At 36.2% G+C, this 61,327-nt stretch overlaps 1 protein-coding gene and 1 long non-coding RNA gene across 6 annotated transcripts; one reads left to right on the forward strand and one right to left on the reverse strand.

Annotated features, from left to right (window-relative positions):
* The first annotated feature begins 8,756 nt into the window (after positions 1-8,756).
* LOC149780597 (uncharacterized) lies at positions 8,757-60,630 on the forward strand. Of its 5 annotated transcripts, none has more exons than XM_089937714.1 (12): positions 8,757-8,901; positions 24,000-24,171; positions 27,604-27,759; positions 31,351-31,487; positions 35,206-35,357; positions 38,816-39,004; positions 44,349-44,438; positions 46,588-46,680; positions 54,084-54,209; positions 54,763-54,894; positions 56,234-56,350; positions 59,755-60,630. In XM_089937714.1, exons 1-12 carry the CDS (start codon positions 8,886-8,888, stop codon positions 59,863-59,865), a joined length of 1,491 nt encoding a protein of 496 aa, XP_089793840.1. In that variant the 5' UTR covers positions 8,757-8,885; the 3' UTR covers positions 59,866-60,630. The 5 variants fall into 5 exon arrangements, with proteins under 5 accessions (XP_089793840.1, XP_089793841.1, XP_089793842.1 ...); XM_089937715.1 differs by lacking the exon at positions 8,757-8,901 and adding an exon at positions 18,466-18,623; XM_089937716.1 differs by lacking the exon at positions 8,757-8,901 and adding an exon at positions 19,126-19,274.
* LOC149780598 (uncharacterized) lies at positions 14,544-18,946 on the reverse strand. The gene is made up of 2 exons (XR_016415108.1): positions 18,759-18,946; positions 14,544-15,466 (listed from the first exon to the last, which is right to left on the reverse strand). It is a non-coding gene; the product is annotated as an uncharacterized LOC149780598 (long non-coding RNA).
* Positions 60,631-61,327: the final 697 nt, after the last annotated feature.

The following is a 61,327-nucleotide window of genomic DNA, read 5'->3' on the forward strand; positions in this document are numbered from 1 at the left end:
CTTCCTTGTAAATCTTCTCTTGTAGTTCTTTAGGTAATGATTCAATATCGTTTTTGAAATGCAGTTTAAATACTGGTCTCGGTGATGTCCAACATTTGACTCCTAACCAATCTGGTTTCTTCGTCAACGACATGGTAAGTTCCTTCAATGTCTCGGTCCCACTAAGGGTAAGTAATAACAATTCGGTGACCATCGAGCATGTTGTACGTAGGCCGAATCTTGCGGTTCCCAGTGGTGAAGTGACACACCGCAACTGAAGCACTTGACTTTATCTCCTTCGCCCAAGTAGAAAAATCCGGCTCTGGCTAATTCTTCAGGGGTCGGTCCTCCCAGATACTTTGGCCATTTTCCTTTGAACGATTGAAGACGATTTTCAAAGTCGCAGTATTCCGACAAACGCACAGGAAACGAATATTCGTCTTTCACAGGTTCGTTTCGATGAGGGTTGGGTGACATGAACAGGAGTTTGCTCAGGGCTGGATGACATCCGTAGGGAGGTAAACGTGAAGGTCGACATTCCCCTTTAAACCCGGTAAAATGTCTAAGAGGACGAGCGGCATCGCTTTCGCATCCCTCAGGTTTGACACGCACAGCATCACTTTCCATGATAGGGGCAGTGAGAACAAAGTTCCCATGATGCTTTACGGCATCGCTCAGGTCACAAGGTACAGCATCGTATCCATCGCAAGGCTCACAATCGCACTCGTCTGCAAACTCCGTTACGCAATTACAATGGTAACCACATGGACAATCGCAGTTTCCTTCCGGACATTTTCCGTCGCAATGTCTGGGTCTTATCCATCCAGTATTAGTCACACTAGAGGAGGATACAACTTTTTTACAATCCCCAAACTGGAACGATGTCTCTTTCAAAGTATTCATCTTGTTTGCTCGGTCTTGGTAGTCACAATGAACTATCGATCTTGACCATAGCCCCCTTTTTATACTAGTCTCAATGCAGTCTCCAGCTTGTACATCTTTCCTTTTTTACGTTTTTTATGTCTTGTTCTGGAAGGTACCGTCTCTAAGGTACCGTCAACATTGTACCGTAGTGTGATGGGTGGAAAGGCCATAGAAAGGTAAGGGCAGTGCGGAGACCATCGAGTATGTTCCAGAATAGCTGAATCTTTATAGATACATAGATCCATTCGTAACTTCAGTCCGCAAGCAAAACACTGTACCTCGTATCCCAATCCTGACTTAGGTCCCAAGTAAACAAATCCTGTTCTAGCTAAAACATGCGAAGAAGGTAATCCTTCCCTATCCGTAGGCCATTTCTGAAACGTGTCCAATCGACGGGCACAATCACAATAGTCAGGTAAGAAGACTGGAAAATGGTAGGGCTTGAACTTGGAGTTCTCATCGGGTTTCTCACTCGATTCTTGCTGTGGCGAAGTCATCTTTCTGGTAACTATCCTCTTACAACCAATGTTTTATACCAACATGTCCATACGGTAAGGTGGAATGATTGGGAAGTCGCACTCGCTTCTGGTATACAATTTGATAGACTTTTTCCAAGGGTCGACTGACGATGTGGTGAGTGGGTAAACGTACAATCTTGTTCGGTTGGTAAGTGGTCACTTTAAAGTTTCCATCCTCTCCCGATTGCAAGGCTTCTTTCAATACCCCAAAGTTGACCACTCGACTGGTACGATAATTCAGAGTCAGTCCTTTCACTTTGCACGTCGTGTGCACTTCTCCTTGTTTGTCTCGGTATTCGTAGCCGTAATTTTTGGGACCGCCACTGACGAAACTTAGAATCTTGTCGTCGGGATGCTCGTCTGTCCAGGCTCCTAAACGGTCTCCTTCGATGTCAGGGTGATGTTGAATCGGGTGATGGATGTAAATGCAACTGTCCGTGTCAAAGTACAGGACGCGTTCTTCTAACAGTTCTAAAGCTTCGTACAATTTTAAGCGAGCATGAGCTGTCACGTAAGCCGCAATGATGACATTTCCAAAAGGGTCGTCTTGTACAAAGTCCAGATCTTCTTCGTAATTGACCAAGATTAAATTCTCTCGAACGACGTCCACGTGTTTCATGTATTTGGTTTTGTCGTGAATCATCTGGAAGTAGCGGGAAGGTTCTGTCAAATATTCCGTCTTGGGTAAACACGGTCGTTGTGCCATTTTACCCCACAAGCAATTTAACATCACTTTGGCAAACGATCGCCTGCCTTCGTTTTTCTCGATGTGGTCTAAAGTGATGCCTTCTTGTTCGTAGTATTTCTCTTTGAATTTTATTTGGTCTTCGGGAGTGTGACACCAGGAAGGATAGCCGCTGGCTTCTTACTTCAGTTTCAAAAAGGCATCCACGTAGTCGGCGAAAATGCCTTTCTGACTGGGATCACCCTTGTGGTATTGTTGTGTCTTGGGAAAGTGACAAATTTCGTACACTTCTAACAGTTGGTATCCCATGTCCAAAGCTTTGAACAATTCTACGCTGACCCAGGTTCCCGTCAAGGCCCGTTCTTCCTGGCTGTGCTGACAAGGCTGGTCTTGGTTGCACGTTTCGGCACAAGTACGGCACAAGGGGAACATCAGTTTGCCTTGACAATGGTGAGGTAAGACGGGATGGTATAGGTTCGTGGGAGGCAAAACTTTACACTTGATCAAGCCTTCGTATTGTCGAATGTTTTTCAGGTCGATGTGTTCCGTCAGCAATTGCGGGTGCCCTACAGGAAAGCGACAATATTTGCACACGTAGGGATACAGCGAACACACGTCCAAGTATTTGATTTCTTCTCCTTTCTCTTCGTCGGCTTGGTACAGCAAACAGGTGGCATTGGTCCTTCCTCCGTACAAACTATCCCTCGGGTTCAGCGGGTCCATGAACTGGTAACTTTCCACGAGGCGTTTAAACTCGGGATCGGTTTTCAAACGGTGATCGTACTCGTGTTCCCACATTTCCACCACTTGGTATCCTTGCTGTTCTAACTTTAGGCGTCGCTGACAAGTGTCCTGGTACAAGTCTTCCATGGTTCGTTGCAAAAACTGATTTTTAGTGCCACGGTCAGGGTAACAAACGGGACATCTGTGAAATAAGCAACCGTTAAACTCTTACACGATCTTGGGGTTTTCTAAGTCCCAGCCATCGACCGAATACGTTCCGATGGTCTTTTCGCCCCCTCCGTTGCGGGCATGCTGAATCCACTTGTCTTCCTTGTCGCACAAGTAATGTAACCAACGTAGGGCTTTGACCGAGTATTGACGTTTGACAAAGTGGGTCGTTTGAGGGCTGATGACAGCCACGGTGTTTTCAGGCATGAATCGTTGTCGATACACTAGGGAACACGCTTTGGCAATGGTGCAAGCTTCTTTCAAAGGATCGACCCCTCCGTGTTCCATGAACAGTTCTCGAAATTTTCCACAGCAACGCCGTAAAATGTCCACGTCGGAACGACAATACTTTAGCATTTCTTCCTGAAAGTCGAAAGGGTCGGAGGCGTGAGCCTGGTACCAAGCGTAGAAAGCTTCTCGTTGTTCGGTACGCATGTTGTCGGGGTCGTAATAGTGAGCCTCAGGCAAATGGGGTAGAACGGCGTGTTGATTGGCTTCCGTATTGAAAAAGTGTGGAAAGTACCCTTTAGCCATTTCTGTCATTCCAAACGTTTTAGGCATTCGACTCAAAGGCATGGCCAAGTAACTCATCGAATCTTTAAACTGTACTTGTCCCACTTGCATGAAAATGATTTTGGCTCCGTTCAAAGTCACTTTAGGACGCTCGGTGCCTTGTTCCGTATAGTACCTCAAAAGAAACTGTCCATCGTATCCGGAGAAATTGTGAGCCATCACCGTGGCATGACGATGACAATCTCCGTAACGTTCGATGTCCTCTTGGCTCCACGTCTTGTCGATGGGGTCTAAGACCCATTGGGCAAAATCGGCTAACGTGTTCGGTCCCCGAAAGATTTTTTCACGCCCTCCGGGAATCTTGCTGCAGTGAGGGCAATGACTGAAAATAGGTTCTTGAATGCACTTCTCGCACGCTCGATGAGCCACGCAGAAATTAGGAATGTGAATGCCGGTTTCTTGCATGCATTCGAAATCGAAAAAGATGAAATTGCCTTTCTTCTTGTGACCGTCCTCTTTCTCTGGTGGGGGTTGGTATTTTTGCACGTAGCATTGGTGTTCCAAGTCCACGATGTGGTGACAAATGTGACATTTTTTCTTTCCTCGACATACGTGTGCCTTGGCAGCATTGGTACATATGACTTGTTCACACGTAGGGCACAATCTCAGGAGTTGACAAGCACATTTCTTCTGTGAACCTTGCGTTTTCAGATGTTGTTGGTAACAGGTAGGGCTGACAAACGTGCGCAGACAAGTTGAACAAGGCACTGGTTCTTCGCTCAGACAGGGTGAAGAGGCCAAACATCCTGAGCATTTCAATCCACAATGCTTGTGTTGCTCTCGATTATTATAACCATGGTCACATTTCTCACAGTAATAACCGTATCCCAGGAATCCGGTGATACTGGTAATGGTATCGAAATGGTCATCGTGATGATAAACATGAATGTATTTTCCGTCCTTAAAATCTTGCCCTCGAAACAACAGAGGCCCGCGCACTTCTTGAGGGTGCACTTTCAAGGTGTATCGTGGAGCTAGGGCATCTTGCAATTTTTGCATCTCAGGAATGCCACAGGGTGTGTCTTTGGACAGGCCAGCTTGTTGCAACAGGAGTTCTGCTTCGTTTCGTTGTTTGGCTCTGTCCGATTGTCGAATAGTTTTCCAGGTTCTTTTCCATTGTACCGTGTCGTTCTTGTTGGCATAGGTTCGTCCCACCACGATGGCACGGGCTAAACACATCTGGTCATGAGGATTGTGAATTTGGACAAGGCTACGCTTAATGCTGCGAAGCTCGTTCACCAATAACATCTTTTTGCGTCCGGTCCCTTGAGGAGGAGAGACGTGGGTCATGTCCAATGTGGCTTTTCCATCGGTGATGTCAAACTGGTCATTAGATTGTTGCACGTGTTGAATCTTGTCCATGACTTTGGAAGCGGTCAATTCTGCAGGGGTGCTAAACTCGATCCAAACAGGGGATTTCAAACCGTCGTGTTGTATGGAAAGTCTCAAGCGATCGTCTTCTTTGGGTTGACATTGTCGCTTGAGTGCAGTGAGCAGAGAATCCCACACTCCGGTGATGAACCCTTCTGCTTTCTCTAACGGTACTTCGGACTTGAAATCTTTAAACTTCACCGTGTATTTGTAAGCCGTGGTTCTAAATTTTCTAGAGGAGCGCTTTTCCGTCTCTCGAATGGAATAGTATTTTTCAGGGTTGACTAAGGGTGGTGAACTTGGTTTAGAGGTTTCAAATTCTGGTTCACTCATGTCCTCTTCAAAATCACTGGCATGAATTTGTGCCAAGATTTCAGCCCTGGTACGAGGCGATAGATCACGTTTCTGCCTCTTACTTTCTTCTTCTTTCTTCTCGAATGAATTAGATCGTTTCATCTTGAAAGCAAAAAGTCAAATGACTCAAGTGTAAACACCATGATCTACTTTATAGTCATAGCAGACCAGCGTATATAAAAGGGTGTGTGTCTTGTCCTTTCACTATTCATTTCACTCTCAAGCCGAGCACAACGATGGAAGAGACTAACCAGATGGAACGTTTCGTCAGAGCTTTGCGAGGGGTCATTAGAAAATTCTCTTCAGACCAGCCTACGGACTACTCTCCTTCCTTTAGAGATAAAAGTCAAGATACTTGCTATATCTGTCAGAAGAAAGGGCATTGGTCTTCAGAGTGTCCAGACCGTCAAAAAAGAACAAAAACAGGGACTAAAAAAGACAAAAGTCAAGATACCTGTTATTATTGTAAAGAAAAAGGACATTGGTCTCCAGATTGCCCAAAAAAGAAACAAGAGGAGTCAGAAGAAAAGAGAAATTCTTCAGAAGAAGAGAGGGATTCTTCGGAAGAAGAGAGGGATTCTTCAGAGGAAGAAGAGGAAGAAAGAAGACAATTCTATTTACAAGAGGCAAAGAAACAGGAGAAGAAGAAAAGAAAAAGGGAAGAAAATGAGGAAAAGACGGTGAAGAAATTTAAAAAACAGAGAGACTAAACAAGGAGAAAGAAGAAGTCAATGAACTTTTTATTAAAGTGTTGTGTTGTGAATTGTGAATTGGATTGTAAAAATTGGATAAAAGAATAAATTAATGATATAAGGTAAGTGTCTTTGAGTTTTGATTTTAAAATAAGAACGTACACTCACGCACTCATACACAGACACGTACTATAAGGGTAAAATGGTTGGGGTTTTTTTCAGTTATTGGCAAATTGAAATTGTATTTCTTTTCGAGAAATGTGGGTGGCCCTGAAAAGGGCCTTTTTTATTTCGGTGTAGGGGTGAGTTTAAGCAATCAACTTTAACTGCCTTATGCCTTTGCCACGGCCAAGGCCTACTTCTGGACTGCGTAATGTTGATGATGATGATAATGATTGGGTTGAAATCACTAAGGGTGGTACGGTAGGCTTAGTCACAGGGTTGACGTGTTTAGCTCGGGAAGGTCTTATTCTCTTCGGTCGTAATAAAGAAGTCTGATACATTTGTTTCAGACTTCTTAACTCCGCTAAAATGTCCAACAGTACCGTGACCGTTTGATTTTCACCCTCTTGTTTCTTTGCTGCTACTTCTTCTTGCTGTTGTTGCTGTTGTTTTTTTCTTACCTCTTCTTCTTGCTGTTGCTGTAGGAGAAAAGCCTGTTCCGCTTCCTTTTGTCGTTGTATAAATTTCTCCAATTCTTCTTTCTGTCTCTGTCTAAAATTCTCCACTTGCGGTAATGAAGAAGGTAACGAAGGTTCCGGAACAAATTCTTGCGAGGAGAGAAAATCCACAAAATCCCAGTTCACCTCTTCTGAAAGTAAGTCCGGGTTCCCTTGGGCGGTCTCCCCTGCTGGTGCACCCCATTGGATCGTTTTCTGAGTTTCCGTCATGTTGAATCACTGTCGCATAGATTGACTGCACACAAGCGCTAGCGAATCTATATAGACTACGTGACGTCACAGACTGCTCTCTTCGGATTGGATGCGAGCTGACTGAATTTTGTAACGCGTGTTCGGATTGGTGAATGAACTCAATCCGTTTCAATCCTACCTCTGCCTATAAATAAGCGCAGTTCACTGCATTGATTCACCTGTTCTCGTCGCTTCAAGATGTGGACCACAGTTGAGTCATCCACCCTTGTGTCTTCCATGATGTTTCGGACAGACTTGCTCATGTATGTCCGATCCAAGTGGACCGTTGTCCACAGAACAAACACCAGCCTGTGGATACGTAGGATCTACGTTGAAAGACAAGGATGCCTGAAAAGAGTGCTAATTTACGGGCCAACAGTGAGACGCAGCCTAAGGACAAGAAGAAGACCAATGCGGTGCCATTTATGTTAATGAATACATTAACATAAACCCAAAGGCCCTTTTCAGGGCCAGCCATATTTCTCGAAAAGAGATAGCCTTTCAATTGCCTACCCCTTTTTTTAAAAAAAATTTAAAAAAATAATCCCATGTTCAATTTCTCTTGACGCTATACAGTCCCACCCTGTTTAAATTCCTTTGACGCTATACAGTCCCAATTCCCATGTTCAATTCCTCTTGAGGCTATATCGTCCCACGATTTTTCTCTATGTTAAATTCCCATTGAGGCTATATGTTCCCACGATTTTTCTCCATGTTAAATTTTCATTGAGGCTATATGTTCCCAAGGGTGTTTTTAATGCTAATTCCCATTGAGGCTATACTATCCCTATTCACTACTTCTAGCACTGGGCATCCTGTCGCATACACCTAGCATCACGCCCCACCCAGTCAAATTATCATGACACCAGGCCGATCAGTCCTAACACTAACCTCTTAATGCTGAGCGCATATATATAAGTCTTTGGTATCAATCGGCCTTGGTTCGAAACCGCGACCTCCCGCATTCAAGGTGGACACTTTTACCACTTCGGCCACCAGAGCGGTGCTGTTTGAATTTCACAGACACAACATTACTGTTAATGTAGACTGAGCGGACTGTAGCACACGTCGTTATGAATAATATAGTACATTTATTCCCATATTTGGTTTTATGAAAACTTATTTATTCTTGTTTGTACAAAAATATCAATTTAGATCCGTGTAAGATAGTTATACATTGTTATCAGTCTTTAGTTTCCCCGACTCACCTAATTTTTAGTAGGTTGGGATATCAAATGATTTGTAAATTTTAACCTTGACATTAGTGTGGGGGAAAACCCTAACGACACATATAAATGACCTAAAGTTACTCGAGAGAAAAAGAATATTTTTAGTTCAAATCTGTAAAAAGTGTTGGACACATAATTACATCCATCCTTCCATAATGTATTAATTCCTCTATTAATGGGTTCACGGTAGACCCATCCATGAAACCATCCACCCATTCATGCATTTATCCATTTATATATTGTGTACATACATACATACATACATACATACATACATACATACATACATACGAACGAACGTACGTGCGTACGTACGTATATATGCATGCTAAACCATGGGTGGATCAAAGGTGGAGAATTTGCAGCACATGAAGAGCTATCTCTCTCTACCCCTCGTCACAGATAGATTGCCTATATTTATACTTAATTTAAGTGGTTATCTTATCTCACGAAATAGGATTAGTGTACGAGCGTGCGGTTCGACCAAACATGTGGCAGAGAACTCAACGTGGCACAAGCGCACTGAATGATGAAAGGCGTACGATTCATAGGACTTTGCTTTCAGACCGTTCGTGGCAGGACTTTGCTTTCAAGGCTGTTCGTGGCATGATATTACTCATTATATTATCCTTTGCCAGGCTGCATTGGCGGTCTTTTTACCACTGTAGGCAAGCACATTCATACGGAAAAAGCCGAAAATGTCAGTTATTTCAGGTAAGTCCATGAAATAATTAAGTACTTTAATCAATATTACACTGATTGCTTTCGTCTCATGGCCATTTTGATTTGCCATTATGTTTCGTATTGAGCTTTTATATACACACCTAGAATAAATGAAGATTTTTTTACAGGGTCATCAAAATTCATTCGTTTCATTTTTTAAATGATAAACAGATATAAAAAGTAACTAACAAGCAGCTGGTTTGAAAAGTGAATGTACAACATTTTTTGAAACGGAGATATGCTTAGACAAGAAAAGGAACAGTGTGTTTGTGTGTTTAAAAAACCAATTATCCATCTTTATTTACTCCTTTTGGTGATTAATAACAGCACAGGGAAATCTGGCACATACACAGAGAAGCAAGGATTACACCGGAAAAAACATTTCTTTAAAATGTCAATTTAGGAAATACATGTTATCTACGTCAAACAGATACTGTTCGAAAAGTAAAGAAGCTGTAATATTTAGTCACATTATTCCCTGATGCCAATTGGTTATTTAAAAAATTGTATCTGCATATTAAAAGGCTTTTTTTTCTTCTAATATAACATTTAATTGCTAATTGTATTAAAGTGTTTGCTGTTTTGCGCATGCTTGGCATGTGGAAATAAAAATCCGTACAACAGTTGTGTTGTACCTTTATTTGGCCTTTGGATCTATCCGGCTGATGCAACGGGCTGTTAGACCGATATGGGAAACATTGACAAACAACTGTCTGTTTCAAGTTACACGCCACGATCTTTCTTCCACTCATGTCACTTTATTGCAGCAAAAAAAAAAAAATGAAATTCAAAAACATGTACTATTAAATGAAGCAGTTCGTGTAACAAAATAAATTCATTATATTAATTATATCACTCTTTTGCAGTTTTAAAGTCAAACCGACCAGAGAGAGAGAGAGAGAGAGAGAGAGAGAGAGAGAGAGAGAGAGAGAGAAAGAGAGAGAGAGAGAGAGATTATGGTCGGTGCTGTTCTTAAAAAGAATAATGACTTAGATCAACTGTAAATATATTAAAATATTTCAATTACCTCTTGTTGGTTCGTCATTTCGCTTAGTTTCTAATCCACATTAATTTCCATGAGCCGGTATGTGTGTGTGTGTGTGTGTGTGTGTGTATGTGTGTAACGATATATATCACCCATATCATTTCCATTACATACATTATGCAATCCATCGAAATTCAGAGTAAATGATTCATGGGTTCTTAGGTAGCGATCATCAGAATTCGACCGCTCCTTTTGCTTAAGAGGTTAGAGCATCAGCCTCGGATGCGGGAGGTCGCATGTTCGAACCACGGCCGAGTCATACCAAAGTCTGGTACTAACAGCTGCCTCGCTAGGCGCTCAGCATTAAGAGGTTAGTATTAGGACTGGTCGGCCTGGTGTCAGGATAATATGACTGGGTTGGACATGATATTTCATGTCTGCGGCATGATGCTCCATGATGTAGACTTCACTGTAAACTGCCACACTGCAGACATTGTAGCGATATGACTGAAAAATTAAAGCTACGTTAAAGTCCAAAACGCATGCACGCAACGCATGCGTCCACAGAATTCAAAAGTGTTCAAAGTAATCTATAGGTAATGCTTGTACCTGAAGAATTTGTACTGCTATTACAAAATTTGAAGATCTGTTTGATGTGTAGCAAGAAGATCTGCATTTTCCACGTACAAACGTAATAAACATTTTAAATATCGAACAATTTCTTCGTCATATATCTTTAATTTGAAACAATATCAACCTACCGATTTAAAACAATCTCAACGATCGTTGTGAGGAAGTGTGGAAAGATGTTTAGTCCAGAGAACTACTTTCCCATCAACGTTTATACATGGTTCAGCATCTCTGTAAAGATACATTTGTTCCACAGCGGTCCATAGCTATTTGTACACATCGCGGATTTCAAAACAGATCATTCCCGTTCGGAACTATCTCCGCTAGTTTTGCGAGAGAAAAAATATGACTCCGATTTATGTTGGCGCAGTAATTTACAGAAAATATCCTCATTTTGTTCACCGGAAGTATCTCCGCAGAAAAGAGACGCAAATGTACTTGGACTACCATGTTTGTTTTCTGAAATTTCGACTGTTTGTGGGAATGGCCGAGATGTTACGAATTAAAAATATAGTTCGATAGGCTTAACTTGTTGGTCAATTCTTCTTGCATAAATAGCCAAAGCCGTCCAAATGGAATTCTCCACATACATTCGCGGCATGATCCGTACGATTTACCTCGAGGTTGCCAATATGGTCACTTCTTGTAAAATCAACGACTCTATATCAATTTATTATTAATGAGTATTTTCTAGCTGAAAAAAATGAATGTTATAATTAAAAAGATTATCTACTTAATATTATTTCAACAATCGATTTCCGTCAGAGGATTGAAATCTTAAGTTTTGGTTTTCTTCAAAAAACAATGTTCCCAAAATAAGTACACGCAACTTATCCGCGTATGTTCAAACGTATGCACATATTGTCCTAATGAGATATGGTGTCCATATAATAGTTCGTTCGCTGCCCCTTGACTGACCATAAAAATATTTCGTTTCTAAAGTTGTAACGTCATGACCATAATGAGCCGAAGATTGTTAAGTTATTGTTGGACATATTCCTGCAGCATTACCCTACACTCGAGCACTCTTGGAGAATTTCAACGTAGATTTTACTCGTTTGATATAACAGTAGAAGGACGAGAAGTAAACCATTATTATTTTCCATTATAGACAAAGAATTTTGTTGTATAATTGTTGTATTGCACGATTTCGCCAATATTGTTGTCGAGTACACTGTTCTCTTTACATAACACGTATCAAGGGCACGATTTTCTATGTTTGGCAACATTCCTTTCAAGCGACTGCAGTTAAAAAAGACATTCCAATATTGTCAGGCATACTTATTTTTTTAACATCGTGCGTGGTGGTTACACAGTTTGCAAATTACATTCAACCTTTTTGGCGCAACATTGAGAAAGAGTCCACAAAAGGGTGTACTTTTTTGTGTTGAGAATTAAACCAGCTCTAAGTATCCGTATAAAACAAACCAAATTTAATAAGAGTACGCATCTAAGAACCGGTTCTGGTGACTTCGCTGATTGGTTGAAGGGTTAATAAGCATTCTGAAGAAAGATATGTATCATATTCACGTACAATTTTCATATTTTTATTTATGTCTTGAACTGTCCATATGCAATATGTATTGGGAATAGATGTAGATCTTCGCTTTTGTGCCGTGACATGAACTCACTACCTATATAAAATGGGTATGCATAGCTCTCTTTCTTCAAAAGCACATAATGCCATTTGTAAAGTGGGTAACCTAGTGACCGAGTGGTCTCAAGTGCCCATCGTTCCGGATCAATGCCATCTCACCATTTTTGGTCCGTTAATAAAAAAAAATTCTCGTAACAGTTCAAACTGCTTGGTTTTCTTGATTGATACACATGAAACTTAAAGTACTAATCAATACGGAAAATATCTAATTTTAAAAAGAAAATGTCAATTTTTTTCCGTACAAAAAAAGAATAAATAATTTCACGATTTATTGTAAATTCTATCGATCTGCCCATACATGAATGGATACTAAACCGAGTTTCATCTGACCCTTCCCACCCCATTTTTAATATTTGGACATCCCAGCATAAATGTCCAAATATCAAAATTAAGGTGGGAAGAGTCAGAGAAACTCGGATTACAATCCATACGTGCCTGAATGCATGCATACCTACTTACCTACCATTCAACACTCTCCCTCCCTCCCTGCCTACCTCCCTACCTAACGACATACATACATACATACATACATACATACAGCTCAGGTGGTCTAGTGGTTAGAGCGTCTGCCTCGGATGCGGGAAGTAACGGGTCAGAAACCCAACTGTCACACGAATCAAAACTACCCTTGATTTTATTCGGTATCTATACGCAACAATGAAGGCTAGTTCAAAGGGTGACTGCAGGGCTACTTGGCTGCTTTTATCTGCCCTTTCATTATCCTTTACCAACAATACGACTAAGCGTTTAGCATAATAGTTCCAAATTCGTATAAATAAATAGTGGATGCAATTAAGTTATCGGACAAGGAACTTGTAGAAAACCTTGCTTGTAGCGCGACTTAACAAGGACTGATCCAAACAATACACGAAGCGAAGAATGTGAAAATCCCCGACCCGTGAACGTGACCTGAGATAAGAACAAGCCCGCATACAGTGAAAGAGGAGAATCGGAAGATATAATGAAGAACATATATGCAGTACGAGTTACTTGTATAAGCGAAAATGATGTTATACTTTCACATAAATTCATCACAGCGGCATATAAACATATAAAACAGGGAATTCGTGCATTATAGAGACAGATACATTAAATTACTCATTCTGCGAAGTCTAAAATTAACGAAAAACATGCAATACAGGAGAGTTACATGTGCTTTATTGCGATATTAAACAAAGACTTGATACACTTAACTTTGTCAAGCAAGCAGTGAAATAGTGACACGGCACATGTATGCATGTATAAAAAGCAATAGTTAATATCACGTTGTACATTTACATTTGGAGCCAGTCTTCCATGTCTGATTCAGCCCAATGAATTCCTTGTCCTCAGTTAAAAGTCTTAATTGAAACCGTTTAGGAAACTACATCATTTTAGCCTTAGGAAACCGCAAATTACACAAGATATTATACTGTATATGACTGTTTACATTTGGTATATCCACTAAAGTCTGTGTGAGAACGAGGCTTTGTTCCCGATTAATTTTGAGTTTATAGCAGAGTGAAGACTTTGATAGCATGTAAGTTGTCAAGCTGTTTAAACATTTGCACTCATCATTAATGTGTCAAAAGATTAATAATTAAACCATTGAACACCAATATGATTGATCGATGATGTAATATTTATTCACTCACTTTATTGTATACTTTCCAGTCTGTCCGTCCTTCTGTCCGTAACTCTGTCTACTAATTGACCGCTAAGTGGAAATTCACCATACTTGGTAATCAATTTGTCCAAACGGTAACTACCTACAGTAGGGATAACAATTTTGTCACCTCTCCTCTGGGGTCGCTAGAACAATGTCTCTGGTTAAATAAATACAATTAAAGCGAAATTTTCAATATTATTTTCACTAAACTTGACTGTCTAATTTTTATTTTTCCTAAACATTAAGCGAAATTTGTAATATTTCTTTTAGTAAACTTTATGGGAAGTTTTTAATATTATTTTCACTAAACTTTATGCGAAATTTGTAATATTATATTTACTAAACTTTATGCGAAATAGTCTGATATTTTATTTGCTAAACTTTATTCGAAATTTTCTGACATTTTATTTGCTAAACTTTATGCGAAATTTTCTGATATTTATTTACTGAGCTTTATGCGAAATTTTCGATATTGTATTTACTAAAATGTATGCATGCGGTCATAGCAGAACTATAATTTATATATGTCGCGGATTTTAGATTTTGACTTGTTTGTCACGGTCTAGATGGTAGGAGGGTCGGCTAGATGAGGACATATAAGTAACACAAAGTGCGCGGATTGCGATCAATGAAATTAGCTCCATTTTTTACTTTATTATTTTGTGTAATTCAGAAACGTCGTAGGAGCAGATAATTATAACAAGTAGACGACATAATAATATAATTTATTTACCCGCAGTCACCAGGCTCGCGAAAATCAGGTAAAAACAAGGTTGTGAAAAAGACAATACACACGTGAAGCCTTTACATAGACGCTCTAGTCCGAGCATATGAAAGGCTTTCTGTGACAAACAGAAAGAAGTTAACCATTTATGATCCTAACTATTGGTTTCAGTAGTGGGACATTTTCCATGTTCAAAGTCTGTCATAAATTTTAATATCCTGGTCTAACATAAAATATCTATTTTCATAAATCGGTTTTGCTGCTGTCTGAAAAAGTCACATTCGAATACTTAGTGGTCACCGGTATCTGCATTTCTACATAAACGCGTTTCGTTTCATCTTTCGGTATCCCCTCTAAAGGTCCTTTTCTGTTGGAAATCTATAATTGGTAGTGAAAAATTTGGCAAGAGCTTTAAATACTATATTTTTTCTGTAAAGAAATTAAAGACATCCTTTCTCTTTGTGGTCATTCCAGTCCCATACAGTTTGCAAATGCTATTCAACAGAAGTTGAAAGAAAATGCATAACAAGAAAAGTAAAAAATAAATTTCAGCAAACTGATCTCATTTGATCCTGGATTGTATGTATAGGCCCGATACATCTTATATATTTTATAAAGTTTATTTGGAGTCGACTCGAAACATTTTTGGACATTTTTATTTTTAATGTTAACAGCAAAAATTAAAAATTAGGGCGATACGTGAACCAAATAGAATTAAAAATATATTGTAGTTAGATACATCCAGGAATCAGCATTATTTAGGTAAAGAACGCCATTCTACGATGCGTAGCTGAATGTGTTGTACTAATTTCCAAAGTGGTCGTTGATTAATCCTATCAAGTCATCGTTAAATATTACTTTCTCCTTGGATGGTCCTACTATCGGCAAAAATAGGTCACTGCGACAGCGAAACTGCAATATAAAAGGTCAAAGTCAGCTTATTATTATATTGATTCTGCAATCTTCACTGAAAATCCCATTGTCAACAGGATCAATATTCAAATGAAGTTTTTGCGCTTTGGTTGAACTATAAGAAGGTTAATATTAGAAAATGTCTTCGGCAACGGGAATAAGAATCCACTGCTTATCTAAAGAAAGAATATTTCTTCACGCCTGACGAAAGTCAGAGATGATTGGTAACCGAGTTATAAGCGTTGCAAGAAGCCCAAATCTTGGGTATTTTATTAAATTAGTTAACAGACTCTAAGATGCCTGCATTGATCCAAGAGTCTGACGGAATAAAGCCAACATATTTCTGAAGCAAAATAGAAAATCAAAGTATTCATTTCTGATACATAATAACCAATATTTTTCACGTAAGTCTTGAAAAAGCAATCTTATTTAATGAGTATTTTTCTGAGCAATCGCTGCTAGACGATGCTTCCACTACACGGTCTTCTATACCTCCATCTGAGACTGGCCCTAATAATGTTCTTTAAAATCTCAACATCAGCAAGGCAGGTGATCCTGAATTGATCCACTCTATACTACTTAAAGAAGGCACTCGCATATCATCGCGATATTTATCAAAACTCTTCAATAGTTCACTCCAATTTTTATTTTTTCCAACAGCGTGGAATTAGTTCAATCTTAATCCTATTCATAATAAAGGGGAGATAAATGCTGTTACAAATTATAGACTTATTTCCACATTAAGCTCTATAAGCAAAAGGTTTGACAAATGTCTCTTCAAATACTCAAACAACTGTCTTACAGCCAACAACCTAATTATTTATCTTTAATCTAGTTTCACCCCCGGAAAATTACGTTGCCTTACAACTGTGCGATATATACAATACTTTTTGCAAGGCAGTTGATGAAGACAAAGTCGTTAGGGTAGTATTTTGTGCTATTAGTGAGGTCTTCGATAAAGACTGGCACAAAAGGATTAACTCGTAAGCAAATAAATATATGAATTGGTAACGAACGTTTTGGAAAAATTAAAAAAAGATGATCAAACAGGACGAGAAAAGTTGCTATAGAAGCTTGTGCTTCAGTCCAAGAACATGTCTTCGCTAGTGTGCCACAGGGATCAATACTTGGACCCTTGCTACTTTTAATTTACAATAATGATATTGTGACATTCAATCCAGTGTAAGACTCTTTGCTAATGATACATCGTTGTCAATTATTGTTCAGGACCCAGCCCTGGCTTCTGGTGTTTTGAATGAAGACCAGCTTAAAATCAATTTATGGGCTAATTCATGATTGGTTGATTTTAATCCAGACAAAACTGAATCAATGACCATATTGCAATATGCAGAAATGTCAAAAGTAACATCACTCACAACTTTTGATGAATGAAACGGTTATTAGGAATATCATTTCTCATAAATATTTGGGCCTAACTCTAATGAAATTTTATCATGGCATTACATATAGAGAACATTTCTATTACGGCATGAATAACATTAGATATGTTACGCAGTCTGAAATTCAAACACGATAGAAAATTATTAGAATTTCTAGAAAATTATTTTAAAAAATTTATTTTGACTTTGTAGGACCTCTTCTCGAGTATGGGAATATTATATGGGATAACTGCACCCACTACGAAAAAAGATGGAATAGTGAAATAGAAAAAAATCAAGCTAAAGCTGATAGAATCGTTTGTGGGGAACAATATATGCATCATCTGTAATACATTTGGAGGAGATAAAATGGGAAAGACTTTCAAAAAGTCGCTACAAACATAGAATGATAAAAAAAAATTATATAAAAAAAACTTGTATCATGGCATGGCTACAGGAACCATGCAGACTTCGTAGTTCAGCACGTAAATAATGGACACATTCGTGTTAGTATAGAAACCTTCAAATGCCTCTTACCAGGACCATTTTCATTTTTATCAAAGCCTGTTGCAGAATGGAATATTCTTTCTTTGAAATTTTGAAACTAACTTTCGTTATATTCTTCTAAATCACAACGAAATATGAATGTAGAAAAAGTTCCAGTCTATTACAATGAAGAAGAAAGATTAGCACAAATTATATCTATAAGACTTGGAATTGGATTTAGTTTATTAAACTACGTTTTTTTCTTCATAAAACGGGTTGTTATTTAGCAATATACATGCATGTGGTAAACAAGAAACCACAAATCGTTTTCTCTTTTAGACTGTGCAAAATGTGTTACCCTCAGAGACCGAATAAGAACTTTGCACCATATTAATAATATAACTTTCTTATTAATGCGTAATCAGTTGAGGTCAGCGAGGAGATTTTCAACATGAATTTAAGGGTCCTTTATCTTACACCCTCCCCCAGTCCATCAATGTAAACATTGCCATGTCATGTTTTTGCACACACACCCCGACTCTTTTGTTTTGTTGTTTTGCAATTATACAGTAACGTGCTTCTGCTGTAAATGCGTACAGGTACCAGTCTGACATTATTAAAATATTTCGAATTTTCTTTTGATACTTCATTCGCATTTTCGATGTTTGCATTGCTATGCTTTCATTACTCGCATCAGCAACATTGTAAAAGTAAATATCATCCTTAGCGATATGTGTTTTTTTTAAAGCTTTTGTGTACTTTCCCTGTTGACTTCTGTAAATAAATGCTGTTCAAATCAACTAATACCACAGATTCACATTTTCTTAAGCGTCTCAACAGGTTTGATTAAGAATTATTTTTCCTTTTTGAATTAATTTGTTGAGTGCTGAGATACAATCATACAATACTGAAAACAAACTCCACAAAATTGCCAGTTCCTTCATAAACTCGGCAAAATGTGCTGCTTTTGTTAAAATCTATAGATCTTATCACTCTCATCACTAACCATGCCCTGCTTGAACATAAGGATCGTATTTGTTTGTTATGCTCTATAGTATTCTGGATCCAGATTTCATAATCGACTAAAATAATAGTTTTATTTCCTTCTTCGGACAAGCTCGGCGATTTTCCGCAATATTAACCTAGCAGTTTGTACATGCGCGATGAAAAATTAGAGACTAACATCAAGGAAATTCTAGTTGCATGGCAGTCCGTAAAAACAGTTCAATAGTTTTGTCACAGAATTGGAGTTATAATGTATATGTGCCTTTTTGTCGTGAAACAGGTTTGAGGTAAGAGGAAACAATGCTTTCGGATTTGGACATAGGACACAATTAATTTTACTATATGTTCTCTACATTTGTTTCTCAGTACTGACCTTTCCACTGTGTGACAACCAATACAAATCCAATGTTAATCTAAAATACCTTCAAAGATGACTTCACAGTGACGTTCTCGTCAAAGGTTGACCTGCTCTTTTTTTAGATGATGAACTGTCAACATAGCAGCATGTAAACAGAACACAGATTTCACTTCCGGATCATCACCGAGGCCTTATTACTCACTGTGCACTGTCGCCGAAATGCACACAGACAACAACACCCTGAGCTCATATTATCAAGAATAAACAGTTACCTTTAAATCCCTACCAAAAATGCATAAATAAAACTCTTCTATCACCACCAAAATGAGAGAGGAAAAAAATGTTCTAAAAATAGACTAGAACTACATTCGTTATTAATTGGGTACTGAACAGGAAGTATTAATTGTGATGTAATTCCTGACAGGCTCCATGTTTTATGCCAATTTTAGGCAGACTTTTATATTTGCATGCTATACCTGTTTCACTTTATATAGGGCCTAAGCGAGTAGATAATTTTCACCGAGCACCGAATACGAGTATTTGGATGTACTATTTGCCAGATCCAGGCACGAACCAAGCAGTAGGTGGAACTCCAGAGAGTACCGTTAGTTTCATTATCGTATGCAAAGCTTAAACTTGAAATGTTAACTGTTTGTGTAATTATAATTTATTTTTAACTAAATTATTAGGTATTAAAAAACATTTTTTTAAAAGTTCGATATTTATTGAATTATTTTACTTGTAACCATTTGTGCGCGTATTATTTGCCGAGGCGAATACTTCCAAATAGTACCGAAAAACGGGATATTCGGCCGAGGCGAATGTCCGAGGCGATTTCCGGTTAGGCCCTAACTTTATACATAAGTCTTTTTGAATTTCCTTGCAAACAAAACATGTGACACCTGTCAGAAAGTATGTAGTGCTGGTGTTCCACAGGGTGCAAGTTCTGGTCCAAGTGCTCTTGAGAAACCAAAACAAAATTTGCTATATCTTCCTTAATTATAGGAATTTTTCAATGCAGTAAAAACCTAATTGTGATACAAGATAAGCCCTGTCTGAAAATATGTTTGAAAGTTACAAATATTAATAAATCAATTTTAATGGCAAATTAAATAAACATTTAAATTTTAAAAATTCAATTTTATTGAAAACTTAAATTTTCATACAAGTTTTAAAACACAGTTTGACAAATTTTAGACAGAAAAGTTGACTAATGAATGGTATTTAAAACAAATGGTAGTTTGGGCCTGTGCAGCTGATAACATTTTTCCCAGGGGTAGTGAAGCATTATAGCTCATAGTGATTTTGGCAGTAAACCTCAGTATGCCTATCCGGATGCATATAGGTGTACATGTACACACTAAAGAAACAATGACAGGTGCTATGTTCCACATTTATTGTGTCTGGTACTTAGGCAGTTGTTTCCATAACTAATAGCACATTCAGAATTAAAGTTCTGATGGGACCAGTAACCATGTTTTATAGCAAAAATGCATTCCATTTCAATGTCGATAACTAGAAAAGGTGGCATTGGGATAGGAAAATAGTTTCTTGGGAGGCTCTACCTTACTGAAAAATGGTGCTGATCTCTCTCATGAAAACCTAAGCCATGTCTTTGAGGTGCTATATATCAGTGTGGTGATATGAACTAATCTTGGTCACTTATGGAAGTACATGTACACTGCACATGCCCTTATGAAACCTTGCTATTACCACCAGACTACAGGACAGCTTCCAAGCTGATCCAGCTCTAACACTTTGTTCCAGATACCAGGCTAGACCTGAAAAGATACAATATGTTTCAGTTAATTCTATAAAACAGTAAGATCTATGTAAATGAAGTTAAAATATGTTAGATATGGTGATTTCAAAATAACATTAAGGTTGCAAGCATTGGGGAAAATATTAAACTTGACAGAGTGACACTCAGAAATGTGAAGCACTGGCCATGTATTAAAGTGATAAATTCATCCTAAAAATATATGAGGTTTCTAGAAACATATTTAGCCATTTAAAAATTAAATAACTAATCAGGTAGATTATGTATCATAAAGTTTAAGGCAATGTTGGGGACAGTGAGGTTTGATCATTGGTGCAAGCATTAGTACATACCAGTATACAGGAAAGTCAAGTAACAATGTACTAAATTCGAATATGTTACTATAAGCAATCTTATTCATGAGGAAAATAACAATTTTGGATATTGCAAGTGAATACAGCCAAATATGGTCACACAAATCAGCTATAGGTACCAATAAATCCTATATCATCAGCTAAATGTGAAATTCTGATCCCCAAAACTTGTAAACAAGGATGGAAATTTGCATATGTGGGACATATACAATGTACTTGTTAAGATCAAATGTGCAAACATAATTCAAATGATCTATTTGAACATTTATAGTGTATTTTTAAGAGTGTTGGATACCAATTATTAAGCTCATTGATTCAGTGGAATCAGATATCAGCTGATGTTTCAATACCGCACTCTGTCAAAGTACTAAATTGAAATATGTTACCATACATAGGCATATTCATGATGAAAATAACATTTTGGGATATTTTCAGTGCACATAGCCATAAATGTGCCTTACAGATTCACTATAGGTACAATGTCAGCCTATATGATGTACTGAATATGAACTTTTGATCCCAAACATTCTAAAATGGATGGATATTTGTTCATGTGGGATATGTAACCATGTTAAGATCAGTTGTACAAAGTTAAATTCAAATAACCTGTTTGAATATTTCTTATGTAATCTTTAGAGTGTCAGTTAACAAATATTATTAGTAATTAATAATGCATAAAACAAGAGGGATCATTAGAATTCCATAACATCGTATAAACCACAATGCCACACTACACCAATCAATATCTTAACCTAATTGAACAATAAAATGGAATGCATTTTGTGTTCAACTTACATCATTTTGCTGTTTTCTTACATCCAAGGGTAAATATACCTGGGAAAAGCATATTTAATTCCTTTAAACTGTATTTCATTCTCCGACAGTTTAAAATGATTTAGTAGAGAACTTGAGTAGGTTCTAGTATAAAGTTTTCATCACTGTCCTCTCACTAAATACATTATAACTATGTTTATAAACAATTACTGAAGCTATACAAGCAAATGTGTGTTACTCAGGAAGTGACCCCATCATAAACACATAAATTAACTGCTTGGACACCTAATAAATAGTCTGAATCGCCAATAAAAATTATAATTTTGTCTTCGTGTATTTTAAATGAAGGTCTCATTTTGAATTACAAAGATATTTTCTCTGACAAAATGTTACAAAAATCCAACATTGGAGCTTTTATATGGTGTAGGAATATCTACATGCTGATAACATTTAATATGATTCCCAAAAATGTTATATATATGCATTTTAAGGGAAATTCTTTATTTTTTTAATATTTTTTAAAAATTTTATTAAAATTTTTAAAATAAAAATTAATTTTTTACTTTAATTTCCTTCTTATATTTTCAAAGTCAGTATACATGACTATTCAAATTTCATGTGTCTATCATTAATACTAAAGATTTTATACCAATTTAAACTTTACTCCAATACTGCCCTGACAGGACATAGAACACAATTAATTTTACTATATGTTCTCTACAGTTGTTTCTCAGTACTGACCTTTCCACTGTGTGACAATCAATGCAAATCATATGTTAATCTAAAATACCTTCAAAGATGACTTCACGGTGAAGTTCTCGTCAAAGGTTGACCTGCTCTGTTTTTAGATGATGGACTGTCAACATAGCAGCATGTAAACAGAGCACAGATTTCACTTCCGGATCATCACTAAGGCCTTATTACTCACTGTGCACTGTCGCCGAAATGCACACAGACAACAACACCCTGAGCTCATATTATCGAGAATAAACAGTTACCTTTAAATCCCTACCAAAAATGCATAAATTTTACTCTTCTATCACCACCAAAATGAGAGAGGAAAAAATGTTCTAAACATAGACTAGAACTACATTCGTGGGTACTGAACAGGAAGTATTAATTGTGATGTAATTCCATTTGGACCGAATGCCGGCTGAATCAGACAAGAGTTTATTCAGACCAAATCACGAGCTGATTCGGACCATAACGGAATAACATACCTGATTTATTTGACTAGTTGTTACCGTTCTTGCTGATACATAAAATGAGAATGTAAAAACTGAATTTTAGCTCTTAAATTTGTGTTAGAAAGCTTTTCCCAAATTTCTTTTCAAGTTCAGAACTAAATTGACGTGGTTATTGCATTTTTAAAAATCATAATAACTTTTCTGTGGAAAAAAATGTATTTGTAAAACATTTTGAAACGTTTTTAAAATCAGGCGAGTATCGCCGATATTCAGCATTATCAAACAGTAGTGTATATATTGTCCCATGGCTTTTATTGATTCCTCATACAATTATTGTTTTCTTTGGATTAACAAAGAAAATATTTTGTAAAAAGTTACTGGTGAGTAAAACAATATAAAACCAAACTTTAGCATTGAATATTTATCTTGCAAGTAAAATCTCGAACCAGTACACCGACTTATTTTATTTTGATTCTACCCACTGACAATTATGCAGATATTAATAACACAAATATCTGCATAATTAATTAATAAAAGTGCTTAATAAATTCTTTAAATTATGATTTTTGAATAGTTATTATGTTATATTATATTGTATTATACTATATTATATTATATTATAGTATATTATATTATAGTAACACAAATATAATAACTTTCCATGTAACTAAAGATCACAAAGCTATTTAAAATCAGCATTGTATTATGTGCTGTAGAATGGTATTAAAATCAGTAAATTGTAAAATGACAAAAGTGCTTAAATTATAACACAATTTTTATAGCAGCAAACAGGTTTTGCAAACTGATTGTCAGATGATCTCTATTATTGTTTGGAATTAATTAAGGGCATTCTGATCAAGCAAAATAATCACATGATGATGTTTCATTATTTTTGTTATTATTTTGGGTTTAATGGATCTGCTATTGCATAATGTGTCTGCAGATCTGGTTCTGTACAGTTTGTTAGGTGTAATCAGTAGAACAAAGAACATGGATGCTGATTTGCTGGTACATTATGCTATGGCAGTTTGGGGATTATGTTGCTAATGTAGTGAGATCTGACTTATAAATGGGTATATATATGGTAAGAGATAATCTGTTGTTAAAAATGACTGAATAATCAGTGTTTTAAAATATATATATATATATATATATATATATATATATATATATATATATATATATATATATATGCTTATTTATATTTTTAGCAAGACTAGAGATGATAGAATACTGGGTAGAACATTCCCAGGATGCCTCTCTGGAGGAAATGATGCTGGACACACAGGCAGAAGAGGTAAATAGGTTGGAGCTGCCGGAAATCCTCTCCTACCTCCCACCCTACGAAGGGTACAAAATTTTGGAGTTGGGATCAGGGATAGGGTGAGTTGCTATGAAATGTGGAGAAACCTTTCCTTTTTTATTCTTCTATTTCATGTTGGGGGCCCTGAGTGGCCGCATGGTCTAAAGCGCTAACCGTACAGATCAATGCCATCTCACCTCTGTCTGCGTGAGTTTGCCTCTCAGGCTCGGCTAACGTTGGTACGTGAGAAAGCCTGCCACTAGCTTCTTGTGGGTTGGTGGTTCTTCCCGTTGTTTTCCAGGATTCTTCCTCCAATTATACTGGCCACCATGTATAGCCTATCTTGTGCTGAAAAATGGCGTTAAACCCTACAACAGCAACAATTATTTCATGTTCACAATTTTAGTCCACCCGGTTAAAGGTTATGTTAGCTTGTAGTTATCGACTACCTGTCTGTAAACATTAGGTCTGTAGTGAATCACAACTGTCTTTATGCATCAGTAATTTTGCCATTTCAATACATAAATTGATATCGAAGAGGAAGATCAATTTAAAATAATACATATCTTATACAACTAAGTTACTTTTAATGTTAGTTGCCATGAATAATTATCAGTCATTTGCCTCGTTAAACTTTATGTGTATTAGTATGTATTGTAGCATAGATTGCATATTTCAATATGTATTGATATGTAGCATAAGTGTATTGTTTCATCCCTTGTCAACATTTGTTGTTTTCAACTTCTTTTCTAAAAAACAACCATATGCAGATTTCAGTCAGACTTAGTTGAAATGTTTTTTAATAAAAATTATCTCTGGTGTGGCTTCCCTGATAATGTTGTAGCTTCCACAACAACTGTTGTTATGGGGTTTAATGCCATTTTTCAGCACATGATAGGCTATACATGGCAGCCAGTATTAATGGTGGAGGAAGAACCCGGGAAAACCCTGGAAAGAACCACCGACCCACGAGAAGCTACCGGCAAGCTTTCTCACATACCCACACTAGCTGAATCCGAGACTCGAACTGGCACAGACAGAGTCCACAACAACTACATGGAAAGCCGATTATTACCTTCTCCAAAAGACTGGTAGACATCATTCTTAGAACATTTTCCACCAAAATTGTGTTCAAGTAGCTTCTCTTGCAGTCATGTAGAAAATCTGTTTTAGACTTCTGCTGCAGAATGATCAATCAATGTTTGATGAGACTTGGCCTCCTTAAGATGGGCTGTATAAAAGTCATGTCCATTTTTTTTTAAAATGACATTGGTTTGAATTTTGCAGCAATCATGCGTAAACCTTTTGTTGACTTTGCTCAAAACAACAGAGCCACTCCTGATGAGACAAAGTAGGAATATTTCTTCATCAGCAGCTAGAGAGTGCCCTTGCATAAAGACCAAATGAACTAATATGGCAGTTTAAGTATGCTATTTCCAAAAAAGATCGGAGTAAAATTTTGCTATAATTGGTATTCTATTGATCCATATGGTAACTGGAGTCAAGGTCACAGTGTTTACCATAGCGGACTCTTGACAGAAAGGGTGTATGTATAAGTATGCTATTTCCTATGAAGAGCAGAGTAAAACTTTGCTATAATTGGTATTGTATTGATCCATATGGTAACTGGAGCCAAGGTCACAGTGCTTAGCCTACCGGACTCTTGACAGAAAGGGTGTGGATTTAAATTGTATCATCTGACCAGCCTTGGTAAGCTACCGTGGTGTGTCTTTGGGCAAGGCACCATAATACAATTGCCTTGCCACTAAATAACCTAGTTTGTATTGCTATGCTGTAATGTACCAATCCAAACCAAACCATATTATAAGCATGTGCAGGTCTGCTTTTCAACTGATTATTAGCCTAATCTTGGATAGGAAATTGGAGGAAAATACCTTTCCCAAAGAATCGCCATGGCAGCTGACCCAGAAATACCTGTACAGGTTTCAAATCAAATCAGAGACTCATGAATTAGGAGTCCAGTACTCTTCCAACTAAGTTACAATGGCTATCACATGTTCAATGTGTGTGTGTGATTTAGATTTTTAACGTAGCTTTGACAATTTTCCAGTCATATCACTACGATGTCTGCAGTGTGGCTGTTTAAAGTGATATCTAGCACTGGGGCATCATGCCGCAGACATGTAGCATGATGTCCCGCCCAGTCACATTATCCTGATACCAGGCCGACCACTCCTAACACTAACCTCTTAATGCTGAGCACCTAGCGAGGTAGCTGTTAGTATCATTTTTAGAAGTCTTTGGTATGACTCGGTTGAGGTTTGAACTCATGAACTTCTGCATCCGGGCACATGTTCAGGAGGTGAATTAGTTGTCTTTCTCACCAGGGGTGTTTAAGATTTGAGATTAAAGAACGAAAAAGGTCCGAGCTCATGTTACAACAGTCTGATAAAGTGTTAATGTGTAGCTGTTTAATATGTTTTTGTAGATGTTTACACAGATTCAACATGGTGGATTTAATATACTCAGTGATGGAAAGTCATAGTTTTAGGTTATATGATGAAACAGTTTTGATGGTAAATTGTTACAATATCCGTACGTGACTGCATCTTTTACTTTCATGGCTGAATTTTCATGATATTGATATTGTGTATGCAAGTTTAAATGGGGACTGAAACATCCTTTGGTATTATGAGGTTCAGAGGTGAAAGGTCAGGGTCAGATGTGTCAGTGATTCCAGAATGGAATTGAGTACTTGCAAATCTATTTACTATTCCACATGCATTCTTCATAATTTTTACAAACACTAAAATTGCACTTTGATTTTTTTTGTACCTTCATCAAGCTCACATTCAGTTATCAGGGTTAAGTCTAGAATTCATAGATATGGGATATTTTGATGGGCCAAAATTTTGCAAACTGTTCTGAGCTCTGATGAGGCTTTGTATTTTGTAACCAGTCTAGCCAAATCCATCAGTTTATCTCAGTCAGATGCTTATCGGAAGAATGCATAACATTGGTAAAGGGCATAATATTCACAATCAGGAACATGGCAGGCATGTAGACATGTATCTTTTGTGTTAATTATGTTGACAACATGCTATGTGGAAATTTTATTTATATCTGAGTAGGCCATCAATAATTATTTTTGTGCCATTGGTGCCAAAATATAGCCTAGGTTGACCCCTGATTAATATTACATTTATAAGCAAGTATAATCATCACAAGCATAGATTGTTCTGCTTCTCATTACATTAGATAATCATCAGAGTTTAAATCTAACAAGATAGTAGAAAAACATTAATTTTCCACTTCTCCATGAAGTGTAGCTATTATTTGCCTTTTCATGGTCCATACTTCTATACAGCTTGGACCATGAATATTTTGAACCTGTATTTCATCTTTGTGCCTTATTGACAGCACATTTTTAGTATGGTATGTGTTTACCTGTCTTAAAATTTCTCCTTTGAAACTTTTTTATAACCTAAATTGATACAAGTACCTTTCTGAGATGATGAGTTTCAGTCAAATGTAATCATTTGTATTTGCAGACGGTTTACAGGAAAACTTGCTGAGCTTGGGAAAGAAGTTGTTGCTGTCGACTTCATGGAAAAATTTGTAGAGAAAAATAAGGAAGTGAATGGGCACCACAATAATATCACTTTCATGTGTGCAGATGTTACCAAGCTTGAGTTTGAGGAAAAGAGGTGACTTGATTTAGCTTGAAACTAATATCAATGATGATCCTGTTTTTCAGGATGAATTTTTTTGAGAAACAATTTTTTGTTTTTTATGTGAATCTTAAACAAAAATCAGCTGAATATTTCCACATGCTTTCTTTCAGTGTACATTCTTTTCCTTTTTTGTGCTTATTTGTGGCATTAAATCTTGGGCTGTTTCCAAAACAGCTTTGCAAGCAACCATGTGATTGGTCTATAGAATCTAAAATGAACCAATAACATAATATTTACTGAAGTTATCTTTTACGGAACGTTTTGTGTGATTGTCTGCAAGATGGTCAGCATGGTTCATCAGTACATGTATTTGCTGACTTAAGTGATTTTGACTTGCATGAATTGCGCATTAATGCAATTTCCTATGAATTTTTTAAAAATTTAATTCTTTTAGAAGACTAAAATTAATGAAATTATTTGTCAAAAACAACAAAATTATGATTTGTAAATGGCTAAAATGAATTGTATTAATGTTAATTGAAGTGCATATTTTTCAATGAAAATTAAAGGTAATGAAACCAAATATTTCAAGTTATGAAATTTTGCATCATGTGACCACTCTTGGGGATGCAACTATCACGTAAGTGGGGGTTTAGATGTTTTTTGTGTGTTGAGTTTAACATTGGGCTGTCCAAAATTTATTAGTATTTAATAGTAAATCTATATTATTTGAATTTTCAAAAATTATTTCAAACACTGGTGGTGTCTTTTGGCATTGATTAGACCTTGAATGAGTTTGATTTCATTTGGTTCCTGGCATCATTTAAGTAGTTATGCCTCCTGATTGACTTGAACCGGACTTTGGTTTCTGCTGTATAACTTTACCAAGGAGTGTTTAACAAATTGTTGAAGCTACATTAAAAATCTAAATCACATAGACTTGACTTCAACAAAAAATTTGGATCTAGCTTCTTTTTTGAGATTATTTTCAGCATCCACAATACCGTTAAGAGGAGTTATGGCACCTTATTTTCCATTCGTTTAACTTCCCCCTCACTAACAACTTTACTGAGGATTTTTTCATCTGCTGCATTTGCTGGCCTTTAAGTCGATGTGGAGTTTAAGTTGAATCAGCAAATTTGGCAAATTTTCCATCCTTCATCCATATATAAGCTGATCCTGAGTGTAAGACAAAGCCAGATAAATACCTCAGAATGTGTTTTTCACTTCGTTCCATATAGCATCGCAAATTTTATCTTATATGTAACTCAGTAACCTTTCCAGTCAGGATCATTAAATATAACTAAAAGTACCTAATTTGTTTCACATGAAGTATTTTAAATGTATTATTTACCTTTAGCTTCATATAATGATGCTGACCTGAAAATTTATTGAGTTACAGAGAGGATAAAATTTGTGATGCTGTGTGGAATTATAATAACTTCCAGTTTCATAAATATTAAAAGTATCACTGTATGCTTTTTCAGATTACCAGCAATAGGGAAATTGCATTATTAATACTAAATACTTTTTCCAGTTTTTTTTGGGGTGGAGGTGGAAAGAGAGATACCGAGAGAAGGATACATATGTATTCTATTGCATTTTTCTTCTTGCACATCGTGATGAAAATAAATTATGATCTGATATATGAGAGAGAGAGAAAGAAAGTTCAGCTCTTTGTGTTTTTTTATTACCTTATTGCCCCCGTGTTGCTGAAGACTTTGTTAAAGAGAAAAAACATTAATAAATGAAACAGTAAATGTAAACTATGAAAATACGTACTATACTCCTTTAGGGTTTAAATATTCACATTAGTTATATCGATATAGACTCCATTAGGTTAAATCCCAAGAATGACCATTTTGCATGCTGTCTAATTTTCTTTGCAGGTATAATGACCTCTCCATTCCCAACAAATAAGATTCTGTTTAAAGTGCATGTACTCTTACTGTACTTAGGTGGCAATTGTTTTTGATCTTTGCTTATGCTAGATGTACTTTAAATTGCTGTCAGTTCTGTCGGAAAGTTAAAAAATGTCACTAGTTGAGAAATTTACACCAGTAACCACCTGGCATTTCCTTTCATTATATGGTAAGGAATTCATAATACCCATGAGTAGCCTCATTTCCCTATTGGTAGCCTTGCTAATCTGATCTGGTCTGCTGAATCTTGACCTAAAACAGGTGCTAGCTTGGAATGACTAAATACAGCCATAGCATATTTAATTAGCATGTAAATACCGCCTCAGAGCCATGGGATTCTTGCAATAATGGAAGTGGTAACAAAAACTATAAGAAATCACTTACCTAGGTGGTATTAATTGATAATGGAATATGGTACTGCACTTGTACATGAGTAAGATCAGTCATCAGGTAAGTGAACAATATAGATTTACAATTGTGAAGACATCTGTATATCTGTCTGTCTGTCTCTGTCAATTGGGCATATGTTTTATTTGATCATTAGGTGCAGGATGAAAATTGTGATGGAATATGTCTTTGTCATGGTTATTCATCTTCTAACTTGTCAATTCTAACGCACATATATGTAATCAAATTTAAACAATGTGTTACAAACAACGTACATTACTGGTGCATGCTGCTTTAGCACAGTTACATCTGATCTATGTTAATTTTTAATACTGACAATCATGTAATTGTTTAAAATACTCAGTGTGGGATCCTATATTTTCTCATACACAATCTCTTTCCCAAAATGAATATGTTTTTACACACTATTTTTCATACTCTTGGAGAATTATTTTTCATACAAAAAATATGATATATTGATTTGGATGACATAATCCAGATATAAGTCGATTCGGAATATAAGACTAAGCTAAGACTTTCTGGTCAAAAAAAGTATTGCCGGATAGGCTGGCAAATATGGCATTTTGGCCAGATTGAGAATGCATCTTTGTACTGATAAGACCATGAACATGTTCAATTTATAGCATTTCTTATACAGGAGATACACTTTTGTAGGTGATGAATGACTATTTATAAATACTGAAATGAAAAAATACACGTTTCCAAAGGATACATATGTTGGCTAATAATAAATTTTTTTAACTCTGGATAATGCACAAATCATGAATGAATCATTTCTTTAAAATTAACAGGAGACCAGATATTTAAAATCTTAATGACAACGAAAGTAAAAATTTTACTAAAATTCTTCCAGATGGCAGTGAAATTTAAAATTTGACTAAAATTCTTCCAAATGGCATTGAAATTTAAAATTTGACTAAAATTCTTCCAAATGGCATTGAAATTTAAAATTTGACTAAAATTCTTTCATATGGCTGTGAAACTTAAAATTTTACTACATTCTTCAATTTGGCAATGAAAATTGAAATTCGACCAAAATTCTCCCAAAAGGCAATGAAAGTTAAAAGTCGACTATAACTGTTCCCAATGACAGTGAAAGTTTAAAATTTGAACTGTCATATAAAGTGACAGCAATACCATAACGTAATAGTCAACAGATTCATTAATATTATTGGTTGTAATATCAAATGGAACATCAATACATTGCATCCTGTGATTCTCTGCACAGTGTGATAGTCTGTGACCATGTTCTTTCTTACTTTGTAGGTGTTTTAAAACTGACTTTATCTTTCAGCTTTGACCTGATCTTCTCTAACTGGCTCATGATGTATTTGGAAGATGAAGAAGCCCAAGTATTGCTAAAGAAACAGCTGTCATGGTTGAAAGAAGGGGGATATCTATTTGCCCGTGAATCTTGCAATCATCAGTCAGGTCTGCATCAAATTGTTGGATAAATTGCAGTATCTCATTGCTTCTTAAAAGGCATTGGAGATATTGTGTGCTTCTTAAAAGGCATTGGAGATATGTGCTTCTTAAAAGGCATTGGAGATATTGTGTGCTTTTAAAAAGGAATTGTGGTATTACCTGCTTCTTTAAAGACACTGGAGATATTGTGTGCTTCTTAAAAGGCATTGGAGATATTGTGTGCTTCTTAAAAGGCATTGGGGATGTTGTGTGTTTCTTAAAAGGCATTGGGGATATTTGTGCTTCATAAAGGCATTTGGGATATTGTGTGCTTCTTAAAAGTATTGGGGATATTGTGTGCTTCTTAAAAAGCATTGGAGATATTGTGTGCTTCTTAAAAGGTATTGGAGATACTGTGTGCTTTTTAAAAGGAATTGTGGTATTGCCTGCTTCTTTAAAGGCATTGGAGATATTGCGTGCTTCTCAAAAGGCATTGGGGATGTTGTGTTCTTCTTAAAGGCATTTCAGATATTATGTGCTTCTTGATAGGCATTGAGTATTGCCTGCTTCTTTAAAGGAATTGGGGGATGTCGTGTGCTTTTTAAAAGGAATTATGGATATTTTGTGCTTCTTAAAAGTCATTAGGGATATAGTGTGCTTCTAAAAAGGCATTGGGGATATTGTGTGCTTCTTAAAATGTTTTTGGGACATTGTGTGCTTCTAAAGAGGCATTGGGGATATTGTGTGCTTCTTAAAGACATTGGGGCTGTTGTGTGCTTCTTAAAATGCATTTGGGACATTGTGTGCTTCTAAATAGGCATTGGGGATATTGTGTGCTTCTTAAAAGGTATTGGGTATTTCATGATATCCTCCATCTGTCCAGCTATCAGTCTGTCCATGTACCTCTGACGACATCTCATCTTTATGAATGTTGATATGACCATCCTTTTAGGAGGAATAACAATAACAAGATTTTCAAGATGGCTGATGGGGCAGCCATAGTGAATGTTTGAGCAGCACTGTTTTCATTTAAGACCAGCAAGATCATAGGATGAAATTAAATCAGTGCAGCTGCAATGACTCAAAATCACAAACCAACATTATTTTACTGCTTATTCTAAACCACTTCCTCTCCCATCCACAATACTCAACCCAACACCTGGTAGTGACTCAAAGGTCATAATGCAAAAATCCAACATGTATATGGCTTAAGATGCCACATAGCCAGTAATGTGCTGATGTACTGTTAAACCTCAACAACAACAACAACTACTACTACTACTACATCATTATTCTGATTACAGCAGCTCCAGTGCAATGTACTTCTTATGTATAAGATTAGGTCAAATACCCATGAACTAGTTTCAGCTAAAACAAATATTTTTTCAGGACTAAAGAGGACTTTCTTTGCTTAAGTAGTTTTTTCTGTATCTTCTTCAGACATATATACTGTATATACTTACTAATAAGTTGAGTACAGCTGCAAACAGCACAGTCCCAGATCTACAATTGGTTAATGCACTGGCAGGTTTGGGTCTGTGTTGTTTCTTAGGAATAATCAGTAGCACAAACAACACATACCCTGATCTGCCAGTGAATTGTGCAATGGCAGACCATGGTCTCTGTGATTTTCAGTTTGACTTGATATATAAGCAAGCACATATGGTTAATATTGTACTATTACGACTCTGTGGTCTTAAACTAAGTAACAGCAAGGAGCAAAACCAACAAGTTTAGTAATAGTTGACAGACAATTTATTTCTCTTGGACATAAAGTGAAAATCCAAAAGTATAGAATGTTCTGAATGAATTCCAATAATTTTGAATGTCCTGATGTACCAAGATTCTTAAATATCTTGATGTACCAATAGCTTTGAATCTGCTGATGTACCAATAGTCTGGAATATGTTGATGTACCAACAGTCTTGATATATCAGTGATATAATTTAGATTGTCTTTAAATGAATTCACAATAATCCCAAAGTAGTGTTTTTGTCCTAAATGTCAATGAACACTTTGTAATTCCAATGAATAATTCAAATAAATGATTCTTCTCAAATTATATCTGAGCACAACTAAAAATTCTGATCATAGATTCCCAAAGACTGATGTGAAACAGGAATGAAGACTTTGTGGGTAATTTCATATGGAAAATTCTATCAAAGTCATGAACAAGTTTTGATGGTGAATTTAAATTTTATGTAAACATCTTTTTAAAAAAATGACAGAAACCAGGTAGCCCCAAACTCTACACTCAATCGCAGTCAAAGGTCAAGCACACAATATGAATTAAATATACACAGCACTACATCTAAACCATCTTCAGATGCTAACCATCTTCAAATGCTATGTTGAAAAGTAAATACAGGAGATAATTCTGTTGATGTCAGTTGCTGTAAGCATACTGATAATAGATTTAACAATATTAAATGTTTATTGTTCCAGTCCTAAGTGTTACAAGAGTAACTAATTATAAAATAATCTTGTATTGATAGACAAATATGTATATTTGAAACTTTAAAATATTTGGTATTTTTCATGTCATATTGATGAACTGTCACCATTATAAGGTACTGCTATAAAAAGGTGATTGCTGCATTACCATTGTGGACATTCATACTCAAACTGTGGTAGGCATGTCATTGCCTGTGAACATATGGTAGAAATTTATCTAAGTGGACATTGTTTGATGCAAGGCTGGTGTTGGGAAACAGTTCTGAGCAAAGAAAAACTTAGAGCAAAAGAAAGTAGATGCAAGTCACGCATTGGCCTAGCTTGAATGTGAAAGAGCATGTAAAGTTACCCATATGTGTCCGTCCTTACAGCCAGCCAGTACACATCAGTGAAATTTTGTATTTATCTCTGTTTGTCCTGCTTGTTTTGGCTACAGGATCAGACAGCTTTCTGTATGAATGCCTCCTTATAGGGGCCCCATGTGGCCAAGTGGTCTAAGGCACTCACATTACAGATCACTGACATCTTAACTCTGTCTGAGTGGGTTAAAGTCTCAGGGTTGGCCAGCATGGGTATGTGAGAAAGCATGCCATTAGCTTTGCGTAAGATGGTGGTTCTTGCCAAGGTTTTCTGGGTTCTTCCTCCACCAGATATACTGGCTGCCATGTATAGCCTATCATGTACTGAAAAATGTTGCTGAACCCACAACCACAACAGGACTAAAGCCTCTTTTTAAAGGTGACATGCTTATGCAAAAAGTAGATCAGTTTAACTTAAATTTCATTCATCAATAAATTTAGCTCAGAGTGTTGTGTTTAAATCAGTTTTCCATGCAGTTTTAGCAGGAAGGATATTTGCAAATATGTTTGTGGATATGTATTGATGAGGAAAACAGCTTTATAGGATAATTTGGTTCGTGTGATCTATTACAGCATAGATTTTGGGGAAAAATTTGAATTTTACATTAGTTTGTTAGGGAACTCATATATTGCAGAATGGGTGTTCAAGTTCTTTAAACAAGTTTCTAGTTATTACTGCAATTTTTTTCTGAATGGCATAAAAATGACATTGAATATAAATTCTGTTTTAAACACCTTTCAACTAAATTTACAGTGTCCAGATGTAATAATGCATGCACTTTTATAGTCAGATTTATCATAAATTGATGTGGAACTTTCAAAACAATTTTACATTCTTTCAAAATCCTCTGAAAAAAGAGAGAGAATGTGTGCCATTTTTTAATGAACATCAAAATAGTATTACTAAAACTTCAGAATTGTTTGTTTTGCAGGTGACAGAAAAAGGACGAAAAACCCAACCAAATACAGAGATTCTCATCTCTATGATGCATTCTTTGCTGCCACAACTGTGCCTTCTGCCAAGGAAAATGAATGTTGTGGATTTGACCTTGTCCTCAAGAGACCATCACAGACATATGTGAAGGTTAATTTACACAAATATTATATAGCTATTCCAGTGCATATACACAGTAAGAATACAAACATTGACCAGTAGTATATGTCAGCATCCATAGGTTTCTGATATCAGAATACAGACCTGGTTTGGTTGGGTTTCTGATACCAGAATATAGATCTGGTTTGGTTGGGTTTCTGATACCAGAATATAGATCTGGTTTGGTTGGGATTCTGATACCAGAATATAGATCTGGTTTGGTTGGGTTTCTGATACCAGAATATAGACCTGGTTTGGTTGGGATTCTGATACCAGAATATAGATCTGGTTTGGTTGGGATTCTGATACCAGAATATAGACCTGGTTTGGTTGGGATTCTGATATCAGAATATAGACCTGGTTTGGTTGGGATTCTGATACCAGAATATAGATCTGGTTTGGTTGGGATTCTGATACCAGAATATAGACCTGGTTTGGTTGGGATTCTGATATCAGAATATAGACCTGGTTTGGTTGGGATTCTGATATCAGAATATAGACCTGGTTTGGTTGGGATTCTGATACCAGAATATAGATCTGGTTTGGTTGGGTTTTCTGATATTAGAATATAGGACTGGCTTGCTTGGGTTTCTGATATTGTAATATAGGCCTGGTTTGCTTGGGTTTCTGATATCAGAATATAGATCTGGTATGGTTGTGTTTCTGATAACAAAATATAGACCTGGATTGATTATTTTTCTGATGTCAGAATATAGACCTGGTTTGGTTGGGTTTCTGATGTCATATTATAGACCTTGTTTGGTTGGGTTTCTGATAGTTGGATATATACCTGGTTTGGTTAGGTTTCTGATATCAGAATATAGACCTGGTTTGGTTTGGTTTTTGATATTTGAATATAGACCTGGTTTGTTAGGTTTCTGATATTAGAACATGGACCGAGTTTGGTTAGGCTTCTTATATCAGAATATAGACCTGGTTTGGTTGGGGTTCTGATATTTGAATATAGACCTGGTTTGATTATGTTTTGGATATCAGAATATTGACCTGGTTTGGTTTGGTTTGCTGTTTTGAATGGCACTTTGAACACATTATTGGCTAAATCATGCTGAGGAAATGAGACCTAAGTGCCATTCTGAAGAACACACCACGGCAGCTTAACTAGACTGGACTGAACGGGTATCAAACCCATAACCCTATGATTATGAGTCCAGCACTCTGGCAGCTGATCTACCATGGCTGTCACATATAGACCAGGCTTGGAAATCACTAAACTTATGACCTGTCTGTTTTGTGTTAGCCAATTGAAAACAGCTTTACTTTATCTTTCCAGGTTTGATTGGAGGAGAGCGAAAACTCATTCTAAAACTCAAACTCAGGGTGTTATGATCTCCAAGCCCCAGTTTTGCTAAACATTTCAAAATTTCTTACTCAAATTGAAAGTTTTAAATATCTATCTGATTGCTTGGTTGGTAAGAATGAATTTTTTCACAGAATGTTTAGCAGGTATCCGTGATTGGAATACTTTCATAAAATCATTAATTTTTCTTAAAGTAGTCTGGCCTTACCTGCAGGAAATTGAGTATTTCCTCATATTTAAGGTATTCCTCAACTCTTTTGTTTTCACAAACAAAATGTTTTCCATGTCTTAAATTTTAAATTTAAAAAGTAATTTTGCATCTTTTTCACTATATCTACCTCTGGCAAAATTATTGATATTGTCAAAAGTATCACAAGCAAGATAATGTAATATCTCAATAAGGGCAGACATTTTGAAAACTTTAGAGAACTGGTTTTCCAAAAGTTGTTTTGCTTTAAATACTGTCATTTAGTGGTGTAACAAATTATTTAGATTAGGCTTGCATTACTTCCTCCACAGTGCAAGCCAGATGATTGATTTTTAAAGCTACACCCTATGATGTACATAACTAGATAAATTTTCAGGCCGGATCCAGTCGATGGATGGTAGGTTGCACATGCGTAATATAGATCTTATACCTTGAACAGTGTAGCCATCCTATGGAGTCCTGTTCTGTTTTCTTTTGTTACCTTCCCCAGGTCCCATGTGGCCAAAAATAAGGCATTATAACATACATTTTATGTCTTTGGTTATTTAAGAACTGCTTCAAAAGAAAAATTAAATAAAAATAATTAATAAAGAAAGGGCTGAAATGTTGGGTTTTCTTTACCTTGTAATCTTGCTCAGTCTCTGAGGTGATATGGGTGGAGGTGGAGGAGGACTCCAGGCATTGCCAGAATAATGAAAACTTATGTCCACCTACATCCCCATTGGGAAATCACTGAATTTGAAAGGCACATCATAAACAATAAAAGAACTATTGCATTTATAAAGATCTCTGGAACTTTTAGTTTATTATCCATGATAACATGGTTTAGTGACTCTCAGAGACCTTTAATTTGATGTGTGTGATGACGTATCTAAGGGCCGTCTTATTGGGCGGATGATTCTGATTACCACCAAGGGTGCTGAACCCAGGCAGTGTTGGTGGGTGGCCCCATTTCACAGTTTGCTGGGGCTTTTTCTGGACGAGGGTTGCCAAAGATGAAGCTTGCCCAGAGTGCCATTTCATACATTGCAAGATTGCATTGGACCTGGTCTTCTGTAACCCCTGCACTTAGGCCTTGGTGCCAGTCATGAATAGCATGTTATATGTATGATAAGTACTAAGTAATTTAAGAAATATAAAAGTAAGAAATATATCAAAATGAAAAGGAAGAGCATAACCAACAGAGACAAATGAGCACTCTGTGGATTTTTTTACCTTGCCACTGGGGTCAGTGGGAGCCCCAGGAGTTGAATAGAAAGTTGAAAACCTTACTACAAATCTACACACCTTAGTTAAGTCACCTGATAAGTTTGAATATTGTATTTTAAAGAGTGACAACTTTCATGAGCTTGCAAGAAACATGAGATATGGTTGTATAAATCTCCTTATTTATTGATGGACACAAAGAGGAAATGATTACACCCCTTTTTTTCCTAGGAGTATTAATAATAAAATATATGCATTTTTAGTATGTGTCCTACGTCTGAATTTACACTGCTCCAGTGGCCTAGTGGTTAGAGCGTCCACCTTGGATGCGGGAGGTGGTGGGTTCAATCCCTGGCCGAGTCATGCCAAAGACTTACAAAAATGGTACTGACAGCTGCCTCGCTTGGCACTCAGCATTAAGATGTTAGTGTTAGGACTGGTTGGCCTGGTGTCAGGATAATGTGACTGGGTGGGACATCATGTTACATGTCTGTGGCATGATGCCCCAGTGCTAGACATCACTATAAAATGCCACATTACAGACATCGTTGCGATATGACTGAAATTATTTTAAAGCTACGTTAAATATCCAAATCACACACACACACAGTCTGTTTTGCAATTATGGGACAGAACATTTTTTATGTTCATGCAGTATCCTTAGAATATTGTATAACTGGAATCTTACCATTGATCAGTGCGTTCTCTTTGTTGCAGCTAAAACACAACCGAAACCAGGTCATATGGCTGCTTCAGAAAAATCTTAGAACAAATGCAGATAACCATGGTTACAAAACTGTCCAAGAATTCTTGGATAATCATCAGTATTCTGAAAAAGGAATTCTTCGATATGAAAAGATCTATGGTCCAACATTTGTGAGCACTGGTGGACAAGACACAACAAAGGTACCTCATAAACTGAAACACTACACCTGTATAATCAAGACTTTTTTTCTGAGTAGAACGATTTTACACCAGTTTATTCATAAATGAAGTGTTTTATTGAAATTATGTCAGTCTCATATCTGATATGCCTTTCCTTGCTCTTTCTTCTCCAAGTCATACATTTATCTTATCATCAGTCTTGCTGACCAATCTGAATGCCTTCTCACTCACTCTGCCAGTTGGAAACTTACTGAGAAAAAAATGAGTCACTTTCTTTCACTGTTTAACAACCACTGACTCACTTGCACTGTCTTTCAGTCACTTATCTGTTTGCCCTCAAAATTTTTCTTTTACATCCTTGTATGAAATGAAGGGCAGTAGAATGATTATAGTATTGATTCTATGTGATAAAGGCAAGTAGATTGACCCTGTGTGATAAATGTCAAGTAGATTGACCCTGTGTGACAAAGCTAGATAGATTATCCCTGTGTGATAAAAGCCAAATAGATTGACAGTGTGATAAAGCCAAATAGATAGGCTGTGTGTGATAAGGCCAGATAGATTGACCCTGTGTGATAAAGTCAAATAGATTGACCCAGTGTGATAAAGTTAGATGGATTGACCCTGTGTGATAAAAGCCAAATAGACTGACACTGTGATAAAGTCAAATCAATTGACCATGTGTGATAAAGCCAAATAGATTTCATTACCATTTATGCATTGTATTATACATAAGTAATTCATTGTCATATTTTACTAGCTGCATACATACAAAAAAATATTTATAGAAAACGGACTTGAAGAAGTGTACATCCAGTGGTGAAGTCCCACTATAACACAATAGTCAGTGCCCAAAGAATGCCATTGTGTTACATAATGTATTGTTTATTATGGAGGCAATTTCAGTTTACTGAAGAAAAAATTGCAAGTCTGTCCTCTTGGTAGTAAAGATAAGAACGGGGAGCGAGTAGTGCAAAACCATGAGCTTCATTGTTGCAGTTACCAAAGAAATTGATGTACATTAAATGAAAAATATCAGAAATGTAATTAAGAATTATTTGTTATTGCAGAGATCCATGCATTGGTACATACATAAATATATAAGTAAATTGAATATCGTTAATACTAAGAGCTTGTGTACATGATCTCATTGTATCCATAAAAGTGCTTCAATCCAAAATGTGTACAAAGAAGCATAATTTCTAGAACTTGTCTGCTATATTCCATTCAGATCTAAATACTTAATTCTTGGTAATACACTTACAAAACAAAACACTGTATTGTCAAGAACATTCATGTATTTTGGACATGAGCAAAGGTACTGTTTTTGACAGATAATAAATTGCCCAAATTGGACAATCTGATAAGAAACTTGAATTTTGGCTTGAAAAATAATTTATTTCATATATGGGTATTGACTTTGCCATGTACTTGAGATTAACAATGCAACAGGTGTGAAACTGCCTCATTCAAGTTTGGGATGACTTTGCACTAATGCAGTGCAAAAACAGGGAGTATCATGTTCAATTATAACATCAGGTTCATCCACTTCTTCAAGGCTGCTACAGTGCATGTAGCATTTGCATTGTAATGACAAGTGACCAGTGTATCACTGAGTGATTTGATGCAGATATCTGCATTTCTGACTTCAACTGAGGAAAAAAAAAAGGAGTGAGTCAAATTTTTAAGCATGTGGGTGCAGCTATATAATGACTTCAAAACTTATATGAAAGACATAAATTATTTATATTTGTGGAATCAAATTTAGGACATATTATGAAGGAGATGGGAGCTACATGTACTGGTATGTGGCAATGACCAAAATTGTTTATTTGGGTGCTAAAAAAATTTCAGTAATGACACTGTTTGCTGCATGGGTGTGAAATTAGGTTTAAAAACTTTCTTCAATAACCACTTTTTTTGGTATTTGTTGTTTATACCGGTCGACGGAGCAAGTACCTGTTGGCATTTGTTTAACCATAGACTAAGCAATGATTGTACACAAACATAAAGAAGACAAAATGGCTTTATTATTGATGTCTGAAAAATAATTAGATTAACATTTATCAGGTTTTGAAAAATTAATGCCTTTAAAAATTAAAAGCTAAGATCAAATGGAAGTGATTTGAATATTGACACAATTGAATTGAACATTCACAAATAGGAATTTGTTGGGTATTTATTCATATAAAGAAAGAAGCATTATATAGACATATTTTTTTAAAAGAATACAATGACATCTTTATATTAAATTATTAAATCAAACTGATATTTCTTTTGGCACTTAAACTTTACATTGCTTCAAGAAATACATGAAATTATTGTACAATTTTGTGTGCCACTTTACGATTGTGTTATATCCAAATTGATGTTGTAATGAAGAGTAGTCGAGTTGGGTTTTGTTGTTATTACTGTTGATTATGGCATATTTTAACATTTTGGAGTTGATAATCTTACATATCTATGATCTTTGAAAATCAGCCTTCAGTCTTGAGCTTCAAAGCCATGATGTATAGCTTAATTTGATAATATTCTTGTTAAATTGTTGATATATTTTTTTCTTCTTATGAAGATGTTTCTCTTTAAACACATAAACATATATTAAACCTGAATTCTTTTTCTGGTTATAAATTTAGATCTGTTTATTTGAATGGCTCACTTTATTGCTTGGTAAATTATGAAATGTAGTTGAATAGCTTATTGTATTTCTTGGTAAATGAAATGTAGTTGAATAGCTTATTGTATTGCTTGGTAAATGATGAAATGTAGTTGAATAGCTTATTGTATTGCTTGGTAAATGAAATGTAGTTGAATAGCTTATTGTATTGCTTGGTAAATGATGAAATGTAGTTGAATAGCTTATTGTATTGCTTGGTAAATGAAATGTAGTTGAATAGCTTATTGTATTGCTTGGTAAATGATGAAATGTAGTTGAATAGCTTATTGTATTGCTTGGTAAATGAGGAGATGTAGTTATCCCTTATTTGATGGCAGTGGTAATGGCCATGGCAGTAGTGACAGTGTTGTGAGCAATGTCAAAATCATCTGTTAAATTTTTTGAAATTCATATATCTTCAACATCAGTTGCTGTATTCAGTGTTTTAATATGTGTCTCAGTTTTGTACTATCTTGTATTCAAACAGACATTTGTCTTTCTGTGTGTCATGGCTGCCAAGCAAGGGATTGTGGGTTCAAAACTCACATCAGTATCCCAATTTTTTAAAATACTTTTTATATTTTTATGTTCAAACTTTTCTTTTTAACAAACTAATCCCAATTATTTTTTTTTAACTTTATTATATTTATCTTGAAACTTTCTTTTATTATTCTCGTCCTAGTGGTATCAAGGGGAGGTAATAGGCAAGAGTTACTGTTCTTTGTTTATTTTACAGTAGACAGGATAAGACGTTTTTTGTCTTTAGATAGGCAATAGGTAGTTATGTTCTTTAATAACTGTCTGACCTTTGTAACCATTGGTAAAACACAGTTTATGTCTGAGTGTATCGAAGTTTGCACCCTTGTGTTCTAGGATTCCTGTCTTGGCAGGTGTAAGCATTGGTTGGTACAACACATTTCTGTGTGTCCAAAGTACACTGATGTTCTTGGAGTCCTATCTGACCTCTGTAAGCAACACTGTTTACATGTAAGGCACCACATTGTATGGATTGCTTGTTTTTATTATGTATTGCTCAGGGAAACACTATTTGAAACTTTAGAAATAAGCAGATGTTTTTTTTATTGTGAGAATGTGCCCATACAAGTCATAACATTTAGACCTAAAATCAGTTAGCCTTGACAGAAAAACAAAATATATCAACATTTGAGTTTGTTTTAAATTTGTTCAACTGTATATTGAAATTAGATTCCTTTTCAATCGGCTTGTCTGCTGTTGCTAAGTCAAAGGGACATAGAAATGGTTTTGTATACACCTGACTTTCCATCTGTCCTGTCATGTTTCTGTCCATCTGTCCACCTGCTGTAGAATGAAGTATCTACATTTATAATAATTATTAGATTTGAATCATATTTGTCTTCATCTCAACAAGCACAATAATGGATCCAATGATGAGCACATTTGGCTTATATTCATAAGAGTTGAGGCCCTTGATTAACTTCAAATTAGAAACCCAATGGCTTGTGACTAATAGTATTAATGATGATTTTTTTTGGCTTGTTTTGATAGGAGTTAATGCCCTCATCAGCTTTGAACGAGGAACCCAATAACTTGTAAACACTTTAGCTTTCAGACATTTTGTTTGATTTCAGTCAGATTCGCTGGGACTTTCGATGATGACTAGATCTTTTATCATATATTGAAGAATTATGGCCCTTATCAATGTAGAATTTGCATCCAACTGTTGTGGATACTTTAGCATTCATATTGCTTCTTTGATTCCAACCAGACTGGTTGTTAAAGTTTCATCACAACAAGCTCTCAGATGAGTTTGATGATGAGTAGATTTTTTCTTACAGAGTTATGGCCCTTTATCATCTTGGAATGAGCATCCCCATGGCTAGAAAACACTAGGATTTACTCTTTTTGTTTGATCTCAATCAAATTTTGCAGATAAAATTTGAAGATGACCAGCTATTGACCTTGATTTACTCAATACTAAGTTATAGCCAGTGAAAGACTTAAAAATAGACATTTCACTGGGATGTAAACACTGTCATTTACATGTGCTATTGGAAACCACATTGGCTATGTAGCTTTATCTTAGTAAGGTCTTGGATGACCTGTATGATGACTAGGTTTTAAGAGTACTTGTATTTTCCTGAGTTATGGCCCTTGAATGACATAGGTATCACACTTGCTTCTGATCACTAGCATTTATGTTTTCTGTTTGATTTCAATCACACATTTGTTAAAAGAATTATTTCAAAATCTCCAATGAATTTGATGATTAGAGATTTTGACTGTATTCTACATTGTAGAGTTATAGCCCTTGACCAACTGAGAAGACCCATGCATCACAACATATTCTGAATAAACACATCTGTATCATTTGTTTGATTCAAACCAGTTTTCATGAAAAGCATTATCTTGACAAAGGCTCAAATGAGAGCTTGAAGAGCTGCAGTTTGGGCTCTTGTTTGGTTTAAAATATTTTAATGACATGTGCAACTAGCATTCATATTTTTGGTCTTAAGTGATATTATCTGTGAAGCTTCATATTTAGTATGACCTTAGTTGATGTCAGTTTCAAGAAAGGTTTTGACCATTTTTCATTTGAATTATTTGCCTTTGATTGACTCAGACTTACACTCAGCTCCTCATCCTCCAGTCTTTACAGGGAGGAAAATGGGGATAATTGTCATGTTAGTGGCAGTTTCTTGTATTTCATGTTACTTTTTATAATTTCAGGAATTTGTATCAAGGTTAGATCTGAAGAAAGACCAGGTTGTACTTGATGTGGGCTGTGGAATTGGTGGTAGTGCTTTTTATATGGCCAAGGTTTGTCGCAATTTACTGAGAATTACAAGTCACTATCTTCAAAGCTTTCAGACTGGGAACACAATGAAATATCTGTTAGGTCAAAGTTACAAGGCACTACAAATTAAAATAATTAGCAATACAAATGTGGGCAGTAAAGATAAAAGGGTTATATATCTAATTTGTTAATTTTGATTAATGTGATATTTTTTGTTGATTTGCAGATCAGTCTGTTTATTATAGATTTGACACAAACATATTGCTTGTCTACTTTTTCCATCCATGCCAGCTACTTTTGATGTATCATTATTAGTCAGTGTGAGGCAGTAGCTTCTGTATTTCTAAGGGGCCCCAAGTAATCAAGTGGTCTAAAGTGCTCACCACTGTGGATCATTGCCATTTCACCTGTCTGCATGGGTTCAAGTCTCAGGTTCAGCCAGTGTGGGTGAGAAAGCTTGCCAGTAGCTTCTTGTGGGTCGGTGGTTCTTTCTGGGGTTTTCTGGGGTTCTTTCTCTACCATTAATATTGGCCACCATGTATAGTCTGTCTTGTGCAGAAAATTGGTGTTAAACCCTACAACAACAACAAAAATGTTACTTTTTATGAATCATTACTAGGCTAGGTGGTCTAAGGCACTTGGCTTTACAAATCAATACAATGTTTAAACCATCTTAATCGTTTTGCCAACATTACGCAACATAACAGCTGCAGATACTCTAAATTCAGATGAGCTTGCACAATGAGACATAACCCTCCCCTCCTCTCTCCCTCATTCACTAACAACAAAAATCCTGGAGTACTTTTTTTAAAACTGTATTAAGATTCTTGAGCTGAGAGCAGAATGACACAGAATATGTTCATTTACTTTGTACGTTTGTACCGTTAGGTTGTTGAGTAGCAAGTGTTCCGTAGAAATTTTTCAGGTACGATCCCTTTATTTTTCGTACAGTCAGTACCACTAAATGATAATTATTTATTTTACATATAAATTTTCAGGCACTGAAATTAATTAAAAAAATGCGTGTACACAAAATAGCATGAAGTACGGTAGATTGGATTGTGCAGTGTAAATATTTTATAGATTGGATTTTGCAGTGTGGATATTTTTGTAGTTTGAATTTGGCAGTGTGAATATTTTGTATTGCATGTTAAATTACTGTCAGTCATGCACCACATTAATTAAAATAAAACCCTGATTGAAATTTATTGAGTTGATGCAGTGGAACATTTAATAAGATTTTAAAATTTAGGTTACCATTGATGCTTACTTATAAGGCAGGTCCAACTGCAAATGCCATACACCCTTGTCTCCCATTGCATAATGTGCTGACAGATCAGGGTCTATATTGTTTATTCTACTGATTACTCTTAACAAGCTGCATAGACCCTTATCACCCATTGCATAATGTGCTCACAGATCAGGGTCTATATTGTTTATTCTACTGATTACTCTTAACAAGCTGCATAGACCCTTATCACCCATTGCATAATGTGCTGACAGATCAGGGCCTATGTTGTTTATTCTACTGATTACTCTTAACAAGCTGCATAGACCCTTATCACCCATTGCATAATGTGCTGACAGATCAGGGTCTGTGTTGTTTATTCTACTGATTACTCTTAACAAGCTGCATAGACCCTTATCTCCCATTGCATAATGTGCTGACAGATCAGGGTCTATGTTTTTTATTCTACTGATTACTCTTAACAAGCTGCATAGACCCTTATCACCCATTACATAATGTGCTGACAGATCAGGGCCTATGTTGTTTATTCTACTGATTACTCTTAACAAGCTGCATAGACCCTTATCTCCCATTGCATAATGTGCTGACAGATCAGGGTCTATGTTTTTTATTCTACTGATTACTCCTAATAAACTGCATAGACCTAGATCTGCCAGCACATTATATGATGGCAGACCTGGGTCTATGCATTTTGCAGTTGGATCCAACTTATATTTAAGTATACATGGTAGATTGGACTATGCATTAAATAAAGAATCAGGAAACCAAGACAAACTACAGATTGCAACTACATTAGGTATGTTATGCAAATATTTAAGATTTCACTTAGACTGGGCAGAGCCTGCAAGTATTCAGGATTTGAATTTGACTGTTTCCATGATAACGCAGTAAAGAAACATACTTGGTACGTATATGTTTTTCAGGAGTTTGGAGTAAAAGTTGTGGGAGTAGACCTGTCTACAAATATGGTGAATATTGGTCTGAAGAGAGCCAAGGACATCGCGGTATCGGAGGAGGTAGGCACAAAAGTTAACCGCTATCAAATATGAAGAGCAGATCTTGATTTTCAGGGTTGGACATTTTTAAAAATGGTCAGCATTCCAAGATTTGACATAGCATGAATTTTAACTAACATCTTCATATTCTTCTCACATTCTTGATCAATTTCGGGTATATGATTGAAAGGTTTTCCTGTCTAGCGAAGTTTTCAATTTCTACCGGCCTAGCAGATATGGATATTTTTACCACTGGTGTTGTGTGGCTCTTTTGTTCTTAAAATCCTTTAAGAAAAAAAAACACACAGAAAATATACAAATTAGCCATGTGATAAATTTTGCTAAAAACCTTTACCCAGATTGCATTGCTGGCAGAAGAGGCTGTTATCTTAAATTGTTTTCATGTTTACAGCAGTTAACAAGGCATAAATGGGCAAGAATACAGTATATGCTTGCATATGTCAAGTGCAATGCAAACTGCACAGATGCAGAGATCTAGATCATCCATTGTATAATGCATCAGCAGATCTGGGTTTATGTAGTTTGTTACGAATAATCAGTGCAACAAACCACATTATCTGATGGCATATTATTGGACTCATATGTGTGTATGTGTGTGTGATTTGCATTTTTAGCATATCTTTAAAAATTTTCCAATCATATTGCTATGATGTCTACAGTGTGGCAGTTTATAGTGATGTCTATTACTTGGACATCATGCCACAGACATGTAGCATCATGTCCCACCCACTCACATTATTCTGACACCAGGTTGACCAATTCTGATGTAAACCTTTAAATGCTGAGCACCAAGCAAGGCAGCTGCTAGTATGATTTTTGTAAGTCTTTGGTGTGACTTGGTGGGTGGGGGTGGACTCAGCATATAAGCAAGTATATATGGTGACATTAAGAGCACCTAAATTGGCACATTTTTGCAACAATAAAAAAGTGAGGACTAAATTGGCTGGGAAATATTTTATTGAAGATCTCTTAGTTTCTAAGTTTCATGTCGTTCTACGCTTTTAAATGCCATCGGTGACTGGACCTACGTCATTATGCAACATAAATTGTTTTTAATGTTCAAACATAAGAGAACTCAAGTTAATTGAAGCAAGTAATTTGTCCATCTTCCAACTGAAAAATTACATACTTTTTATCATCAGTCCAGTATAGAATCTACATTTTATTAGTTCCTTGCTCTTTTGTTTTGTTTGTTTTGATAAGTGCAGAATATAATCTATTGATGAGTTATAATTTCTCCATCAAAATACATTACTTGATTACTTGAACATAAGGATGAAAGAGTCCACTACCTTCTTATTCCAGCTATAACTAAAAGAAAATAATTGTCTTTCCATGTATGTATCATATAGAAAAAGACAAAAACCTCTTGCCAATTACTTCCCCGTTGCCCCCACTAAGTTACCACTGATATTCTGGTTGTTTACTAGTTTATACTGTCACTTGTAGATTGAAACATGACCTTTTGACCTTTTGAATCTGGTGAATATTTAACCATTTCAAGCCATCCTTTTATTTTTGTAACTCTATCAATATACCTTACTTGTAAATAACATTTTAATGTTGGTGAAATTGTTAACTATTTTGCCTGTCGTCGTTGACTTGTTGGCTGGCCCTTTAGTCATGCATGTTGAATTCATTCTTTTGTGTATTCTGAAATAGAGCTGTAGACACTAGTTTATTATATCTTTCTTTGATAGGTGTTTTCTGATGTGGGTTTAATTTTTTATATTTATTTGGTATGCAGTAGTCTTCTCACTTTGTCTTTTCAGAGTAGATTGTCTAATATACAAGAAGTGTAAGTTGACAGATCATTTAGTAAATTCAGGGAAGTTTTTACACCTTTTTGCCTGCCCACTGGACATAAGCCACCTATCCTTCCACAGCCCATGCAGGCCTTTGTGCCATTGAGATGACTTGGTCCTTAAATCCAATGCTATAAGTCATATGCCAGCTGACTCAGGTGCAGGTCTGGCAAGCAGGAGTTTCTTGTATCAGAAGTCAACCACATGCAGTCAACAGTGCTGTCAGCCACAGTGGTTTCACCCTTCTAGTCAGTCAGTGTGATCCACTAAATACATCTCATTCACATGTTACAGTGGACCAGCCACACATTTTGTGCTGACCAGTCATTTAGACAGCCAGGCCAAACTAGCATTCACCAGCTGGAACCCAGTTTGTTCAGGATATGGTGAAGTTGCTAGGATACCCTTTGGGTAGATGCCACACCATACATGATAATGATGCATCATCATCCCTGCTGAATGGCATACTCTGCCCATATTTGCAAGGTGTGCAGGAGGAAGATGGCCCCTTTATAAAAAAATGGTGACCCAGATTTGCCTGCACACTCCATTTTCAATATAGAATGAACATAGTCAAATTTTTAGGTGGCATTACAGGAAATATACATAGGATTTTGACCCCTTTCAACATATTCCTTCAGCAGTTAATATGGCATGCAGAGTTAAACCTCGGTAGATGAGGAGGAGGAATTTCCATCATTCTGATATCTGTCCCAATTGGCCAAGATTGGTGAAATTATCAGTCATCTCTTGGATAAGATTTTAGACCCCAGGAATTTGAAGGCCCTGTTTTGGTGAGTAACTTGCCAGCCACATTCTCAAACCACTGGTACAAGTGACACACTTGCTCATACCATTAAAATTTAGCTAGTTTTGATACAGACAAAATTGACTTTACACAGTATTTACGCTGGTGAGGAACATTGTATCAACTTGCTTGCATTTGGACTTAGTGTCTTTTTGCATTCAGTCATTTAGCTAAGATGGCAGGGAGCAAGCACGCTTGGAAATCAGTGTGTCAGATAGTCAGAGTAATCAGTAGAGTGGTACACACCCTAACTACATCTGCAATTTAAATTTGACATGCATTTCTTCCTCTTCTTATCTTAACTTACCTGATCACATGACTATTAATCCCCTCCACTCATCATAGTGACATCCTGTTTCTGGCAGTTTAGATCACCAGATTATGACAGATGTCACTCTCTGCTTAAGACTCAGATTGGGTGGCACACTTGCTGCCTTGATTCTCAACGTTTAGTAGCAAGTGATCAGTACAACCCTTGGATTTTATGAAGTTTCTCTGTTGGTGTGCCCAGTACCATATATGCATACAAAACTAACACATCCCAGGAAGTTCAATTTTCTGACCAATTCATTGTTACGGAAAGGCCAGCTTCTTCTCTGTATCTGTCTTTAATAAAATGTGCACCTTGTGGGACTGGCTAATGTTAGACCTATTTGTGATAGGATGGAACAATAAAACTCTCCACCTGTGTCTACTTATTCTTAGACACAGAGGTCTGGGCTATCAGTGCCCTGTCAGTCAGCTGGGAGGGGAAGTGGGTTTGTGTCTTTCACCTGTTGGCTGTGATCCATAAGCTAATTTAGAAGAGATGGTGACAGATGCTCAGAAAATAGTTTTTATTGCTCTTCTCAGATGGGACAGATCCTGAATTATCGATATGTTTGGTCTTATAATAGATGTCTCCAAGAGACTATGGTGACTTCCTTGCTGTTAAAGCAGTTGAGATCATTGGTACTCTATATGTGTCCTGAGAAATTCCTTGATCATGTTTGAGTCTTTGTAGGGGAGGCTGTTTGAAAATCTGTTCTGCACTTCTATCATAAAGAGGCATATGAGGGGAAGTGTGTGTTTTTACTGAATGTTTCAGGTCAAAGATATTGCGCCTCTGTTAGCCTCCACTCCCCAGTTGGCTAACTTCTTTCTTTTTCTTTTGGGAAGTTAGTTCATTTCACTATCATGGACTGTAGTTTCATTATTTCTGACATGTTCAGGCATCATGAAAGAGGAAATATTGGTAACAACAAAGGTCCATCCAAGATATTGCCCAATTTAGATCTGTCTAGGTTCCGCTCCCTCACCTTGTTTCACAAATGGAACCTCTCCTCGGTCTTGATGTGACACTGTTCTTCACAGTTTGTTCCCAGTTGTTTTTCCTCACTGAAGCTGTTATTGTATAATAACACCTGATGGCACTAACTTCAGCATGCAGGGTGCATGAGCCACATGCACTGTCCATCGATTCAAATTATATGCAGTTTCATTCTGATGGGTCAGTTGTACTAATGATGCAGCATGATTTCAACTCGTAGAACATATTGCTGTATACAGGAAATCAAAAAATAATCTTTTGCACTCTCTCTTTATTTGATCCATTGGATGAGGCAAAACTACAGAAGCCAGTTTACATAATGTAAGGCAGAGGTGGGCAAACTTTCCAGTGCAAGTGCTGCATACACAAATTTACACCTTGTCACGGGCCGCATAGTTCATTAAGTAAAATAATTAATATTTGAAATAGCAAAAACAAAAGGTTTTTCTAAATAACATCTAATTAATTTTCAGTTGTTAATATGTTGTTAATATTTGAAAACTTAAACTTAAACTTCAAAAGAAGCACATTTATTTGATAAACAGAGTAACATAAACAGAGTCAGTGCGAATGATGACTTGTTCCTAGGCCACATGAAAACCCTTGGCAGGCTGCATGAAAGCCCTTGGCGGGCCGTAGTTTGCCCACTTCTGATGTAAGGAGAATGTCTCCAGCATCCTTTAAAAGCTAATCCTATATGTTTGGGTGGGAAAGCATGACATGACCCGACATGCGCTGGCTTCTAGATCTTGTTTCAGGATCAGATACATTCGATGCAGATCTCTGCTTACAAAATGGAGCCTTGCATCGGCTGGCATGCTCTGTCTACTTGCTCCTGCTCCTGTTGCCAGGATATGCACTCACGAAAGCAAAAGTTGAAACTCATGAAGCCCCTGGTAGCTGTTCAGACAGTTGCCATGCCTAGTTCATGACAGCACAACATAAATTCTGGTTATGGTTTTTATAGCTATTGTTGGATTTGGCCAAGACATTTTTGTTGGTAAAGCAATATCCAGGTACAGGACCCCATGGGAGTCCCCTTGCAAATTTGCTCATATTCTTCAAGTTGTTCCACCATCACGTTTGAAGAAAGTTCATGCTTCCTTAGGGAGCAGTCATTTTGTTTCAAGGGGGGATGTTGGTAGAGGTTGGATGCTTTTCCTCCTCTTTATACCTATTCTCCTAATGTTAATGTGATCTGGTGGAGAACTTGATGGAGCAAGGAATTTTTTAAAGTAAATTATGATTCCCTGAGAATGCCCACTGATCACAATACACCACTCCCTCGATAACTCACCCCCTGATAACTCGCGAACCCACTTATAACACGGTGTAAGGCTTGGATCCCATTTTTTAAACTCGAAAATACCCTAAAAATATATCCTTCTTTGTTGAACTTGAAGAAACTCGCGATCAAAATTGGTAATGGAAACTTTCATCTATTGCTCATTTTATCATTGAAAACGGTAGATAGGACCTGGAAATTGTAATCAACACTATGAAATATCAAATTTAAATATAGCTTATACAATTTTTTACATTTTCTTTCTAAATGACATTCCTAGTACACCAAAATTAACGATATGTAAGGAAATTTTGATCAATGAAAATGTCACTTACGCCGAGTGGAGGCAGTACTTTAATAAATAAATACAAATTAAATAATTTTTTTATCAATTGAAATTTGTGTTCTAGTTCAGTTTTTTAGTTCCTTTTAAGTGTGATCATCATAAATGCAATGTGTCCTCTTGTAATTAAACGTAAAATGTGTCAATCTACCTTAACAGCTATGTCCACGAACATTTCTCTGAGAACCTAATTAAGTGCCGACCGTGTTTTGATAACTGACTTCCGGAAGTATTTGTTGTGTTGTTGTACTGAATTATAAGCTGGCCTTTTTTGTATTATCACGTTAATTATGTCCTTTGAATTAAAAAAAGGAGGGGGAATAAAATAAAAGTTAAAAGGCACAAAAATCACACTAACTTAAAATCTAGTGGCCTCAGTCGTATGTCGGGTGAACTCACTTCATTTGATCAATCGAACACTGTAATAACTGTTATTGTGTAGTAACAGAAACTACCTTAAATTAACTGACTCTTTCATAACAGTGATCAAAGATAACAAGGCAGCCAAGTGAAATGAATACTTCATAAAATAAAGAGCTCGATTTCACAGATACGGACCATTGTGGGCAAGTGAGTTTCAGAGAATTCTTGAACTGGCATTTAGAGATATCTTCAGGGATGATAAGAAATTTCATTATTACTTCCAGTGAAATCACAACATTAACATTGTACTAACTGAACAGTAAAAAATTGAGTTTCGACATAGACATGTCATGAAATAAATGTCGCTTGTTTTTGAAAAAAAAGGAATCTTGTTTGGTGGTGTATCAACAGTTAGTCTAGTTCCCAAATTATGGACTACTGATTTGGCAGGATACTATTAAACACCACTATGGGAACCAAACTCATCAAGAAAACAAAAAGCAGTGACGTAATTCACAGATTTTTCACATACACGTGACGGTTGTTCAAACCAGTTGGAACGATCTTTCATATGTTGGATATTTTGAAGAAAAAATGTTATTTAAAGAGAATAGCGAACAACTTCATTAGAAAAAGCACATTATTAAAAATTATTATCAACGTGATTGTAAAATGAGGATTCAGTCACAGCCCAGTTCTCTAACTCTGCTCCATCCTATGGTTTTCTCAATGTCAAAGCGATTTCTTTTTTCAATTTTAGGAGGTCCCTTGGTAACTCGCGCCTTGCTTATAGTGTGGTCTATGTTTGTGGACCCCATTGTGCGCGAGTTATCGAGGGAGAGATGTACTGTCAATCCCTTTCACCATTCTCCACCAATGTGAACAACCTGTTTATGGTTTTTACTCAAGTTTAAACTGGTACACATCAGGTATATAGGTAGCCACCTAGTGGGAGAAGGAAATCAGTAGAAACTACTTCCCTTCATTTACTATATATATATATATATATATATATATATATATATATATATATATATATATATATATATATATATATATATTCATCCTTTAGGGAAGTCTGAATTTGGGAGTATAGTGGAATTTATTTTCCTAATAGGTAATATGATCAGGTAGGGATTCTCAAAGAAACTTAATTTACTACAAATTTACATTTTGTGGTAAAAACGTATTTAGAATAAGGTTATGCATGGAGTCATTTTTTCACAAGTTATTAGTATATTAATTATGTTATCAAGCATGCTGCTTGTTAAGTAATGTTGTTTGAAACATTTGTTTAATGTTTATTGTGAATCAGATTGAGGTGTTTTGAATTGAATCACAGTTGACATGTATAAATAGAGCCAATCGTCTAAGATGTACTTTTCATCAAACAACATTTAGCAAGAATAAATCATGACTTATATTTTGAATATTCTTGAAAGCTTACATCTTTCTCTGACAAATAAATTACACTGCAAATTCTTTTGTAGCAAGTCCAGTTCGAGATTGCTGATGTAACAAAGAGAGATTACACTCCAGCTATGTTTGATGTTGTCTACAGTCGTGACACAATTCTGCATATTCCAGAAAAACTGACACTCTTCAAGAGGTTCTTTGTAGGTATTCTGGAGAGTTACTTTGTCAGTATCACTTTTAGTTAACAAACTGTGCCAAGAGAAAATGTCAGAACAAACCCCACCACTATAGACATAAAATCATGTACATGTTAATGAAATAGGTGTATATATATATATGTACATGAAGAGATGTGTGATTAAAGGGCTTATCACTTTATGTAATTGATCATGTTACTCCAGTTATGGATATTTAAACTTGAAGGGACCAGTAAATTTGGTCATTACAAACATAGTTTGGCAATAAACAGAACAAGAATGAAGTTGGATTTTAATGAGCAATTTAGTAATAATTTCCTTATTAATCAGTGGTTTATTTTAGTAGAAGACTGCTATACTGATCTACCATTTTGTGTTAATTTTTGATAAATATTTCAGGATGTAATAATGAGGAGTAATTTAATTTTATTTAATTTAATTTGGCTTAAGACAAACAGGTAAACATAATTTATCATATTCTCAGTGTGCATGATTTGGTCATTATGAGGTTTTTATTTGCCATTAAAGATTATACCTAATTTAATGCTTTTTTCAGAAATGGCTGAAGCCAGGTGGAAAGTTGTTGATTTCTGATTACTGTTGCAGTCCAGGGGAGCACTCAGACCAGTTCAAAGACTATGTTAAGCAGAGGGGATATACTTTGCTTTCACCAGTACAGTACGGCAATGTAAGTGCAAAAAGTGAATTACCATATTTACTTGCTTACAAGTCCGATCCAGCTGATGACTGCATAGACCCAGACCTGCCAACACATAATGCACTGTCAGTTCTGGGTCTATGCACAAACAACCTGGACCTTGATATGCTGGTGCTTTGAGCAGTGCCAGATTAGGTTTGTGTAGTTTGCAGTTGAACTTAAACACAAGTATGTACAATAGATTTCTTGTGTGATTTTGGTTTTTTAATGTAGCTTTAACAATATTAGTCATATCGCTATGATGTCTGCAGTGTGGCAGTTTATAGTGATATCTAGCACTGGGGCATCATACTGTTGACATGTAACATCATGTCCCACCAGATTCACATTATCCAGACACAGGCTGACCAGTTCTCACACTAACCTCTTTGGTATGACTTAGCTGAGGTTCAAACCTGCATCTGAGGCAGATGCTCTAACTGCATTGGCCACCAGACTGGTGAAAGAATTTTGTTACAATCATTTATGAAATGTGTCTACATATATCAATCCTAGCAGTATAGTACTATGACTAAATTCTGACATACATGTATTCTTTAAAACATTCATAAATAGCAAGAAGTAATTTTATTATATCTACAGTAAATAGAAGGGAAAAAACATTATCAGGAATGAAAGAGCACTTCAAAATATACCATACCAACTCTGGGCAGTATTGTTACTTTCTTTTCTATTTTTCCTTGTTGCTCTCATGTTATAGTGTGTGTGCATTGCCAGAGAGGAATGAAGAAAGGGAGACAATCAGAATCATATCTAGATGTATTTGGTATATTAATATTTCAACATTCATTTTGTATTAAACATGTTTTAGAGGTAAGGAATATCATGAGCAAATTTGCAAGAATGACTAAACCCATCTTTGGGACTCCATCTTATCAGAGTATTGGTATCAAAACGGATACCTGGTACCACAAGTCACATATATTCAATTATACCTGCAGTTCATTCCTTTCAAGCTTAAGATATGTATGTGTGCTTCCTGCTTTGAACTTATTGTGTTTTCGTGATATTCATTAAAAAATTATTGATATCACTTATGAACCATATTGGCGTCATTAGTTTCACTGTATGTTTTGGCATTGTTCGGTGAATGTACTGTGCACCTCATAGGTTTTTTGTTAAATGCCAGGGGCTGGCACATACTTGGGTTGGTTGCTCCTATACTGAGATCATTGTTTTTGTTTTGTTCATTCTCTGCTTTTCTCCACTTCAATGGCCACCAAACATGAACTTTTGGGCTATCAGGTGTAATCTAAAAGGGATATAGATTAAATAACATCAGCAAGAGTTGTTATTTTTGTTGATCTAGGTCCTGAAGGAAGCTGGATTTTGTAATATACAGGCTGATGACCGAACAGATCTATTTGTTGCCTGTCTACAGAAGGAGTTGGAAAGGATAACCAGTATCAGAGAAGAATTTATCAAGGTAAGAGATAATGTGGTGAAAAATAATGTATGAAATTTCAGGACAAGTTTCAACATTTTTATGGAGCTCATGATTGTGGGAAGTATGACATATCAGCCGCCTTTCCGACACCAGGATAGCAGCTGCATTAACATTGTCAGCAGTTTGTTAAAAGTATTTCATTTGCTTTATAGATTCTCGTTGCATTTGGTTTGAATTATTACAAAGCTAAGACAGTTTGTTCAGCGGCATGCTTGCTGGCCAATTTGACCTTGGGGTGAAGATTGCAATTATAGATAATCTGTGTTGAGATTGTGGTTAAAGTTTATTTGATTACCGTTTCCTACAACCATTAATAGCTTCTGGTCATATTCTGGTAAGAAGCTAAGACAAAACATGTAGCTTTATTTCATCAGTCCCTCATATGAGTTCAGATATGAGCAACCTTTCTGCATATTACTTAGATGAACTTGCAGCTGGTTGGCAGAGTAATACTATGCTGGAGTCTGTCTCTGATCTGATTTTGATAAATCTTGGCATGCATTAAATGTATATCAGGATCTAGGACAAGTTTGATACTGAGCATGACATGCATATTAATGACATAATCCTGCATATGATTTCCGATCCATGTTTTATATAGTTTGTTATATGGGTTTATATCAACAATTTATGCACAACAATAAATACCAAATTGTAAGAGGAAAGATGTAATACATGCATTGTAAGAAAATATAGGACACATGAGTATATGCATTCATTCTGTCTCTCACTTTCTGTGAAACATGCCACTATTTATTATTTCCAATATTCTACAATATCAAAATCATAACTAAAATAACATAAATACTTAATTAAAATATATTAAATTTTTTTGGCTCTTGTCTGGATGTACAAGACTATGATTCCCAATCGGTGCTAGGCTGATCCCAGCATTACAGTGTATTCTGGGCTTATCCCAGCTCATGTAGAATTGGTGCCAGGCTAATCCTAGCTCAAGTAAAATGTGTACTAGGCTGATCCCAGCACTGGAGTGTATTCTGGGCTGATCACAGCTTAAGGTATGCTATGCTCTAAGCTGATCCCAGCATAATAGTGTATTCTAGTGGGCTGCTCCCATCTTCAAGCAAATCTGTGCTAGGCTGATCCCAGCATTATAGTGTACTCTGGACTGATCCTAGTTCAAGTATAATTGGTGCTAGGCTGATTCCAGCATGGATCAGCCTCTGCAGACTGTGCTAGGCTGATCCCAGCATTCAGTGTATTCTTACCTGATCCCAGCTTAAGTAGACTAAGTGTTAGGCTGATCCAAACATACTAGTAAAAAGAGTGTAGTCTGGGTTGATCCCAGATTAGTAGAATTGAGCTATGTTGATCCCAGCATGAAGAAAGTATTCTTATGTTTTTACAATTTAAACTGTGACAGAAATGTATTAAACAGGCATGACCTTTACATTATTAGTATAGCTTATGAGTATCCAATTGGGGGGAAAATACGGGTGGGGATGCCACACCCTAGCCCATGGCAGCCCTATGAGAAAGCACTGAAACCAAAAGCATGAACAATCCAAGGGCACAAACCATGATGTAGGCATCAGTGGGTGGTGACGGGTGGTGGTGGGCCAACACCAATTCAAAAGAACAGTTTGATGCTTAGACTTGAGATCCATTATCTGTACCTTTGAAAATCCAGAAGTGACTGATCATGCAATCTTACATAAGCTTATCTACTTGGTTGGCTCTTTGAATTCAACTGCCAATGCCAACCAATAGGAAAAGTTCTAACCATGCTCACCCCATGTGATTTTTCAACAACCCTCATGATGACAGCAAGTAAAGAGGCTAATAATAGCCTCTTGCATCATTCCGTCTGACTCTCAGTACAAGGTACATGTACAACACCCCTATACGAGTGTTAGCCAGTGACTAAGCCTTATAATTCGAATTACATCAGCTTACTACACCAAAATTCCTCCTTAATGGTCATTATCAGACAAAGCCCATTGCAAAATAGGCAGTATGTACCTAAAATAACTCAAGATCATCAAGTTGTGCATAAACTAAACTTAATAAATTATCATTCTTTTAGATGAATTAGACTGACTGGCTAAAAGTGTGTTGCCACTATAGAGACTGTATCTTTGATCCAACTTCGAGGAACTTTAGTAAGGAGATTTAAGTCAAGATGTCCATTGAGTATTATAAGTATGAACTGCACATATTAATAAAATTCATTGCAGTCAGAAATAGTTATCAAATCATACGCACTTTAAACAATTTTTTTAACTTTTAAAGATCTACACTTTAAGGTATGGTAAGGGATGTTTACTGACAATTGCCAGTGACAGGTTTGAGGTTCAGTAGTTCTTCAGCTTGCAAAAGAAATTACAACCAAATATAAAAATAATTTTTTAAATACAAGATTAATAGTTTCAGTAAATCAATTTACAGATATTAGGAAAATTATACATTAGGGATTAATGAATAACTTGTCATTTATTACTGCGGAAAATAATAAAATGGAAATATTGTTAGTGAAAATGTACTATTGCAGGCTAGCATAAACTATGTACAATGTTATATTCAAGGATCAGGGTTTCCTTACACAGTTATTTTTTATTTGTTTAGCAAGTAATTTCACAACAGTATTAACATATTGTCAAAACGATATTCAAATTTATATATTTATTTACAGAGAAGTGTTCTTAAAACGTGCCAAATTTGACATTGTTAAATATTGTGAAGCAAATTTGATATTTGCAATGAAATAAAGTTTGACAGTTGCTAGTATTGCTATTTTAATTAAAGTTCATGAAATATTTTTCATTTGTGTTATCACATTTATTGTGTATTATTTTATGACATTATTTTATAATCTTGCTTTCTGAAATGAATCGTGGAGTACTCATCTTGGGCCTCATGTATTTCTTTAACACATAGATGGATTTTCTTCATCATTATTAAGCTAAGACAGTTCATTCTGCAGCACACTTGTTTGTGCCCTTGACCTTGTGGTCAAAGTCACACTCTTAGAAAATTTGCATTCTCTTAGAAAATTTGCATTAGAGTTTTTGTTAAAGTTGTTAATTTACCTGTATTTCCTAAACGCCATCATCGATTTTTACACTTTAGGTAAATCATCGTCAAGCATAGATATTTCATTCTGAGACATGCTATCTCCGACTTGTTACATTGGGTCAAGTTCACACATTTTACAGCAGTGCTTTGATTATGGGCATGACATGTATACCCATCCCTTCTTGCTCTGTGTCCTGACATGAATGTAGAATTGTAGATGGTGCCAGTACAATTGCCCTTGTTTATCAATCTCTCCATGGGTTTGAGAAGTTTTGTATTTATTTCACTGTAGAAGGCATGAACAGATTTCTTGTGTACTTGTTTATTTGTAAAACGTTATTTTGCAGGAGTTCTCTCTGGAGGACTATGAGTACCTCGTTACTGGATGGAAGGACAAAGTAGAGAGATCTGGCCAGGGGGATCAGCGATGGGGTGTCTTTTATGCTGAAAAATCATGAGAAGCACACTGCCAACTTCATATGCTTTCAGAATTGATGATGCAGTCTACATTGTGGCAGCCAGAGTGCCACTAATGATTTCAACAACAAAAAATAAACTTTGAGTGCCATGGTACCCACTTGATTGAACATTATGAACTATCCATAACACCTGTGTATAAATAGAATATGAACATTCCATAATACCTGTGTATAAATTGAAGCCAGTCACACAACATTATAAAATGTTTCTTTTATCTTTGGCTGTTACAAAATTTTTATCAAGGTCAGTGTTCATCATTGTGAAGTTGCACATGTTGACACAAAACTGATTTAAAATAGTATTTTACAAAGAAAGTAACTCTCTCTCTCTCTTTCTCTCTCTCTCTTTCTCAAACCTGAGACATATGTATGATGGATGGAATATGTCTCATGTACTTTCATCCTCTTTGTTTCAAAACTTTTTCAAAAATGTTATACAACTATTTACATTTTACATGGATTAGTAATTATTTTGCATGTTTTCATGGTAAAAATGAAGAAATTAAGGTTCTGCAATCTGCAGTCTTGACACAGTAATCAGGGTTCAAGCTAATTCAGAATTTTATAAAGAAGTAAATTCTGCCCTCAAGGATACGAGGGAGGTGTTTTAGCTCACAGGGAGACTTGGTTTTGGGTGGCAGATAATTTCCTGTACACATTCATGTCTTATATGTTTATTGTGTGTGTGTATGCATGTGCCATTTGGTGGCTGGTGGGATAAATAAATAAAAATTTAATGTTTAATGCATCATTCTTGATTATTTAATTGTTATATGCCCAACATAAGATGGAAGGCACTGCCTGAAAGAATGTGAAAGTGTCCCCACCCATCTGCTGATGTGGTCTAGACGCTCTCCTTCCCTGACTAGTCCATTATTGTTGTAAGTCATCAACTCCACCATAATTTGGAGTCTACTTGTTATGATGTTGTTGATTCAACTGTCAATCCATCTGTTATAGTATTCATTTCTGCACAGTAACTCAAGAGTGATATCCCCTTGGGTAGAGGGATTGCCACCAAATATTTTCCCTATGTTAGTTAATACTGTAGCTCTAGCCAGGACGCATGATCATTTCTGAGATCTTACAAAACTGACATCCACTTGTACCTTTTCCCCATTTGATTGTTCCTGGGAAGTTTTCTTACACAGGGTAGTATATTCCATCTGTATTTGTGTCAATTTCTCACTCTTCATTGTAGATGAATATTTCACACTTCATTTTTCTAGCTTCATCATAGAGTAAGTGTACTGATGCCATTTTAAGTAGCTTGCCTTAGGAGTCTGTGGTACTTAATAATAGTCAGATACAGTACTCAACTTTATCTAAGAATTCTGTCAAACAATCATTTATTACTACATGCATGTAATTGCGATAGAAATTTTTTTGTTATCATTAGCATCCTCTTCACAGGAAGTGTAACATGACACTTGTGCATGCC

Source organism: Sinohyriopsis cumingii, chromosome 16, assembly GCF_028554795.1.
Source record: "Sinohyriopsis cumingii isolate HCF-2022 chromosome 16, ASM2855479v2, whole genome shotgun sequence".
Lineage (NCBI taxonomy): Eukaryota > Metazoa > Mollusca > Bivalvia > Unionida > Unionidae > Sinohyriopsis > Sinohyriopsis cumingii.

Coding starts and splice junctions, on each gene's coding strand:
- LOC149780597 (XM_089937714.1), top strand. Junction 35,358..38,815: donor CATCACAGACATATGTGAAG/GTTAATTTACAC, acceptor TCTTTGTTGCAG/CTAAAACACAACCGAAACCA. Junction 44,439..46,587: donor GTGCTTTTTATATGGCCAAG/GTTTGTCGCAAT, acceptor TATGTTTTTCAG/GAGTTTGGAGTAAAAGTTGT.